The following is a 72,089-nucleotide window of genomic DNA, read 5'->3' on the forward strand; positions in this document are numbered from 1 at the left end:
ATTTTATTTGTAAATCAATGGTTTTCTGGTTATAAGTCATAAACCAATGCTTCTTTATACCTCCGAGGGCGCATTAATAAGATAGGGAAATATCATCAATGGGGCTATCACTGATAAAATTTGTTGTTCTTGTTTTCTTCAAGATAAAATCCATTTTGCAACACACATGACTCTTTTTCTATGTGTACAATTGCACAATTGATTCTAGTATGATAAGTAGCCTCATTTGTCGAGACAATTTCTCATCCACAAATAAAAAAATTATATATATTAATAATTGCAATATTTTGGCAATAAATTGCCAAAACCTATGACACCCATAAATTTTCAGTGATAGAGCAATTCACGCTCAGTACTCAAAATATGTAAATATAAGTGTTGTATAGAGTTGTAACATAATTAATCCCAAAATTTCATCTTTGGAGAGAAGGAAATTCTTTAGAATAATTTTTGTTCAGGGAATTTCTATAAGAGTAAAATTCACGCTAAGTAAATGAATTATTGTATTAGCTAAGTAGTACCACAATTCATTCGAAAACATTACTATGTTGTTCCTTATCTGGTTGATATAGGAAAGTCCATAAACATATATGGGTATTTTCCAAAGTCTTTGACAAAAGGTGGGATAGCCTTGATTCCCAAAAAAGGTTTGCCTTCGGATGCCAATAACTGGAGACAAATATGGGTTCTTAATTAAAGCTATAGAATCCTTTTTGGTATTCTGGCAGTCAACAGTGGGCCAATTTTAAATTATAGTTTAGAAGTTTAGGGGGTTTAAGTTAATTTTGGAATGCCAAAAAAATAATATAATATGTATGCTGACGATATCACTTTGATATTGGAGGCAAAATAAGAAAACCAATTAAAAAGGAGGATTAAAGTGTTAATCAACTACTTCAAGAAATATGAAAAGAGGTCTTTGCTCTCTAGAATTATTCAGAAAATTTATCAAAAGATTATAATTGTTCTTTCAAAAAACTCAGAGTCTGAGTGTCGTGCATCTATTTTGTCCCATTCTGATTACAATTTATTAATGCTAGGAACTGATTTTATTTATGACAAAATTGATGAATTCTCTCATTCTTGTGAGGCTGTCCAGAGGATCTTTTTTGAAGAGGGCACCAGTCTTTTTATCTTCTTCTATTATTGACATTGTGGGCCAGAATAGTAATAAAAAGTTTTTCTATCAAAACCTCATGGGCCCAAAAAAGTTGGAATGGACATCATTGTCTAATAACATAATCACAGTTCATGAGTTTGACCATAATTTTTTCTTCAACAGTGGAAAGTTTTTCTTTCCACTGAAAAAAGCTGCAATCATACATCTCACTTCAATTCTGTGGCACTTAGGATGAATTTTCTCTCCAACTCTGAAGAAAAGGCGGATAAAATCTGTGATTGATACTTAAATTGTTTGAATTTACCTGAAACTTGGAAGAAGAGGATTACGAGTTACATTTCGAAAATGGAAAGTGATTTACTGCCCCATTTCAAATATCCTCTGCTTGTCTATTTTTAAATAATCCCTGTAAGGACTATAGCAAAATGTTCAACACAGTTATGAATGCGTTTGCAAGTAGCCCAGCACTCCGGATTTTGAAATATTTTATCACAGTGAACGTTGCTGGAATTACAGAAAAATTTATAACGCCTTTAATTTTATTTGGTCTCTCCTTAAAAATTCAAAGTGCACCAATAAAACAAAGCTATGGAGTTTGCCTTATCAAGCTGTAAAAGCAGGATTGCAGACAAGTTGGCAAAAGGGGAGCCTATCATAGTAGAAGAAGTCAAAGCTATTCTGATCGTGGCATCAGCCCGATATTCAGCCTTCTCCGTTAGGATTCCAAGGGCCCATCAGTCTTCATAGAACTATATAGGGGACAAAATACACTACTACCACTCATTCTCCATTAAAAGCTTCAAATTATTACGCTGTTTAATATACAATTATAAGAAATTTTAAAGTTATTCTGGATCTATAGAATAATTATTATTTTATTAATATTAATATTTAAATATTATGTAATTATTGCTCATTCTTTTTTATAAATTTTATTGCTATTTTGTGGCTTTATTTTGTTTATTTAATTACTTTTGAGTTTTATAGAAGGGAATTTTTGTTGAAAATGGATTGATAACAAAATCATATATAAAAAGGTTTCAAGATGAAATCAATGAGCAAATATCATATAAAAGTAAGAAATAATACCTCCATAATTACTTTAGGATAAATAAATATTTATTAACTGAGCTTATTAAAACTAGTTCACCAGTGGATTCAAAATACACTGGAATATTGCTCCCAAAAACGGTGTTGAATAAAATTTTGTTAATAAATTAAAATTTGTTTCCCAATATGGTTGTACTTTTTCGACCGGTTTTAGGATGTTACGCTCTGGGAAGTTTCGCCTTCATACTTATATCATAGTATAAATATATCTTCTACATATAATTTAAGATTTAAAATTAGTCTCTCCCCAATTGAAGTCATTTGTAATGCATTTTTGCATTCAGTAGTGTAAAATGAGTGTATTTAGTTCAATTTTAATATATTTCAAAAATAGAACATATCAAACGTTTCGAATTAATTATAATATGAAAATACTCTCTCCCAAAATTGCAGTGATTGCAACTTTTTCCTAGATTTCTTTCCGCATATTGCTCAAAGATTTTTTAATTGTTGTGTCAAAATTGTTTTGAGTTCCATTAATGATACTATTCATGCTTCGAGAAAGTGCCATTAAATCTTTACAAATGCATCATTAAATTGAAAAATATCTAAATTGAATTCCCATACGTGGTGAATAAAATTATGCTAACATTTTTCCAATTTTTTTTATCATTTTGTAATGCATATATTAAAAAGTATACATTTTATTTTAATTTCAAAAATTGAAAGAAAACTACATAAAATAAAATAAATAAATAATCACCATACTCGATATGATTAATTTGATGAACATTGTATATTACCATCAAATAAAAAAATAAATATATTTTTAACAATATCATTAATAGCCTTTTATCATTTTTTACGAATACTACATTTAATACTGCAAAACCACTATCTTGCATACTATTTGATTTCCAAAACTGTTATTAAAAAACACAATCAACTGCTAGAGAGATTTTATCATTTTCTCGTACGACTGAAGCTTCCACGAAGGGTGATAAGAATCCAAGAGTATTAAACGTGAAAAGCCTTTAGCATTCATGCTTTATATGTATCAAGTATTCATGGATAATTACTATGATCGTGAAGTATAGCTGAGGTAAATGCTTGAGAGAGGAAAGGATTAAATGAGTAGACGTTGAACAGAGGGTATATTTAATCGTTTGACATTTCATAGAAAGATTTAGGTATGGCAAGGGACTGACAGAGCTGCTCCTCTTCCTCTTTGACTTCTACAGATATGCTTGATTTATTCAGAAATGACTTTTTACTTCATCATGATTATGCTATACGTATAGGTTCTTCTTTGTAAATAAATAACGGGCAAGAGCTATTTCAAAACCTTTGTCCGAGCCTTGTCTGAATTTATTTTTTCTAAACATATACAAGTCCAAAAAGAGGCCTTCTTTATTAATGAAATGAAGTTACTCATGAACAAAAGTTTAGGCAGTCCCAGATACAGGGAAAAGTTGTTTAATTTAACTTTTATTATAGCGTATACCGTCATATGTTATAGTCAAGTTAGAGATATATTATCAGTGAGTGTTATGCTATGTTCCCCCACAAAGAAATGCCTGACGCCGGATTGAACAAGGGCAGTGCACATGTTCAATCTTTCTTCTGAGTTATGGTCCTGAAGTAGGTTCTCATAGGGTACTTGATGCAAAATCGAGAAATGTTAACTCAAGGAAAAATACTTCATTGTCTTATTATGCTCAATCCCGTGACTAATCCTTAGAAACCGGCGAAATATAACGGGTTCGAATTCCTTCTTGATCTTTCTTGATTCAGCATGGGTATATATCCCAAAATTGCAACACATAATGATAATTCATAAACACCATTATCCTCAATGACAATATTAGATTATTAGTTATATAATAGTATACTTAGTGCAAATGAAAATAAAAAAGGGACGAAGTCTCGTATATGTAAAAAAGAACAGCCATGGTAGGTATTCAGATGAAAAAACCTGTCCTTCCATTTCTCTGGTATCCATAATTTATTTTTTCAAAAATTTAATTGTTCGTGGCATTTTTGCCATTTTAAAAGGGATAATTGTTCAGGTTTGAAAATTAAAATATGCAAAGTTCTTGGAAATATGGTCAATCGTTTCACTCCAAAACTTATATACGTTGAGGGATGCCCGTAGGAGGGGGGAGGGTGTAGTTCCCCAGACAAATCAAGTACTTTTTGCCTTGTTTAAGAAAAAAATATCGGGTTGAATAAATTTTAATGGAAATTAGGGGAAGGCAAACCTTTATTGAATCAATTCAACCCTAGGGATTTTTTTTGGCATTGAAATATGTTAAAAAACTAAGCCTCCCCCTCTTCCCTCCCCAAATATGGGCGATCCTTTTGTTGTATACATATAATACATGCGGAAACCACCTTTAGCAAGCAATAAGTATTATAGTTAGATTTTAGTTATCTCTTTCAGCATATCATTTGTAGACTCTTATATTCTCTCAGACTATGTTTTTTATGCTCACTATTCGTCCATCACTATTCTTGAAATGTCAGATATTTTTAGCACTTCAATCATCTCATCCTCCACCAATAATTCAATGAAGCACGCAGTACCCCCTAACTCAACCACCGCAGAAACTCTCAAAAGATCAAAGGGTAAACCAGATGTACCACCCACTTAAAGTATTTTTTCTGAATCTTCCACTTGGGATTAAAGTGGTTTTATTCTAGCATCCTCTTTTTCGCATTTCATATCAGGAAAAAGTTTTTTATTTTTCAGTTATAAGTAGTATAATTAATTTTTTTAGAATATTGTCCACCATTATTACTATTATCATAATCATTTTATTTATTTACTATTTCGACCAGTGCCGATGGTTTAAGCTTATAACAGTGGACTTTATAAATATGATAGTGAGTAAAAGTAAAATATAAAAATATTATTGTTATTAAAATTAATCTATATTAAGTAAGAATATTAAAAGATTTTAATATGAGAAACATAGATAAATGAAATCATAAGAGAAAAAAAGATAAATGAATGTGTAATAGAAAATAGAGAAAAGTAGAAAAATTACAATTTATCGGTACTTACTATGTAAAAGCTTCATAAAAAATATCTAGGAATATTGAAATAGAAAAACAACGTAAACGTGTAATGAACATTAAAAAATGATAAAATGTAGATAATATATGTATAAAGTTATCAAATAAAGAAGAATTTAGTAGACATCGTTAGAAGTCAGCCTCACTTCCCTGACGAAAGCATAGAGGTATGGAATTCCAGAGACTAGACGTTCTATAGTAAAAATATGTTTCAATGTGTCTCTTTTGGGCTTGGGAGGTAGATGATTTTGTGTTCAAGAGTTTCGTTTCGTGAAAGAAGTAGACTTTTTTAGTATCCAACTTTAGTAAAAGAGAGATTTATTTTTTGTTTAAAATTAGGAAGAGCTTCATAGTTATTATTAGTGATGGGGATATTAAAAAAAAATCCACATGTCGATTTGACATTCGATTTCAATATTATTAATAACACTCTGGCGATCTCAGACTTTTTTACTTACCTTAAAAAATCATTAGTTAGAGCGTAATACGTGCGAAAAGAATGAGAGTGCTGTGCAATTATATGTCAACCGTTGTTACGGCACTACCCACGAGTATAACGGTTAAGCCAGTAAATTACAATGATAATAGACGTTTATAAACGTTCGGGTACGGTCCTAGATATGAGACAACATGCATTATATATTGGAATAGGATAATCAGAAATTAAATCTTAATGTCCTGATTCAAATTCCAGAAAAAGTACTGGATTCTCCTATTCTGAATTAGGATTGATCGTCCCTTATCTGGTTATTGCGATATTTTTTTTTTCCTGCAAGTCAGGGATACATACTTATAAGAAATGAAATGCAGTATCACGCATTGCATTTTGTAATGGATTTGCTTAGTATTAAATAAAAGCCAAAATACAATTTCTAAAGAATAATAAGTATACTAAAAACAATCAATCATTTTTTCAATAAAAGGCTTAAGTAATGTGTATCCCACGGTGTATAAGTGACATTGTTTTGCACTGGATGGCGTTAGAAATATAAGTTTTTATACTGAAAAACTTAACATATAATTTGGCAATTGTTTGTCACAGTATATGTAGTTTGAACAATTGTCAAAGATGGACACAAGAAAAGAGAAAATACGCCATATTCCATAGTTTTTTCTTCAAACAAGGCGAAAATGCAAGTCAAGTAGATAAAAATGTGAATATTGCATATAGTAATGTTAAAGTAACAGCCAATCACGAGCAGGTTTGGTTCCGTCGATTCTGTTTTAGTAATTTTGAAGGTCCATTGTCAAAAATGTGGAAAAATAATGGAAATGATTGAGTCTAAGCACTTTTTGATTACCAAGGAGATAAAATTTCATGAAAAATGAAGCATAGGATTTCATTTTATTATACCTTATACTATATTATTTATTGAATTTAAATAATATATTAAATTAGTTCTAAGTTTAATTAATGCGGAATACTCCTGTAGGACATTTATGTATTAAGACCACCCTTTAAATAGATAGAAAGGACATTGTTTTGATAGTGTATTTGACCAAAAAATAAAAAATAAAAAAAAGGCTTTATGATTTATGATGAGCAGGTAATATTATCCTTGTTGTTTTGAAGGCTCTGTTAAATAATGTAAATTAATGCATAGAAAAAATAATAATATTGCTTTAGCAACCATGAAATGAAGGAGAAGGAGAAACGACTTCTATTTTGTCTTTTTCAATAATAATAAAAATGCTGATAAAAAATATTTATTTTGACTAAAAATCTGCCAAAAAAGTGCCATATACACATCTAGCTCCTATCATTTGTTATTCTCATTTTCATTTCGTATATTATGTATTATAAGAACAAAATACTACAAACCATCCTCAAATTAATTACGTCCATCTCTTCACTCACTCACAATAACATATTATTTACTTCTTCCAAGTAGATTGAACTAAATAATATAATAATTGTATGTAATGACGATAACAAATGTAGCTTTCTGAAAGGAAGGAAAATCCTGTCCTTTGTTTTGGCTCACCATACATATTTGTATATATTTGTGAGTGTGTTTGTGCTGTTCTATTTATTTGTACATATATATTAGACGGGTTCTTATTTTTTGGGTCGAAATATTAGGTACATAAAGTCCAAAAAGGTTTTTTTTGATAAAAAATAGAGCAAGAGAAAGTTTAAGGTATCCATGTTTAGTGATTGTAAACAGAAGTTGTAAACTTCACAATTTTACGAAAAAAATAGTATTCTTACCTTAAAAATAGTTCATATAAGTCCCAATAGAGCACTTTATCAAAAAAAGAAAAGAAAATAATGCATTCATGTACTGGGTATAGTGCGCACTCTTCCCTCATTTTGGTTAACATTAGATCTAAGCTGTTTTTGAAAAGCGTTTTTCATACTAAAAGAATGCAAATAATCATTGAATATCTTTCTTAAGGCAACCCCCTAGGAACATTTCAGAAAAAATATGAGCCACTCTAATATATATGAACACAAATCTGTGAGAAAATTTCACTTATTTTCCATTTTCTATGTATGTACTCATATATATATATAGCATCGTTTGTACATATATTATTTTATATTTCTGAGTGTGTGTTTTGTACATTTTTTGTGGTATGTTTGTGTGGGTTCTTATAATCAAGGTTCTAATGGATTTTGGGGTTTTGTAACTCTCTTCTGTGTGTTAATAATTATTTATAAACAAATCTGATACATATTACCTTGTTGCGATTCTCTTTCTCATTTTAGTGAATACTATTTCTGATTCTACTCTCATTTTTTCTTCAAATCCAAACACAATTAGGTTCCTGTGGTGCTGAGCCTTAAAATTTATATTTTTGTAAAATATATCTGTATTTGCCTTTAGTACTTGTTATATTTGATACGTCATAATTATTCAAAAATATATATATTTTTAAATTTTGATATGTTTCCCCATTGTTTTGATGTGAGAAGAAAAAACAAGGTATGCCGACTTAAATCTATCAATGTTATTTTCCTTTATAGCTACCTTTTTTTGGGGTGGGTAAACGTAAAAACATTTTTAAATACTTATTTGAAAATGAGGTATCTAATAGATATATTGATAAATTGGCTTGGCATTTTCCTATTGTGATCCTAATAATAGACTCTTCAAACAGTTACTGGATAATTTTGATAAGTCGATAATAAAATATGTAAAAAATGTATTTCAAAAATAATCATATTTTAGTTTAATGTCTTTTTTGACATTCAATAACGAGTTTCATTAATTTTTTTTTGTCCAAAAACTACCCAAAAAAAAAAATGTTTTAGACTGTGGAGCAGGGGTCTCCAATCTTTTTTGTGTCACACATGGGATTTATGATAATAAAAAATTGCCGACCGACCGACATTCATTTCAACTCTCTAAAACATTAATAAGCAATTGCCATATTTCGAATGAAAGGATTTTCATCACCGGGGAATGAGAGTCCTTGGTTCTAAGTTTTTTTTTGATGAAGATTTTTTTTGAAAGTTTATATTAAATGTAATTATCAGAAAAAGTTAAATAATGTCTCTAATAAAATGCTATTATACTCCCTATATCAAATCTATCGTGACGATGGCTATGAAATGAAAATATCCTTTTATGAAATAAGTAATGGTACATTAATAAAGTGTATACAAAGTGGGGACCAAAAAACTTGGAGCACCATGACTAAACTATGAAAAAAATGTATTTTTATGGACTCAAGAAAATTCAACTCAAAACAAATTTGTGATATATTTAAATACTATATTTACCTATATTTTTTATTTCATATATCTTCCTCCTTTTCAAACAATAACAACCCAGCAAAAAGATTGACAGTTCTAGACAATGAATGACCGTTGAAATAAACCTTATGGTTGTTGGAGAAGTTTTGGTTCTTCTTAGCTGTATGGGGCTCTAATTGAATTCTTGATTTTTAGACAGTTCGGACTGAGATGACAACGGTCTCTTCACCCTTCTCATAGGTGACACCCCGCGGAATTTGCTGTTGATCCGACATTTTTACACTTTACGTACCCTTATAATACCCTTCTTATGTATGTTTTCCCTCCTCTGTCAGATACTAACAGAGGTAGGTCAATATATTTTTGTTACATATGCTAGATCTGTTAACTTATTTTTTCTCCCCTCCTACATATACCTACAATTCGAAAATGATGGGGGCTGCTGATTTTGATGTTAATTCTCGTTTTAACTTCTACACTACATTGAAGTTGTAGATTATTAGGACTCTCAACTCTTGAGGATTAAATTTAAGCTTTTCTAAGCTCGTCTGACTTTTTTTTTCATTGGATGGAATGTATAGAATTATAATTTGGTATATTGTTGCAAAAAAGGTTACTTCAATTTCTAAAATATTTTCGTCCTTATCATTAAAAATGTGGTTTGTATTTAATACATTTATTACCATTATATTTACTTTATTGTATATTACAAATTATAGATTCTATACGTACCTATGTACTACATAATTCGATATTATACCTCTGAAGAGGTATTCCATGTGGACAAAGGCTTTTGTAAAGTTATACTTATTTCGCCATTAGGGAGTCGAATATAGTAGGTATCAGTGGGGGGAAACGAAGAAAAAAATAACATATATTTAAACACTGACAAACAGAGATATTGTAAAAAAGTGCGTTGCCTTCAAAGTCAAACCATGTTTCTCAATAAAAATTAGGAGGGATGTATTTTTTTAAATTTCTTAAAATGTTGTCTTTTTTTAACTGTTATATAACACTGCAATTAGTAGATTGTTAATTAAATAGCTAACCGGAAGAAATTTTATTATCTGTATATATTAGGGTTGTAACAATACATGTGTTGTATCATGATACGATATTTAGGTATTGAATGATATTATTCTGATATACCGATAAACTGGTCCAACAATTTCTTAGTGTAAGAATTTTATTATTGTGCATTGATATATCGTATATAATTATAATTTATAATTATATATGATAGTAGATTAATATTGAATAAATATAGGTGGCTGTGACGTATTGATTCAATTTATTGGGACTAATCAAATGGGAAGGGAAGAGTTGCAACTGTGTGTCAGGACATTTAATTTATAAGGATTTGCCTTGATACTTCCAAGGGAGCATTTAGATATATGTATGGATCTGCATCCACTCATCCTCTGTCTTCCAAGGAATTCATATTTTCCCATTGGGATATCCGTGCCAGTTGGAATGCGCCTTCTCATCTCAGATCATATCTTTAACTGCTGGTTACATTCAGTCAATGGATCAGACCTCTTTGATCCTCACTCACTGGATCTCATCTCCTTGAATGCAAGGATCGCTCATTATGCTGATGTCCCCTGAGCATCAAAGTATCTCATAGTTGAATGGTATCTCATATCTCATAGTATGAACCTCCTGTGGAATCATGTCATGATTCCACGGGAGATTCATAAAGCGAAATAATAATTGGATTAAAGACCTAATAAGGAGCGAAGAGAGTTCTCATCCTCTGTCCACAGCTCCTTTATTGAAATTCTAGCGTCCATGCTCCTTAAGTCAACTTTACTTCACCTCTAACTCCAGGATAAATATTTCATTGATAAGAGTCCTTCAGTGTCCTTGATGCATATAACGCATGCTGCATGAATCACTAATCTCTATCACAACCATTTCATTTAATCATGATGTAATTGGTGCTGTTGTGCCTAAGTGAACAATTATACATTCTGAATACTCAAAATCTCATTCCTGATTTAATCATACTTGTAAGTTTTTCATAGATGGGAAACAAGAGGAAGTCTATCTTAAGCTCTCTTTCTTGATATATTTGTCTGCAAATCATATTCTGTTCTACTATTACTTAGACATTTTAGTATGTAGTAACTAAGTCTACTGTATGTCATATTTTATCAAAAGCGTAGCTTTACATTTGTAATTTTGACCATTTGTTGAGGACTGTTAACTAATTATGTGATAAAAAGTGACTTCTTAACTTTTGTACACTTCTACAGGAATATCTGAATGTCATTCGAATTCTAAAATTTACTGTGTCGGGAATCATCTTCTAAATCAATAAATTGCTTGTCACAATATTATAACATTACACTTTTCTGAAGATCTATTATCTCCATACACACTAATTAATGATAGATAATAAAACAATGTTTTCCATAAGATTTTATTAATATAAGTTGTTTTATTTAAGGAAATAGTGAAAATGTAACAATATAATGAGACATTTTTTTCAGTATAGAATAGACAAATAATAAATAAATTATAACATTAGATTCCATATTGATAAGTTTTCCGTTATATTATTTCTTCATCTTATTGATTCCTCTGACTATGTTTAAAAAAAGACAATAAATAAATAAGGTCAATTCTGCTGCAAAAGGTGCAAAAGTTTTCAAACTGTGAGACACTTATAAAGTTTTTATTGAGTCCGATTTCTCATTGCTCTAAGTCCAATCCTTATACTATTCTGTACGAAATGGGTTTGTATTTTACTGATTCCGAGTAATCATCATTTACCGAGCTAATAAAAAACCGATGTATATAAGAAAAACGTATCCATTATTATGATCAATTCTGTATCATTTACTTAAGAGTAGACTTTGTACAGATAATACATGTGTACAGACAAAGTATAATTGAAAACATAATAATACTCGATGTCTTAGATTTTAAAAGTATTAAAAACAGCTATAATAATGCTAAATAAATTTGAAAAAAAGGAACTAACCTATTATTTTATTAGGAAATATATATACATAATATTTGATTGAGAGTGATGAAAAACTAATTAATATCTTCATTGAGAATATAATAGCAAATAAAATAGATGAAACACCAATTCTGCTGATTAAAAGTTGTTTTGAATAAAAAAAAATATTTCGGAATATAAGTTTTCAAATAAATATAGTATAGCGAAGGAATAATAATATATTAAGAATAAGTGGATATTCTGCACTAAATATGAAATGCTCATTTGAAAAACATAAACGAACAATAAGATCTTAATTTGTGAATGATCTTGAATATAATAAATATAGAGTACAGTATAATCTTCTTGCTCACAAAACCGAATATGATACCTTGAATAGGCTTCTTTTGCCTTGTGATTTTGACTTCTCTCTCTAGAAATATATATATATATATATATATATTAATACTAAGGAAATCAAGTTTTCTAAAGCATCCCCACTTTTTTATCGTTTAATTTAATTTTGATACATACATTTTAAATATTGACTTCAATCAAAAAAACTTAAAATGAGCTCGTATTGCACAAACGTAGTAATTTATTTATTTTTGTAAATATCCCAGTTTTTTGAGAGAGTAATTATCAATATGCTAACAAACAATATGGCTGCTTAGAAGAGGATTCTTGATTCTTTCCGTGTTCCTCACTGGATCTTTCAGTCAATTATTCTGTCATTTTATGGCATTCCATAGTTCTTATCTGAAGATGATATCGATGCTCTCGTAAAAAATCTGGGAGAATTTATGTATTCTTGAGCATAGAGGCAATGATTCACAAGGTCAGAAGTCACTATCATAGACGTTGATGTGAAGCGCATTGGTACAATGGATGATTCTTCCATTTAAAAAAGATTATATCAACAACCAAGTGATGCACAAAGACTAAGAGGCGAGATCTCTTTATCATGAAGCTGAAGAGAGGATCAGGAGACGTACTTGACATACAAAAAAAAAAAAAAAAAGGAAAAAGTAAAGGATGGGGGGGAGGGGGGATGCGGATGAATATATCCGAATCCTTCGTACAAAAGATCCATCCAAATCACTATGAATTAAATGTACTTCCACGCAGTTCTCAATTCGGCTTCGAGTACTTGTCCATGATTAACACGTATAAGTAGTGAGTAACACTGAAGTTGGGTACGTAGTGACGTCATCAAAAAAGTTGTCAGCTAACATCCACCAGACTGCGTTGCAAGACACACTATATATTTGGTCACCTAGATGTATTTATATGTATCGCAATATCTTGTGACATCAATACTTTTTGACAGCCCTAGTAAATATAAATATATTCAGTTTATGTGTGTGCCTTTTATGGGAGCTTAGAAGTCTGAAACTTTGTTTGGGGGCCTCTTTTGAGTATGGTCAGGCTAATACGAGGGTACAGATTTTAAGGGGGGTCATATGAGGGAGGCTTATTCTATTCTTAAAACGCAAAAACTGTTTTTTGGACCTCGAAAAGACTAGATAGGGGTTTGAGTTAAAATTCAAAAAGTCACTGGAGTCTCAAAAAAACAACTTACAAAATACAACGTTTTATAAATTTATTTCGAGTAAAAAAAGTTATAGCCAAAAAAAAGAAACCGTAAAAAATTACAATTTCGTTTTTTTTAAGTGAAAAAAGTGGATTTTCAAAAGAAAATTGGATTCGTAAATAAAATAAAGTTAGTAGAAATTTATCTGGAAATTCGTTTGCATATAAAATTAAATCATAAAAATTGAGGTTTATCTCAAACATTTGTCATTTTCTCAATAGTTTTAAATTTTTTTCGTTTTTTTTTTCACTAAACCTCAATTTTCAATTTGGAAGAAGAAATGTCTCAAAACGATGCATTTCGGACATAAATTTATAGAACTCAACACATCTATTTTGTATTCTAAATTTTTGGAACATTTTATAACATAATTTTTGTAATATTTGCAAAAAATAACTAGCTATCGAAGGTGATTTTTTCGATGATATTATTCTCCATACTGTTTTGGTTATGCAAGTACAAAAAATCTAGGTAGATTTGTTTTTCTATTTACAACTCCAATAAATGCTAACAACTCATTTTTTTGTAAAAATGGGGCGCACCAGTTTTTTGCGATTTGCTTACCAAATTTCGATATGGTAATTTTTTGACAAAAATAAAAGATGGACTTCTCATACAGGCAAATTTTTTTATGTATATTTGTTGGTATGTTATTTGTACTTTATAAAATAACTATTTTTTATTGATTAAGAATAACATTTTTCATATAATATACATCCAGCTCTATATTACCCTAACGGGGTGGGGGTATGGGGGGGTATCACCCGCACTGAGGGGGTCTCAATATTAAAAAAAAATATTGACCAATACTCAATAATATTTCCCGCTCTCTCCTTGGACCGCACAATTACGGGTATCCTATACTAGCTAAAGTATTAATTAACAGTTTGAAATTAGATCTCTAACCATGAACCATTTCTTCCATCTTGTTATCTCAATTTTAGAAAAACAATCCCTTGTGGTACATGTGCCTCGGTTTGACAACGAATGATGTATGAAATATTCAATTATTGAATTATCCTGATCCATAGTTCTCTAAATCTGTAATCCCATTTTTGAGTTGCAAATTATACAATCTACTTATAGGATGGTTTTTTGTGACGTCGACAATGTGTATATCAGACCTTTCGGGGTTCCAATAACCAATTTTTATAACAATGGAAACCCTTTTTTCATTTTGTTTAGGGAAAATAGTATACCAATGGATGGCAAAATGGATCAACAAATAAAACACATAACATTTATCAAAAGTATATCCCTCGATCGACTAGTTTTATAATTTTTCTGATCTTATTTACAGATTGTTGATACAAATTAAGTATTACGATGGAAAAAGTAAGATATTTTTATCGAACTATCCAACTTTTTTCGTAACCTAAGATTGTAAAAATTCATTCAATTCAAAGGGATTTTCAGTTTGATTTAATTAAAATATCCTGTTTTCAATGCATGCTTAGATTATTTTTCGTTTTGAATACTATTTGACGGAGTTAAATCAAAATGGATTTGGAGCTTCTCCGTTTTATGTTGAAAAATATCAACTTAAACCTCTCCGTCAATTATGTTGCATGTGTAGTATAACGTCATCAAAACCCCTCTATATAAGTTACAACTTGTACGCACTATCACCCACTATATGTATGTACATATTATAGAATTATCCCTCCCCTACGATGTTTCACATTTTTTTAAGCAAAATCTTTTTTTTTTTTTGCTATGCAAATAAATATTTATCTGACAGAAAATAAATATGATATTTTGAATGTATTATTTATTATTGTTTTTTCGTGTATATTTTTTATCTCAATATATTATTTGTCTTTTATATATTTATGCAATAGCTACATATATTCTACTTCTACTTCAATATTACTTTTTGATTCATGCAAACAAAGTTTTATAGATATATAAATACAAATATACATTCATAAATACACACATATAGATATACACTTTTTATTATTTATGCTTATTTTTATCATTCTTTAAAGACAAACCAAGAATTGAATAAGTTATTTTGATAGAGTTTTCAAATTGTAGATATGAAGGTATTTTTTTTGGTGTAAATATGAGTTAGGATTTTGTGAAGCCAAAATATATTAATTGTATTCACAAGAGAAACAAGTCTGAGCAAAACCTAGCATGGTCGGGAGTTAACATAGAAAGCAAAAATCAACAAGGTAATCCCGACAATTTGAAGAATGATTACATACGATGACATTTCATTTGATTAGTTACAAGCAGCAATGATAACGTGATAAGGGGGAACATGAAATAAACAATGGCATGGCAAGAATTACTCCGATGTCAATCCTCAATTCTACTCTGAGTCTAACTAGGACATACAACTCTGGAAGATGTACTTAAGGATACTCTCCGTCTTTTTATGAGCATTCACAAATGTTCAATCAGGTTTTTTTATACAATTAAATGTAGAAGAGGAGGAAGTTCAACAGTGTAGCAGTGTAGGAAAATAAAATTCATTCAAAAAGAAAAAAAGAAAAGAAATCCAGGATAGAATGAGCATGTAAAAAAACCCCATTAAATCAACATCGTGACCCTAAAAATTTGAAGAATGTTTTGGGAAAGAGAAAGAATAATGTTAATAACTTTTCATTAGATCAGCTAAAATCAGCTGTGACAAGGGAAGAAGGAGAAAAACAATATAAACAAGGAGATTTGCTAGAATTACTCGGTTGTCGATTCCCTCCAATTTCTACTCTGAGTCCAACAAGGACTTACAATCATAACTCTGCAACAAATCCTCGGGGTTACGCTCTGTCTTTTATGATTGAATCTATTTAGGAAAGAATGTTCACTACACAAGAATTAAATAATTAAGGCAACTGCTAAGGAAAAGAAAATTCATTTTTCAGATTACTAATTCAAAAGTAACACTGAAAAATACACCAGATTTTTATCAATGGATATACCCATACTATAGTGGTACTACCAAAAGACTCGCGCTTTTTAAACGGTATAATACTTAACTGATACTTCAGTTCTCCTACTTCATTAAAAATATTAAATTATTTTATGAAATAGGTGAAAATATACATTTTCATAATAAAAAAGAGTTATCAAATATGTGATATGACTCCTACCGCAAACAAACTTCCTGCAGACCCCCAAGTGCATGGCAATTATATTTAAATTCATTTTTGTTTTATATAATTAGTTGGAAAAGTATCGTAAAGAAAAAAATAAAGAAGGGTTGGTCAATAAACAATATTTATCAAATACTTGCATTTGCATTCGCAATTCGCAAAATCACTACACTCAATATCCACATTTCCATCCACAGTTTACTTTAAAATGTAGTTATCCTCTTTTCTAAATTAATTACTATTCTCTTCAAATTTTATAAACCACAAGTACAAAAATCATAGACTTGTATACTTGGATTATCCACCTTTTAGAAATATTTGTAAACACAGCTGAAATGACTCAATATTGTTATTCGTATCCACATCTGTACATATAACTACATTTGTGGATATTTCACGCATCACTAATTTTTAAAATCTTATTTAAAATTAAAATTCACTTTGAAGAAAATAGATTTATTAATTTCAAGTGTATTTTGCAATTTTCTTATTTAAAATTTTTTTTCAACTTCGAATAAATATGAGAATATTTTTTTTTAAATGCATGATACGTAGATATACAATACATATATTTGAATGGAGAGTATATCTCTTCTAATATTCAAGTTCGTTGGGGTTAAAGCACCATTCCTTGATTATAGGTTTTTTCACCTTTTTAGGATTCTTTTTTGTGTTCACACATACTTCTTTAGGAACTTTGATACAATTATTTTTTGGCACGAGGCTGCAAAAAAGGGAAAAAAAGAAGAAGATAAGATTAAGAAAAAATGATTTTTTTTGTTAAGGTTTTATCCCACCGTGGAACAAGAGATGACTCCATACGACAATTCTCTTGAGGCTCAAGGTCACAGTCTTCTTCAGGAACATTTTGAACCAGTGTTCTTGTCTCTTCCTTACAAATCTCTTCTCCGGGAAGGGTTTTGCAATTACTTGGTGCACAAATTTCTTTAGGAATTTTCTTGCATGACGTTTCTGGGTGTACTTTGGTAACGGTTTTCTTATTCAATTCACATTTCTGAACAGGCCACTTCTCACATTTTTCTCTTAAGGCAAAGGGAGGTGAAGTTTTGGATGAATCAATTTGAAACAACTCCACAGTGACGTTCAAACATCGAACTTCCTCCACCATTTGGCATTTTGGTTCATCTTGGTCCAGTTCGTAGACCTTGTATTTGGTTTCACAATAGTTTTCGTACTCGGTGGTGCAGACTTCGGGACCTTGTGTCTGATCATTACATTGACGAATGAGGGGAGTGTGGCAGATCTTAATTTTTTCGTTGTGAGGCTGCAAAGAAAAAGCGCATGAGGAGGATTTGAAAAAGAACACCGATTTACATATATACTTACAACTGGCTTGAATGTGATATGACAATTCTTTTTGAAATCCGTGTCGCATTTCTCTTCGGAACTTGAGGAATAGTCTGTGATGTATGTGAGATGGCATTTCCTTTGAAAAGTATGATGACAGTCCATTCCACGATCAAACTCCGTCTCTTCAATCTCCACAACTTTTTTCAGGCAATATGTCCCATCTGGTCGACGTGTTCCAGGAATTTTATCCGGATTAATGAAGGTTTTTCCTTTAAGACCCTCGACAGAATATTCTTCGTTGTTAAAGGGATTATGTTTCTCTTGGAGTTTTTGAAATCTTTGGAGTATGTCGCGATTAAATGCTTGGGAGGAACCCGTAGGATTCCAGGCTCCAAGGAGGCAAAATGTAAATAGTGCATTCAAATACATTGTTGAATCGATTGAATCCACTTGATCTTTGATGCTATTCTCTTCTGGTTGTCCATATTTATAGCCGATGCAGGGTAATGAAATTAGAAATTAGTACTCACACGCTTTTTGGAAAATTTAATTGTTGCAGAAAGGAAACAATGTTTATTGAGCAGTAAATGAATTTAATCTACTTTTTATTTTCAATAGACAATAATGCAACGAGCTAAGAGTCTTGTGTGTAATAAATTAGATTAATAAATAAAAATACTATTTAATCACTTAATAATATTATCAATAAGTTTCTCTTCAATATTATAGGATGTTACATTCAATATAATACGTACAGTTACTGAAATAATTATTCATACAACCATATATTCAAACCATTGTAGCTAATGCTATTCTGACAAGAATATCGTAATAATCCCTGGTAAAGTTTTGTTATAATTGTATCTGTAGATAAATATAAGATCCATTTTAATGAAAATGATTTTGTAGATATCTCACTGTTGGGAAATTATTTGGAAAAATAAGAACTCAGCATTTTATAAAAATATATGTAATCATTATTATTATTATTATTTTTTTTTTTTTTTGGGGGTGGAGGGGGAGCTTATTTGTTTGGAAATGAATCGGACTAGATTAGACTGGATTACAGTCTTCAGTTTGATATAAAGGACCGATTCAAAACTAATTGAGGGTAGTTAATGCTGGTTCTTTATAGCATTCTGATATTGTTCCTTTGAGTTCCATCATAACATGGGGGGAAGCATAAGAGGCTACGTTTTAACAAAAAGATGCTAGTACCTCCCCTCCAAATTGAAATACAAATATAACTGTTGCTGCTGGTCAGCCAGAAACTTCATCTGCCCCCCTTGCCTTAATATTTCTTCTTTTTATCTATTGTTTATTTCCTGGTCCTTTTGTTCATTTTTTGTTCGTTCCTTAATAAGTGACGACTGCTAAAATATTCTGAAAAATAAAATAAGATGAAGTAATAAATAAACTAAGATCCTTTGTTTCATATCATACGTCTTCGTCGAAATAAGGGGTTTAGTTTGTGTTTAGTTCTTGAGAAAAAGCGGAATTCGTGCAACTGCCATAACATTCAGAATATTTTTCGTCATTAAAATTTTCGTGTACTATTTCGATTAGACGCTTATCGTTATTCCGACGTAAACGTAAAATGGTGTCGTAATCGTTATTTACTTTCATTGGTTAATATATTAATTTTGAATTTGCATTATGTCATCCCGGGAAAACTTGAAAGATTATAAATTGTTGGAACTTCGTGAGATTTACGATAACCATCAGCTCTCTAAAATGGGTGAAAAAATGAATTACAAGAAAGAATAATCCAAGTCTTTCAAGACTGCTTGAGCCGCTAGACCGATAGGGACACAACCTTGCATGTCATGCTAGTCAACTGGCAATGAAAAATACTTGTCACTGCCATTTAACATCCTATAATTTGTAGGGATCATCCTTGTGGATCTGCTATAGGACTGGGTGCTTAAAATCTCTTAATTTATTATACTAAACATCACAATTTTACACCAGGCATTCTGCTACAGCCTGGAAGCCATCTTTGCGCAAAAAACGTCTAAATTAATAATTAAGAGAGCTCAGATTCACATTTATTAATAGTATTAATATTGTTAAAGTTCTATTGAAGTTTAAGATTCAAAAAGCTCATATGTCAAAGGACCTCTCGGTATCATGCAGTTTGTGAGTGTGTCTTTTGTACCTGAGCAGCTTAAGACGGGGGTGCCAATTTACGGAAGGCTTATTCTATATCTAAAACACAAAGAAACAAAACAAAAAAAGAAGATATTTTGAGCTCAAGCAGACTAGATAAGGGGTTCAGTTATAAGTCGAAAATTGAATGGCATCTTAAAATCAAGTATAAAAAGAAAGAGGATTACTAAATTTATGCAAAACCAATAAAGTTACTGTTAAAAAAAGAAATTGGTGAAAATTGTATGTTTATGTTTTCACCAGGGGGAAAAATGGATTTCAAATGAAACATTGGATTCTTCAATATATAACCAAGTTTGTAAAAATAAAATTCATTTTCTTATAAACTTGACTCTTAAAAATTGAGGTTTAACTGAAATATCTGTCATTTTCTGAATACTTTTTTTTAATTTTTGCTGTTTTTCATCAAATATCACTTTTCAATTTTTGAGAAGAAATACCTTAAAAAAATTCATTTTGTACATAAATTATAAACTTAATCATCAAAATATGGTATTTTTAATTTTCAGAACACTTTATTACATAACTTTTGGAATATTTAAAAAAATGAACCAGTTTTGGTGGTTTTTTTTTTCGATGAATCTATTTTCTATAACTTTTTTGGTTTTGCAATTCAAAAAGATCTTGGTAGGTTTGTGTTTCTCTTGACAATGGCAATAAATGCTATAAAGATTTTTTTTAAATGATTCCCTAAAAGATTTTTGCAATATTGTTCACGAATTTCAATTAGTCAATTTTTTAACAAAAGTAATATATGGACTTCTGCCCAGAGAAAATTTTCCATTTATATATGCTGATTTATTATTTTAAGTTTACCACACAATTTATTTTTAAATTCATAATAATATATTTCATATAAAATACAGGCATTATACTATAATGCCTGTGAAAATACTATAATACTCGCTTGAACTAAAGGGGTCCAAACATTAAGAAAAAATAGTGAACGCAATTTCTTTTTCCCTCCTTGTACCAAGCAATGCCGTGTAATACTTAGCTAGTATAATCATAAATATCTTTATAATCTAAATTAAAATAGCTTTTAATGGTGGATGAACAAACTAAAAACACAGCAACTTTTCCAAAATGGTGTAGATGAACAAAGTTATTGTAATAAATTAAATTTATCAAAAACTAATAAACAAAAATAAACCCAAGGTTGTGCCATGTATGTAAAGAAACTACTAATAAGTAAAACACCTTCTGTAAACATGAGCCATAGCTAATAATTATATTTATAAAGATTAAAGACTCAATATAGAAAAGTAATAACGAAATAATTATTTAGAGAAAGATCCTTTATATTCTCTTTTAATTTATAAGGGATGGATTCAAATAGAGTTCAATTCAAGTACACTTATGAAGAAAATAAAAAGGATATAAATCAACATTTCTTTCATTTCTGTCAAAATTAAAAGCAAATATTGACTATAACATATATAACATAAAATAAAACAAATTTAATGTACGATTGACTAATAAAATAGACAATGTTGGTGAATAAACACAACTCATTACTCAGTATACATATATATATATATATGGCCCCATCAACACAAAAGCAAGCTAAAATAATTTTTCTCGATATGATGTATGGATTACATTTGTATTCTTCAACGAGAAATAATAATTATTGTTCATTTCTAATAGCAAATAAGTATTATTGACATATTTCATTAGAAAACTCATATCGGGGCAATAGAAGTATCTTAAATCAAATAAATATTCCCAACTATACTTTATATTCTTTGGTATTTAACCTTAACCCACAAATTTGAATCAACATACTAAGTATTTCATTTTCATATTCATGAGTCTATTTCACCGTGCTAAAGTCCGAACGTCTATTTTAAGACATTTATTATTGCATCATGGCCATATTTCTATAAAAATCGACTCTCAAAACATTTTACATAATAATCTGATAAAACTAATTGTTTTGCAAATATTTTGTAATGGATTATGTAAATCTTTATTGAATGTTATATGTCATGTTTATTAGGGAGGCTAAAATGTTTGTGCCATTCAAATTAATTCATATTATTTTTAATTACTAAAAACCTTCAAAGGATACGTGTACATCTACTTTGCCAGATTTTGGACAATTTTTTGTGAGATATAGCATCGTGAATGAAGAAACTTTTTTTATTAAAAAAAATGGATATTAAAAAAATAGAGTAAGTATTCCTTATTAGTCAAACAAATTACTGTTGAATCTAAGAATTGGCTTAATGAACCTTATTTTGACTTTGCATTGGCAAAATCAACCATTGAAAAATGGTTTGCTATATTTAAACTGGGACAAAGTAGAGTCGAAAACGATGCACGGAGTGAACGTACGAAGGGGGTGTTACCGATAAAAATCTCAAAAAATCCCAACATAATTTTGAATGATCGTAAAGTGAAGTTGATCGACATTGCTTGTGTCTAGAGATATGAAAAAAATGTGCGGGACATATCGTGCATGAATATTTGGACATGCAGAAGCTGTGTGAAAAGTGTATGCGTGCGAGCAAAAGCAACAACGTATTCATGATTTTGACCAATGTTTGTGAACTTCAATCCTATTAATTAGGAATTTTTAGACCACACATGTAACTAGTGATGAAACGTGGCTTCATTACTACACTCCAGAGTTCAATCAACAGTTAGCCAAGTGAACTACACACGAAGAACTGAATCCAAGCGTGGAACGAGGGAATACTCGGCTGTCAAGGTTGTGGCATTTAGAATATGCAAGGTATAATTTTGAGTGATTACCTTGAAAAAAAGCAAGACCATCAAAACGATTATTACTCAGCATTGTTGGAGCGATTGAATGATGAAATCACAAAAAAGCAGTTCAAAAGGAAGAATGTGTCACAAATCACTGAAAACGATGGCAATGTTATATGAATTAGGCATGGAATTGCCTCTCCATCCATTTTATTCTCCAAATCTGTCCCACAGTGATTTTTCTTGTTTGCAGATCCCAAAAGAATGCTCACTGGAAAATAAATCAAATTCAATGACGAGGTAATTGCCGAAACTGAGACCTATTCTGAGACTAAAGATAAATTGTATGACCGCTGTATTATATAACCCTCGACCTTAACTATATTGAATAAATAAATCAAATTTTGCCAAATAAGTGTAGTTTATTATGTTAGCAAACAAACTTTTCAGCCAAACTGTTAGGTCGAAACAATCAGTCTATGTATACATTTTCTTATTTTATTTTTAAAATTTGAATATTTCTTGTAGATACACATTATGCTAAGTAATTTATAAATATAGTGGAAGAAAAAAATTGTACATATCGACGAAGAATTTGCTACTTCAATTTTTTTTAAATGTTATTAAACATTCTGATAAGATTATGGGGTAAAGTTAAGGTCACTCCAGATATTTATAAAACTCCTTAGAAAAATAGTAAATGAATAGAACTTCAGGACTGCAGTCCACAGCTGTTTCACTCCTTCTCTCTTGTACAAGCAGTACTAGAGTACTTATTCTATGTGACGTCATAAGCTTGATTTGATCACACAACCTTTTCTCCGGACAAAACCCAGCTCATAGTTGCCCCATTCTTCCAAGCTATGGAATTATTTTTCAATAACAGTTTGGAATTCTTCACAGCCTTAAATAATCTAATTCTATTTTAACCAATCAACGTGATGTTTTTGATTTATGATATCGGAACTTTATTTTAATTATTACTACAAACCTATTAAAAGAAACGATAAATAGCTCAATGATTAAATAAATCAATTCTACTCCAAGTGTTTCAATATACAAATGCGGTAACTATTTCATATTATTTTCGCTAATTGATCACTACCTATGTACATATGTATCTATTATCTTACAAATAATACGAACATAAATGCCTTATTATTAAAACAAGATAGAAATTGAAAATTATTTGTACCTTCCCTGTATACCTGAATGCAAAATTTAGATTTTCTATTGTAAATATACCATCGTACGTAGTATGTTGACTTTCCTTCATCATGTAAATACCCATCATTGAATCAATATACTTTATATTTATGCTTCTCAAATATCGACTTCAGATTTATTTATCTCCATTATAACATGCTTGATTTTGAAAAAGCCACTCTCTTTTGAGAGAAAGGGGATCTGCCTTTATTCACGATGTCAAAAGCATAACTAATTATTCATAAGGTCCAACTAAAAGAGATAGTGCTTATCAAATGAATATCCAATTTCTGTTTTCTTTTATATTCTTTAAATTGGTCAGATGAAGTTACACCGATTAAGTATACGTAAACTTACTCCATCTCACCTAGGATTATTCTTTGAATTCTATAAACACAGGTATATTTCTTTTTCCAGGAACGACCGGGGCAAGAACCTACGTACATTGATATCAAGGGAATAATTTCTCCTGAGCGCGTTTTCCATTGAACTATGTCTTTCCTTCTTCTGCTTTTCCATTTATACATAAATCCCATTTAATCAGAATTATGAAAGAGTATTGAACAAAAAAGGAATCACATTGCTGCCAGCTTAGGAATAACAGGGAATAGTAAGGAAATTGATATTTCGATTCTTCCTTATAAGAGTCATTAAATATCTTGGAATACGAACAATATCCCCATCAAAGAATTGATCGTAATCCAAAATGCTAGGTAATCAAAAGTGAACGCCGAGCTTGTTTACTGAAAATAAATTTATTAACAACTAATTCAGTTATATCAATTCAGCTACAACAGTTAAAAGATCATCAATGAATTGTGTCTTCTAACCCTTGTTTAAGGTAATATAGTTATTTGGCCTTTTTGGAGTGAGTGAAGCAAACCCCCCTCGCCTCGAAAGATTAGTTACTTATCACGTCGTTATTTTTATTGTACTTCACACCCTTTCTTTCCAAAACAGAAGAAAAATAGGTTCAAAATCACTTGGTAGATAGCTAATTCTTATTAACTGTAGAGCGATTCTTAACAGTAAAAAATAGTTTCAGAATACAAAAAATAATAATAATAAATGGTTATATTTTGTTGACACTGCAAGCTAAAGTTACTCAAATTAGTTTTAAAAATATAATACACTAATGGAGGGTTAATACATTTTCAAATGCAATACAGGGATATATTTTTGTTAAGGAGTAACATTTAAGTACATTGTTTTGTTGTTTCCATTTTAACATCCAATAGTTTACTTTTTTCCTTGATATCAATTATGCATGTTTAAGGACGCAAAATGACCACCCTTCAAGATCTTGACGTCACATAAAACTCCATAATATTGCACAATAGATTTTTTTGTCTAAAAAATTGACATTGAAACACATGAAATACAAAATAGGGAAACAATAATCACAAAAGTCAAGAAAGTTTACATGGCAATAAAACTAAAGTTCTAGCTTTTAATCGGAATAAACGCAATATAAAATATAAACTTAAGCTATCAAGTCCCGAAACTTTTGAAATACCGTTATTGTATTTTATGAAAAAATACAAATATTAATATGTTAGGTAAACCATGCAGTTTTTGTATGTTAATGTATCAACCTCTGATTGATTTTTGTCTCTATAAAATTGAAAACAAGACAATATTTTTTTTGAACTAGATCTTTTAAAACCAAATGCTGAGTCAAATAAAAATTATTATTTAAACTTTAAATAAATTCTTTTATTTAAAAGTTGTTATTAATTACCAAAAACGATAAAAAATTCTTTCGCAGGATTAAATGACTATAATTAAGATAAATATCCATATTCAAAATTAGCAGATATTTTTTGCTGATAATGAGTTAATTTTCGTCTGGTTTTCTGATTTTTTACTCGTCAGAAAATTGGACATTTATTATAAAAGTACTTAAAATAACAGTTGCAGAACACATAAAAACACATCTTTATTAACAAAGCAAATATTGTTTGTCCAATCGGTTGTCTGAGGGGAACTCATTTTTAACAATACGCTTGTGTTCATATATCTTAGAACGTCATTTGAAATAAAGGGGATTATAACAATGAATGCGCAGTTAGAAAAGGTTTAGCAACTAAAGCTAAACTCAGCTAAAAAGAAAAGGATGAGTACATCTATTCAGGGTAGTAAACCCTAAACATTTTTTTATCGTACAAGTTTTTTAAATTAATAAAAAATCAACAGTTATAGGCAAATTAAGAAATGGGTCAAAATTGCAATTTTAAGGCGCAAAAATATTTAAGAAGATGATGGAACATTGGAGTTGTAGATACAATAAAGTTAGTAGAAATTTGTCTAGAACTTCCCTTGCATATAAATTTGACACATACATACAAATTAATTGTAAACTGAAGTATCATTTTCTGTATAACTTTCCAAGTTTTTCCTTTTTTCAGTAACGGCAATTTTCAATTTTTAAGAAGAAATTTGATAAAAGGATGCATTAAAGGATATAAAATTATAAAAACTAAACACTGTATGTTTTGCAGTATTTGCAATTTTTGAAACATTTTATTACATAATTCTTCAACAAAATTATTCTCCGTAAATTTTTTGGTTTTAAAAGTACTAAATATATCTTAGCAGGTTTGTGTTCCTGCTTACAATGCCAATAATTTTTATTAAATTTATTTAAAATCAGTGTAGTATATTTTTGCAAATGTTCTTGCAAATTTCGATTTGGCAATTTTTTGTGGACATTACTTATTTATGTAGTACTATATTAAATACTGTTACGACATCTTGCAGATAATTTGTATTTTTTAGTTTTCTCATGCCCCATTAATTAATATATGAATTTGACATTATTTTAGTAACATATTACTTCAGAGATTCAAATTGATTTGTTTATTTTATATCCTATAGATATATCAATTATTATAGTTTGTTATCCCTCTTTGTCTATCCTTACGTACAAAACTTCCGTACAATTATATATATATATATGTTAGCCGAAAAATCATTAGGCACAACATCATTAGTTTCAAAAAGCATAATTTGTCTTTTCCTTCCTCCAACAAGAAAAAATAAATCGTCGTAATGTATCTATCTCTATATAGGACATATATTTAAAAGCTTATCAATGCAAAAAATAGACAGAAATAAAAACAACTTTCTAAGGAAAAAAAGTTTTTAATCATTAGGAGAAATAAATAAATAAGATGAGGAGTAAAGGTACCTACAGAATATAGAAAGAAAGACTCATTAATTGTCTATTTTTTGTGACTGAAATACAGAAAATTCTCTTCATATTAAATAATCAATCTTGTATTTAATTTTTACCAATAGGTAGCAAGAGAGAGAGAAATCCTGCATTGAAGATCCTATTTTTCTTTATAACAATATATCAAATATCAAAAAAGAAGTTTTGTGGTTGAATATAATTCGTATTTGTAGGAGTAAATCTCTTATGATAAATCAGGGTATCTATAAGGGGTGGGCTTGAAGGGGTGTAGCCCTCCCAGCCTCAAATTAAGCAATATTTGATTTTTGTATTAAAAAATTTTATATCTCATTATTTTTTTTCGATTTCAAATTTAATTATTTTTTCATTATAATAAAACACAAGAAACGTGGTTACAAAAATAAATGATAAAATATAATTACATATATTTTTAATATCTGTAATGGCCTGGCTTTTAGGGTCCGTCACAATTGAGATCCAAGTAAGAGGCTTGATCATTTGACAATGTGGTCAATTTAATTGCCAAAGCATCTAAATGGCTTCGTGCGACTTCTTTATCTAGCTTCTAGTCCAAAAAGTGAACACCGACTTGGTATTCATCAGGGTTGGTCCAAAGATCAATTTGAGACAAAAATTGATTTGAGAAGGAGCGGGACATAACGAATGAAGGATGTCCCATGCCATAACCCGAGTTGTCGATAGGTTGATGTGGTTACCATTTTTCATCGTGCATCTGTGTACTTGAGGTTTAATGTTCACTTTTTTAGCACAGTTAGTTTCGAACCACTTAATATCGATCTCACAGTCAAAATGTCCAATGTTACAAACCATAACATCATTTTTCATTTTGGAGAAATGTTCTCCAGTGATAATGTCCTTGCAACCAGTAGTTGTGACGAAAATGGTACAACGACCAACGGCATCCTCCATTGTAGCAACTTCGTAACCTTCACAGGCAGCTTGAAGAGCATTGATAGGATCTACTTCAGTGATGATGACACGATATCCGAATCCTCTTAGAGACTGAGTAGATCTCTTACCAACATCCCCGAAGCTACCAAACAAAGATACTTTCCCAGCATGCATGATATCAGTTACACGCTTAATACCATCAAGAAGAGATTCGCGACATCCATAAAGATTGTCAAATTTGCATTTGGTTACTGCGCCATTGATATTGATGGCTGGAACTTTAAGTTTTCCAGTCTTGAACATTTTGTAGAGATTGTGAACACCCGTTGTAGTTTCCTCAGAAACACCTTTAATGCCTTCAAGAAATTGAGGATACTTTTCATGAACAAGGTTGGAAAGATCACCACCGTCATCGAGGATCATATTTGGTGGATTTCCATCTGGGAATGTGAGTGTTTGTTCGACACACCAGATATAATCCTCATTCCCTCTACTTTCCATGCATAGACTGGAATGCCAGCCTTTGCCAGTGCTGCTGCAGCATGATCTTGGGTGCTGAAAATGTTACAGTTTGACCAAGTAATATCAGCGCCAAGCTAGATGAGTGTCTCCATGAGTACAGCAGTTTGAATTGTCATGTGAAGACAGCCAGCAATACGAGCTCCCTTTATAGGTTTGGAAGCGCCGTACTTCTTACGGAGGTGCATGAGTCCGGGCATTTCATTCTCAACCAACACGATCTTTTTCCGACCGAATCCTGCGAGGAAGATATCTGCAACTTTGTAACTTGGCTTAGATGTAGTTATTTGTTTAATTTTCCGAGGGATAGTTGTTAAGGTTGGAAGATGATAATATGGAAAATTAGGTAATAAATTACGAATACACAAATAGTGGAAGTGTTAACCCACCTTTTGTCAAAAAAAAGGGGGGGGGGTAGTTAATTGGGACAAATTACTTTTGTAATTTACTTTTTCTCTTTATGTTTCTCTCATTTTGGTATCACTCAACCTTATTTTCTTCAAATAGAATATAAAAAAAGCCTGTACAGTGTACAAGTTATTGTGTTACTGAATGCTTTGAAAAATATTATAAGACAATTTTCTAATTATCAGTTATTTCTTTTCAACTCCTAATGCAAGTTCTTCCTTAGGGTGTTAACAGTGCCAATATAAAAATCAAATAGAAATACATTTAAGTATAAAGTTTTATCTATAGTATTTAAGTGGAATTGAACTCTAAAAACTTAATGTATATATTTATAACATACTACAAATTAATTTATAAAATTTGAATGAAAATGAATATGTTTCATTTTTTTGAGGTCAAAATATTGACCTCGTGATCTTATGGGTAAAACCTCCTTTTTTTTTGGCTTATACAATATAATACGACGAAAGGATAAAACAATTATGAATGAAATGGGTTTTAAAGTAAATTAATATCAGCGATTTATAAAATGGTTACGTAGCATCAAGGCCAAAGCTTTAGAAGGCTCCAAACCGGAGGACAAATATAGGGTAAAATTTTAAATTTTGATTTTTTAACTATCAACATATAAAAAATGGATGGGAGAACAATGAATAGAAGAGAAGCTAATGGAAAATCGAATCCAATTACAGAAGAGGGTGTTTTTGAAAGGAAACAAAAGCAAACAAATCACGATGTACCTACTCCATATGAATGCATCAATCAACTCAACAGAAGAAAGTAGAATAAAACCGATCAACCCCAGAAAATATTTTTAGAGAACTGTAAAAAGGATCAGAAGATCCAAGAAGAGAAAATACTCGAATAGGGTATAGGGAAAATGCAATGCATGAATGTAATTTTCAGTTTAGTTATGGGCCACAGGCTAATCAGAGAAAGAAGACGCGTAAACAACGAAATTCATGGAGCGAAGACAGGAAGAATGGAAAGTAAAAAAAATAATAATATTTCTTGCCAATCAGACTAATACAAATTAACAAGAACGAGCTCCCCCCGCGCCCAAAAAAAGATTTGAATGCATATTATATAGAAAGAGGGGAGGATGGTAATTTGGTCACAAATGCATTAAGCAGAACAAGAAACCCAATATAGATTATAGTCGTTTACATACCGTTCAGTGACACAAAGTTTTTAGCAAAAAACTTGAGAGATATGAACTTAATACCTAAGAAAATAATATTTTTTAATTGTGGCTGTGATTTTAATATGACTAAAAAATATGGTAGGGATTTCACATCCCTATTAGGTTACAAAAACATTGGTTATCTATGTGAATGAAATTTTTTTAGTAAAATGATGTATATAGCAAATTTTACGAGTAACTACTAGCCAACATTTGAAAGAGAAAGTGCCAAAAACTCAACTAAAAATGAAATAGATCGCATTTATATATCAGAGCCAATGTTGGGGCTAAAGATAAAAATGGATTGAATATTGTCTAACAGATTGTCGTTCCATTTCTTTTTTGAATCCATGTTTAAGGAGAAAAACTTCATAAAGAAGGCTAAAAGATGACGTCTACATAAATAGGAAGAAAGGTGTAGAAATTATTTGTCATAACTTGGAAGCTGGATGAAATATTAGGAAGGCCTTAAATAGGTTCTGCAAACGTACAAAGAGAAAAAAAATCTAGAATATGCCAGGTGCCAAAAAGCTAAAGAGAGAAAGAAAAAAGAAACTTATATTAGGTTATTATTGCAAGAAGGAAATTATACAAGTCTGCTGCGAGAATTGGGAAAAATAGTGGAATATAAAATGCAGGGAGCAAGAGTTCGTGCAAGAACTTAAATTTAAATCACAAAATAAATTACAATAATTGAAATCTTCTACGACACCTCTTTAAAAAAATAAAATGCAAGAAAGAAGATGAACAAGACTACCCAGAACTATACCGACCCAAGAAACGGCTCATAAAGAAAAAAGTACCACAATATATTATCACACATAAGAAAGAAAAAGAGTTAAATGAAATATTTACTGAGGATATCCTTGCATATATTAACAAAAAATCTGAAGGAAAATAAAGCACCAGGACCTTCAGAACTTACCCTTGAGTTCTACAAAGGGATACCACAAATTACCAAATTTATGGCTGAATTACAATTTTTTATTTTTTTTTGAAATCGACCTGAATAAAGAGCAGAAAATAGGAATGATAACTCTTTTTCCAAAGGAAAAAAAGATGCACAAAAAGTGAAAAACAAGAGGCCGGTAACTTTATTGGAAATAAAATATAAAATTTGCAGTAGACATCTGACGGAGAGTATGAAACAAATAAAGGAAAGGGTACTCCTAGATACTCAGTTTATCTTTAGAAAGGGCAGGCAAATAGAAGATATAGTAATGTCTCTCCAATCGATTGTTGAATGATCAAAGCAGAGAACCCTGGTTTATGCTTTTCTCTTCTTGGATTAAAAAAAAAAAAGCTTTCGATTATATATAACATATTCTATTAATTGAGATTAAAAACGAGACACAGTGGTAGAATTGCAAAGAGGAATGTGTCAATGGGATTCCATAATTCCAAGTCTCTAAGAAATGAAAAATGGGCAAACCATTAGAGGGAATGGTTTTTGGAAATGGGAAATTATCTACTTGTTTTTTGTGGATAATTGCACGGTGATACTAAGGAGCGACAACTTCAAAGATGAAAGAGCTAGCCCGGAGATGTTCCTGAAAGAATATTGAGAAGAGTCTGGTTTGGTAATTAATTATAAAAAAAAGACAGATATTGACGAACTTAAAAGAAAAAATTATAATTGTGCTACTTATCTCGTTCAAAAAGCATCATACCTTGGCAGTGGGGTTTCAATGGAGGACTGGATATTCCAGAACATACATCGGATAGATGAGAATATATCTCACTCAATAATAGAAATCTAGAAGCACAAGCTTGAGTTTCTTGATAAAATGAAATGTTGCACTATGACAATGAATGCTCTTAGGGGTAAATTACATTCTTTGTTGCACTCCATTCGACAAATTAAAGGCCCAGGATTGGAAAATAAAGAGAGTAAAGTTTGTGGGCATTCCAAAATCAATCAGTCATCGGAGATTCTTATTACCAAAGGGGTCTCGGAATGATGAAACTAGAGTTGCACCGTGACATTTTGATTTTCTCTCGGTAAAAGAGAACACATCTTGTGGAATATCCTTGGATAACACTCTACGGACTCTGCAACATTATAAAATGCACCAGAAACAATATCTGAGGTCATTGTTCTATCTTTATCTCACTCCTAAGCAGTCTACCCAAGAACCGTCTCGCCTTTAGAGTGTACTATATAGATAGAGAGACACCATTTCAAAGACGGTAACAAAAAAGAAATGCTGGCCCATGTTTTTCGTGACTGTAAGCAACTAAAAATAATGTGGGCAATAATGAGGAGAGAGTACACCCAAGAAGAAAAAAGTTATGGCTTTAACGAAATGGCTCTTCAGTTCAGAATTGGATGAAAATCCATTACAAATTTGCAAAACATGATTGCAAGGTCCAATTTTGAAAACATGACCTTTCACAGAAATATAGCCTCCACTGCTCTATATAAGTAAATTTCTTTTTTTGGGATGCGTTTGTGATTGTTCTTTTGTTTTCATTTTTTAATTAGATAATTATTTCAGTAATTTGTGAGATCCTATTCTTTGATCATGTTTTTTAAGTGAAGTTGTTATGATTTTTCGCACTTCCCTTTTTTCTTTTTCTGTTTGTAATTGTTTCATTTATAATATGTAGTGTTGACTTTTTTTCAAGGTATAGAATACTATGACTGTGTTAAAGTAATAAATAATTAAAAATAAAAAAACTTTTCAGTATCCTCCTGAAACACTAAGGTTATATTCAATTCTTTATTTTTAAAGATAATGAAAGAAAAATGATATGTTTTGTAATATTTTAGGTTTAGTTAATTTAATTAACTCTTTTGCTTAAAAACCGTTCCTTTTGATTTCTTGGATTCTTCTTTTTTTCATTAAAGGAAATGTAATATTGGAGCTATTATTAAAATATAAATCACGCAAATATGATACTCATGAGTACTAATTTGATTCCTAAATTTTACATAAAGTAATGAATAGCTCATACACATATTTATACTTAAAATAAATAATAATATTTTTACTAATAGAATAACAGATTATAAATTTTGAATCTCAAACTCATATTGTAAAATCAATTTTTAAAATAAGAATTTATTTTTTCTCTGTGTTTTTTATTAATACAAGTATATTGAGCATTTTAATTCATACTTATAAATGCAAAATGGTTGAAATAGTTATGAAAATGATGCAAAATTTAAATGATGTAATTACGTTTTATTTTTGGGGATATTTTTTACCCAGTTCACTATCTGCGTTTTAAAAGGGATATCTAAGAATGTAGGGTTAATAACTCAGCAAGTAATTAAGTACCATCCATAAAAAAACTAAACTCAGGAAATATTCTAACAAAGCAACTTAAAGATAGTACTATGTATTCTATGATATATTTATACTTCAATTCTGGTTTATTTTTAGACTGTTTGTAAATGTTTTTTTATCTACGAGTATAATTAAATAATATTAATTAAGGAGAAACAATAAATAAAACTCCTTCTTCAAATTTGGTTTCAGAACAAAAATAGAAAAATAAATAAAAGTTCCAAAAGAATCCGTCATTAATTTAATTTATATTTTATTCAAACTATGATTTTCAATAATATTGGGTCATATTTCCAACTAGGTGATATTATGATGTTGTGCCTTGAACAATGGATCAAAGAATTACAATTGGAGAAATACCATGAAATAGGCCATTCGCCTTTTCTTCCGTAGAATATTTTCGTATTTTCCAGTTAATTTATAGCTAATTTGTGAGCATTGGCTAACTGAAAAACTGCACTGGGTATATTTTGAGAAAAAATATATCACCAAACCATTGTTCTTGTAGATTTGAAAGTTATAATTTTCTAGATTTCCCCGGCAAATTAAGAAAATCATTTAAAATCAGTTGTCAGAGCAATTCCTTCACTCTGCTAATTACAATTATTTCATAAAATCAACTTTACGATTACTTAACTGAATGATAATATCGTAAGAGTCTAAAATATTTACTGATGAATTTGCAGAATAGTTCAGGACAATTTGCCGTAAATCTTGCGGAAATCTTATATTTTTTGTTAAACCTTCGAAGTAACATATTTTTTGAAATCCTGAAAACAGTGTTTATCAAAGTTTTATCCGCGAAAATGGATTTTCAACATGTAGTTTTATTAATGTAATAGAGTAAGAATTCTTTTTCGTAGAATGATGATGGCGAAGTAAAGAAGAAGAAGAGTTAAAAGCATATCCAAAAAGGTGGAAATTAACATTTAAATTATTTCTTTCTCATCTATTTCAAAGGACAAGCTCTCACAGGCAGTATATTTAGACTATCATAAAAATCATAAGATCTAAAGTTTACTTCATATTATGAAAATAGCTAATTACTTTTATAATTTTCGATCATAAGCTATATGATTGATAAATAGAAAATATATTTTCATAGCAATCCATTTTCTTTCTTCTTCCTTTGCATTCCCTTTTCTCTCAAATAACCCCTTCTATGTCCCTTATGCATAAATTATAAAAATGATTATTATTAAATACATATATACGTCTTAGAATGATATGAGTTGAAGCTTTTATCTACTTAGCAAAAAGAGTTACGAAGATATATGAAGGAAATATCTACAAATCAAACATTTTCTTACATATTTTCGAGTGATGTTGAGTTAATGGTACGAAATTTTTACGATGAGGAATCGACTTCACTAAAGAGAAAAAAGTTATATGTTAGCAACTTTAAATTTTTTTTTTCTACTTAAGCTAAAGAACTTGAACTGGATTCTAATAGACTACCCCTTCTTTTCCTAGGAATGAGTATTTTCAACTTCAAAGTCAGTGCCTCTGTCGATAAAATGAGCAATTTTTTAAAATTTAATCATAATAAATGAAAATTTACGACGGCAAATATTATAAACTAAAGGTTTAATTTAATAGTTAATTTAATCGATATGAAGGATACTTTATATCAATGGAGTATTGTGAGTTCAAAATTAAATCCACTAAAATGAATCTCATAGATTCAGTTTAAATCCACTAAATCTTATCTTTATGAACCATTAATTTTTTAAATTCCTATTTCATTAACAATTGTATCATCTTTTTTTATATCAAATCCAATTAAGTATTTTTAAGAATTGACCTTTCGGATTATTTTGTTCACTATCTCAATATTTGACACATTTTTGGATAATGAATACATTACAAAAATCTTTTGAAAATATACTGGTCATTTTAATATAATTGAATATAAATATAAATTACATTTGAAATTAGTTTAGTCTTGAATGAATGAGGAAAATGAAGACATTCGTATTTTAAAATTGATGAAATGTAAAAAAATAAAAAATATTATTTAGCAAAATTTTAATGTAAACTAGGTGGTTTAGAATGTACGGTAATAGCACAAATGCCCTTTAGTGTGGTCGTATTTGTTGCCTTATATATTTGTATAATTTTATTTAATGTATATATGGCAAGCATTAATAAATATTTAACTAACTAGCCTCTAGTAATTTCAGCCTTAAAATTTTTATAAATTCATTGTTTTGTTAAATAACCTAAAAGGTTTTTTCTGAACACTCAAATCAATATTATGTAACAAATTAATTAATTAATAACATTGAATAAATAAATATATTTAGTTAGGTAAAACCACGTAGATTTCAGGCTATTAATACTTTGAAACTTTCGATCCCCCTCTTCAACTTTGAGCCCTTTCCTTATCTACCATTAGGTTCAAATTGCGGTTCCCTATGTTTTTGAAAACACATTTAAAAGATATTCCTATTCCACAAATCCTTTGGCCCCATAAAAAGCTACCTTTGTAAAATAAAGTAGTAAAAAACACCATTAAGACAAAGGAATAGATAACATCAGCTCTTAAGCAAATTTACAACCAGTGTTCTATTCAATTCTAGAAGAGACATTGAATTGCAATACATTTAGGTATAGTGTAAGTTACATACATATATGAGATTACAACTAAGAATTTTAAGGGAATAAAAATCTTCTTTCTGCCTCTTTTATCCCTTTCATATGCTAGATAGAATAATGCAAAGCCAGCAGCATTTGTGATTCTTATCAACATAATAACTAATATTTCATTTATGTCCCCCTCTTCTAAATGTAATTGCTTATTAGAAACAACTTCTTAAGACCCGTAAATTAACTGAGCAAATATCTGATAGTACTCCGACCATTTTATTATCATAAAGTATATAATATATTGCACATATTACATATCTTTTTTTCTCTCTCCAAAAAATGTCTAACGTTTCCACTTTCTAATTTCTTTTCCAGCTCAAATCTTAACTTGGATCTAAAACCATAAAATATATCCTCATAAAGGAAAAAAATAAATATGTACTATGATAAATGCTACCTCATAACACGGAGATTCTACTCCAATATTATTAAAGATATTCTTTTTGTGCTTTTAGATGTAGAGTTTCTTTCAAATCTATTTCAAATTTCTGCAGAAATAAAAAAATATCGAACATTTTTAAGTCAACATTTAACTGAGTTGAGTAAGAGGAAAATATGTTTAGAGTTTTAAGTTCTTAGTGCTTACTATCTTGTAAAAGCTTTTAGTAATTGTAAAACAGGACAATGTATTTATTGTTCAATAAGAAACTGTATTGATTAAGTTTTGGATATTAGCAAGAGCAAAAATTGGGTTTAAAGTTTTCAAACAACCTTTAATATTGAACTTTTATTTGTTATTTCATAAAAACTTTTACAATTGTTAGATTAACAAGTAGTGTTTTTTTTTTTAAAGCGCTATATAAATTTAAATTTTCTGAGCTAAAATTTACTGCCGTACAAAAATGATAAGGCTTTCAAATGTTGTCATAATGTTCTGCCCATTATTACCTCAAATCAAATTACTATTTTTAATGGTATTATCAGCTTCTTCTAACCTGAAGATTTGCTTTTTGTGGTTGTCAAGACACTAACAGAGATTTATTAAGAGTGTTCAAATCTAATATTGACTCTGACTAAATGACTGATTCAAAAGAAATTGTACTTGGCTTTGCAGATTAATTGGGAATTTTTCAAATTGCTATATAACGGCTGCCATTTTGAATTTCGTGCAAAAAAAATGACTTGTTGTGACTGGCAGGATTTTCTCTTTCATATGATACTTTGTTTACAGAGAAGGAAAAGGCCCCTGATCATTGTCCAAAGATTTTGAACTACATGAATCACAAGGGGTCTTCAAAAGTCATTGTGTACGCCAATGATTTTTTTTTTTGTGGCGTAAGGAGAAATTAATCGGCAAAATGCAAAAGTGTTTGCCTGAATTACTACTTAATTTCCATCAGCTTTGAAGTCAAGAATCTAGCTGGGTTCATACTTTCTGTTGGTGAAGACATCGATTGCTCCATCATACTATCACATTTCAGTGAGGCTTGACTTGAGATAAACATTACTGATTACCTGAAACCACTTTGCAACCCTGGATGGAGGCGAAGTTTCACTTGAACAATTTGGATCTGGTGCAGTACTCTGCCTGTCCCATGCCTCCAAGGCAACTCGTTCATTTCTATCTGAGAGGGTCCGTTTTTTGTTAAAGCTGAAGTCTGGGATAGCAATAATTCAGGTTTGAGCATTTTCGATTATTATCAGTGGGGAATCCACTGTTGAAAGGTTGTTGATCAGAAGACCAACTGATTTGATTCCCATTGGTCAGTGACTTAATTTGACATGAATGTATTTGATACAAATCCAATGCATTGTTTTTTTTTTTTTTAACCCTGCTCAATTTTTTTAATGTATTGGCAGGGCCTGAGATAATCTGAGTATATAAAGACGGCAAAGAAAGGGAAATACAATCTGTATTCAGGCCATTATTATTCGAAAGTTAGCAAATAAAGCGTATATATCTTCATATAAATCCAAGAATAAAAGTCTTTTTTTTATGCTCTACCTTTCAAAAAATGAAATTCGTCTGAATAATAAATTTATATCTATTATATTCCTATAATATATCATCTCTTTTATAGTTTTTTCCATACCCATAAAACAAAAATACATACAAACAAGTCATAATATCATCTCATCATAATTTGCTTTACTCTCTTCCCCCCTCTTTTCTTCATAAAGTAAACTTCATCCATCAAGGCGGAGGGAAAAATATGACAAATTTTTTAGTAGGATATTTTTCCGGTAGATGGACAAAAAATATGTGTTTATATAGTTACATAGCTAAATTTGTTGTTTATGTGTGTGTGCAAAATAGTCTGAATAGTATATTTGGACAACATAATGTGATCTTTGTCCCATAAACACTATTTTATACCATGTATAATCTAGAACTTGCATTAACTAAAACAAAGTACTTATCATGGAAGTATAATAAATGGGTAAAGTTGTAATTAATATGATTTGTCGGTATTAAAAAATAAAATAAAATGCCTTACATTTTTTAAAATAACTAAAAGGGAGAAAAAGGCCATACATTTTATGTCATTTTTGGCTATTTTTAAGTTTCAAAGCGGTTTTAAGCCCTCGGTGTGGAAGATAGGGATAAATGATTATAATATATAAAATGAATAACAAGCAACTACTTTACACTTTAAACAAAGATAACTTGTGTCAAAAGTAAGACGCAGATATTTTAAAAACGGTTTCAAAATTTATTATCATTTTGTTTTAAAATAAAATATATTGATATAACTTATCCCTATCTTCAACACCGAGGGCTTAAAACAGCTTTGAACCTTAAAAATAGCCCAAAAAAAAGAAAAATGTTTGGCCTTTTTCTGAAGGCCGTGAGCATCTGCGGGAAAAAATGAGGCCATATTTGAATCAGGGGATTAAATTGTACTAAGTTGAGTATATCCTGTTCTTGCGCATCAAAAAAGTGTGATTTTGTTGGATAGTGTAATTATAGAAAATCGGAACTAAAATATAATTTAATTCTAGTTATTGATAGTTTATATAAAAATAATTAAATATATATAAAAACTATATTAAAAAACTTCAATTCATGTTGGTAAGTCTTGCAAGGAATCTAATTTACCAATTGATTCTATTCTTATAATTTAATTCCTTTCAAGTAATGGATAATAATACACTTTTTGAATTAAATAATTGAATGTAATGGGTCATGCACAACAGTTAGTTTGTTTGAAAATAAAAATCGTATTATACCTCTATAAAGTCTGCTAAACGCCAGCGATATTTTTCCCTATTGGGAATCTGAAGAGTGTTTTTATTTTCTTAAGCTATTTTTTCTTTCTTGAAAAAAGAACATCGCAGTATTATTTTCATGTTCTCATGAATGAATTAGGGTAACGCTGAGTATTTATGGACAAGTTATAATTTTAAGATCTTTTTGGACTAGTAGTGGAATTGAGGATCGACATTGAATTAACTCTGGCCTATCTTAATAGTAAGATACAAAGTTGGACTTCTTTTAATTGTCTTCATCTCATATCTGCTTTCAGCTAGTCTATTAAAACGTATTGAAATCTTAGCTGCTTTTCTCATAAACATTCATCAAAATGTCATGGTTACCATGTCATTATGCGGTTGTTTTATTTGTACATATTGGGAGGTCATATGTTATACAACTCTAATAAAGAACTCCCTCTGCCGATGAAAAAGTGCAAGAAAATTTCCTATAATCATTGTAATATACAGATTCATCCATATGATTTTGAGCTGTATGATTTTAAATTAATTGACAAGGGTTTGAAAATCCATCCAAATGGTTCTGATTATATATTGAAAAACCCCACGGTTTCAAAACTTTTTTATTATTCTAGCAATGTATTTTGTTTTTTCCCCATCATATAAAACGTTCATAAAATAAACGACCTGGAAGCCATAAATAGGTTCTTTGTTTTTGTCAATAAAGAGGAGACGCCTCTTATTATGAAAGTATTCTTATTTGAATTAGTCTTGATAGGGCTTTATTGTAACTAATCACATTATCATAGGCTTAGAACTAGCCAATATTAGGATTTTTAATTTTATTCTTAAGGAATAGACTAAGATAGATGTACAAAACTTGTGATAAACCATAGATTAAATAAAATCTGGATAGACACAAATCACACAACCTCGTTATTAGAACCTTTAAAATAAATGATAAATAATTCTTCTATTAAATAACAACTGTAGAAGGGAATAATTATTTCTTTTTAAAAAGTGATGAATCATGAATGCCGTGAAACGGACTTATCCTATCGTCCATTGAAAAATCTCATTTGTGATCCAAGTAATTAATAATGGAATTTTGGAAGTCTGGTAAAAGATTTTCCCGGAAAATTTCAATTGTTGGAGGTAAAACTTGACAGAGTCCTTTAAACGCAATTATCAAGTATGATTCAATTCTGCCGTAGAAGGAGCTAATTGTGTATACAAGATTTCCTTTTATACGTTTCAGATCTAGTTTTTAATTACAAATTGCCTTTATTAGTGAGAATGGAGGAATTACCTCTTATTAAACCATATCGAAGGAAGACATTTTTTCAAGCAATATCCATAACATAGTCATAACTTTGTTAGTTACTTCGTAGTACATCATATTTATCTTGTATTGCAGAAGAGTCTCTCTTGATGAATCTGTTTTCATCTATAAATGACTTCAAATTAAGTAATTAATGTCTTCCCTCTTGTAATTTTGATTTGATCTCCCTATTCTAATTGATTAAAAATATAGAAAATATTGTTTCTGATTGGATTTCTAAGATGAGTATATGTTTGTGGTTCATTTTTGAAGAATTTTTATCAAGGATGCCTCATCTTCCCTGTACATATATGTAGAGAGAGAGAGGATATCTGGTGGAATATGGATATTTAACCTCAGGATTTTTAAACTTATATTATGGACTAAGAACCTAAATGTGGATTAGTCAACATGTTTAACATGAATTAGTCCATATTTTGCCTATTTTAATGCAAAAAAATCGTTATTATCGCAAATACTCAAAAAGAAGACATGGCACATCATGAAGTATTCCTTTCATTTCAAATGGATATTCATAATTTATTGTAATAGCAAGTTTATCTGATAATTTTAGATATTTATTTATTACATTATATTTAGATGTGAATGATATGTATGTTTAATTTGAATAACTTATTATTACATTGATCACTTTAGAGTAATTTACCTATAAAGTAACATGATACATAGAATAAAGTTATTACTAAAACTAATTTATTGTTCAGTTATATAATTATCATTTTTATTTGAAAACCTTATCATGTATTGCTCAGAAATAAATTATATTTTTTCATAAGAAATTAATTTTACAAGATAAGAAATTCTTCTACTGTAGTTGTTTATTCTAATAATTGCATCTTGTTCAAAAAAAGCAAGTAAATTTAAAACTTTGTTACATATATTTATTCGCTCTGTAACAGCCAAATGAATTATTTCATTGATTAAAATTTTATTGGTAATATTTAACATGTGAAATTTTAAGTCTCTTGGAATTATTACACCAAATCCAGTTACTGGACAACTTGCTATGAATTAACACTATTTATCAATCATTATTAAATAAAAATATAGTTACCAAATCAAAACAATAATTAGAGTTATTATTTCACTAATTTTGATGTGTTGTGCAGAATACCTAAATCTGATTTTGTGATGTACAAAAATTGAACTTCATCTTCCATTCTATCTACTCTTATTTTTAGAGGTACCCAATTCATATCTAATTTTTGTTAGAGATCCAAAAAATTTGAAATATCGTCTTCCCTTAAAAACTTTAGCACCCTTAATTCTATTTAATCACTTTTCCATCTACACCTCAAGATATTGACATTATACAAGTCCTTTCTTTAATTGTCTGTTCTGTTTTTGATCCTAAAGATGGTATGACACTTTTTCTTAAATTATGTATTTCTAGTTTTCCATTTGTCCATTAATTTTCTGTTTCAAAATTTTGATGACTAAAATGAAGAGAACAAACAACTTTTTTAGAGCTATGAACGGATTTACCATCTACATAAACAATAATAAATGTATATAACACTCGTCAGATATCACAAAAATAAATATAGCGTATTTTTTACCAGATATATATCCAACTTATATGTAAAGCTTTGAAAATTTATGTAAATATGTTTTTATTTTATTATCATTGTGCTTTCCACCAGATGTTTTACCAGTGTGGGAATACAAAAATAACAATTTGAAGTCATATTTGACACTTAGGAAGAATAGTCACTTTCTACGCAAGATAATATTTATTTATAACTAATTGACGATAAAATAATTTAATTATAAAACTTTTTGAATCAAAACAGTAATAATTATGATAGAAAGGTTCTGCAATTTCAAAAATGAATTTTTTATCCCGATGTTAAGTTATCCATGAATAAAACAATCGTTATCAAATAGAAAAAAAACAAAAAAAAACCGAGTTATCAAAATTTAATACAGTTGTGTAAATTTTTATTTCTTACATAATTAATAACAGAAGCAAGCAAAACATAATTGACAAAAAAAAAAAAAAAAAAAGGTTTTAAACAACTATCTCCTTTTTTATTATATAGGACAAATTAAATAATAGAAATTTATGACAAGATTAATCTCAGAATATAACTGTTAAATCTCTTTTACATCCCTTCTAGTTTTAATGCAAGTACAGCACTCAAATTGATATTTTAGCAATGAAAATATTTATCTGCTCTTATTTCTTGTTATATATTATACTATAGTCATCAGTAAGCAAATTGAGTACATTTTTAACATGATATTTTAACATAATTGTAGGAGTCGATACATATTAAGAACAAATAAACAACTTCGATAATTTACTTCAAAATTTGTGAATAACCGTGAAAATAATAAAGTACTATCCTCAAAATTGGGAAAATAATATATTTTCTATAAGAATTCAATTATCTACTATGAAGCATAAACACTTATTTCGAATTGTTATCATATTTTGCAGAAAATAACTCTATTTTAAAATGCAATAATATATATTTTTTCTTTCTTAAATGGAACATTGTTATATCCAAGAAGTTGAATTTAATCGATTAACGTTGCTCCGTTAAGATAATTAATCAACAATTTCATAAAAATAAAGTCTTTTCAAATTCAAATTAGATCCTATGTAACATAAATTTTCCATTTTCTTTATTTTCATGCTGATCAGGTGAAACGTATTAAATTTATCATTTAAAACACGTGATTGCCTTTATTTCACAATATATCCTCCAAAATAAACAGAAACAGAAGTTTAAATCACAACAAAAATAGTCTACTTTGTAAAGATTATTAAAAAATTGTTGGTAGTTGTTTATAGTTTAACAAAAGTTAATTATAATTTAATCAATTAGGTTTAGAACAAGTAACTCATGATGTCATTTAATATAAGTAGGGATGAAATAAATAAATTCCATATACTATAGTAAAAATTACATCACTAGTATGAAAAAAAGAAATTGAAAAATACCTGATTTGATAAAAATGACTTTATCAAGAAAAACAAAGGGAGAAAAAAAATACACCAAAATGGATCATTTTTATACTAATATATTTTAAATATTAGACAAAAAGGAACAAGATTTTTAATTAAATATAGCATACATTGTTTAAACAGACAGCTTGCAATATTGTACGGAAGTCCTTGACAGATAGCCTTAATATATGCCTTAGTCATCATGATCAATTCCTCATCGACTATGTTTTTTAGATCATCAAAGCTTTAGTGGTGAAGTCTTCAGGCTTTCTTCTCACTTTGCGCCCGAATGACATACTTCAGAGGGTTGATACCTGAAGTCAACTTTTATCAACTTTTTTTATCACCTAATTTTCCTCCAAGAATTTATGTCTCACATTGAATGATTAAGCTAAGGTTAAAATCTTGCTGTTTTTTATGGGTTTGGACATTGTCATTTTGCGGGTGCAAACATACCTGCCTTCATAATTATATCAATACAGATTCTTTTGTCGCATTCTTGAAACATATTTGAAATTACGAGATCTAAGTATTCAATGAAATATCTTCATATATTCATAATGGATTAGTTTTTTTTTGCAAGTTTCGAGAAAATAATCACATAAGCCTTACAAAAATCATTTTTCCCCTTACGTTTGGTAATATACTTAATATCCATCGATTAAGGCTAAATTGTATTCAAAGCTAATAATACCTCAAAATGATTGAAAAAGCTTGAAACTTACTTTTATCAAATAATTGATAAATATTCAGACTTTAATTAAGTATTGACTTTTTGAGTACATTATTTGTTGATTTGTATCATTTATTACAATCAAATTTATACCTCTCGATGAATTCTACTTCTTTTTTTAAAGTTGTAATAACATAATTTTTTTAAAGTTATAATAACATAATTTTTTTGTTTACTGATATTTATAGAGCTTGAATATTAAATTAAGAAGACAAGGCTTATGAATAATAATAATAGTACTAATGTTTTTATTGTTATTAAAATTTGATTAATTAGACACCAATAATTGATTACAAGCATTCAAATAAAAACTCCTTTGAATTTAAATTTATTAATTCTCTGTTTTCCGGAAATAAACATTTTCATCTTTGTATTTTAGGTGGAAGTATGAGTAGTGTGAATAGTCAATAAATGTTTTTTTATAGGCTTTCCAAAAAACCATAATATAAGACCATATAAAAGTTGATTTATTGAGAGAGAAAGCTACTGCGATTCAAGCTGTGAAAAAATATGTTTTTTAAAAATTGTCAACAATTGTTATGAATATACTCGTATATAGATAAATGATGCATTTTAAATAAAGTAACAAACATCCCATAGTACATAATATTCAAAAGACTCTTAAGAATTTATGGCAATAAAATTCGTGAAATAAGAGATTTAAAAACAAAAAAAATCAAAGAAAAATATGTGAATATCTATGAAGTTTTATGTCTCTTTTTTATTTATAAGTATTGAATAGTCATAGAACTGCCTTGGAAAATGAACAATATGAGAGAGACGAGAAATAAATAAATAAATATAATACTAGGAAAATAAAAATAATCTCACAAAAATAAAATGTTATGAATTATGCTTGTGAAAGAATATTGTTTATCTTTTTTTTTGACAGCCAAACTAATGGTTTTTGTTTTATGGTTCTTGTCATAGCCGAAAAAGATAATGACATTGTTATTCATTCATTACTTCTATTATTTGTACATTATCATGCTATCAGGATCATCACAAAAGATTACTTTAAACATGGAAAAGTACGTCGGTGGTGTCACTAGCCCCCTTTTTGGGAGGGGCCCTTAAAAGTTTCTGAAGCCCCCCCCAAAAAAAACCCCCATTTTTTATCATATTTTATGTAAATAATTTCTTGAGTCTGAAATAATACCTCCTTTTCCTTATATAAATTGTCACAATATTGAATGTGATGTTCCAACCATAATTGAGTCTGGCGTCTGGTGCGTTTTGGATCCCCATCTTGCTAGTGATTGAACAAGGGTTTACTTTCAAACCATGAAAGGACTGTAGGTTCTAAAATCCTTAAGATGTAATCATCTCAATTTATACGGATACCTTCTGGCAAAAAAAAAATAAATAAGGGGAATCTGTCTCTGAAACTCAAATTCCGGCCCAGACCATAAGAGATCAGCTGTTGGTAGGAAAAGGTATAGTTTTATTGTCCAAGGGCAAAACAATGGACCTGGACCAAATCTGATCGTTATGTCTATTTAATTTTAGACTCAAATCCCACTTTTTTTCATCGCTGAAAACAATTGTTGTCCTTGTCGTAGAAACTTGTAACTATTCTCGACAACGTTCTACTTTTTTCGCACTGGTACTAGCAATGATGTTTTTACGTACTGTAACCGTTATAGCATCATCTTTAAGCCCTCGTGGACAATTTCTACACGATGACGACTTTGAAATTCCTATTTCATCACCCATTTTAGACATTGATTTTTTCAGATTCCGATAAATCTTTAGTCTAAGTATCTTGATGTTCTTCCGGCTTTTGTAGTCCTGGAGCGACCGAATCTTGCGTTATTTTTGACTCTTCTGGTCTCGCAGAGTTTTTAAACTTTATATTTAATCGAAATTAGGATTATTTTTAAATAACTAATATAGAATTATCATATTTACTAATAATTAATTAAATTTCTTATACTACAACATTAAATACTTTAGATTAATAATTAAGTTCCTGTAGACATGTTTTAATTCAATTCTCTCTTTCATTCTTTCATGACTATTTTATTTTAAATAAGCCCCATATATAGCCAGAGGAAAAAAGGGAAATTTAGAATGTGCATTGCATGTATGGAGTATTTCTTGTCTAATACATATATATGAACTTTTTAATTAATTATATTTTGAGTTCTGAAGAGTAGCTTTTTTAAAAATACGTCGAGCAATTTACCGTTTGTATCAAAATATTTAAAGGGGTTTGAGAACCTCAAATGACGGATAAGACTTAAAATAGTATTGTCAGAATGAGTTTAATAAAGTGTTTATTTCTCAAAGACTTTTCGACATTAGCTTATGCTGCGTAAAGAATGTTTATCGGAACCAATACACTCTAAGGAGAGAAGCCATAACCATATCGACGGAGAATAAAAATTAAAATTAAGTTTAACATGCTTAAAATGGGCTACAGCACTAGTTTCATGTTTTGTATCACTGTTAGGGATGATAATTAATTGGAGATTCATTATATTTTTTATTGTTCTTGCAATCTACAAAAGGCCCATCCTTAGCCTTTTTTGTACGAATATGAGAGCATAATGATGATAACCCTTTTTTGTTCTATTAATTATTTTTCCTCAATATTTTTATTTTTAAAAGAAACCAAAAATGAAATGTCAATTTGAAGATTTGTTTGGTAGGAAAGCAGCTTTGTTGTCGATACGTTTCATGAAAGTAAGTGACAGCAAGGTTAGCTTTCATCCATTTTCAGTTCTATTTGAAAATTTACTTGTATTATGAATGACGTCATTGGGGCCCCAAATACAAGAATATAGTGATAAAGAAAAATTGAGTAACATAAACATACCGTTAATAAATATAGAATCAATGGAAATAACAATTTTAAATTACGACATTTTATATATTAAATTTAACCAAAAAAATTCTTCCAATGACGTCATCAGAAAGACATAGAGTTACTTAATAAACCTAGTGTGTTTGTCTAAATTTTTTTCAGTTGCTTAACCTTGTACTAATGAAATTGGCTACAAGAAGCTATGACCGGAGGGAGGAAGAAAAATCAAATCACAAATCCCATATCGTATCTATCAAAAGCATAGGCAGGAATGACTCCGATATCGATCCTGTGCCGAGTCCAAGTAGGACAAGGATTCATAGCTCCAAAGCCAATCATCTATTATTCATGAGCAAACGCACTTTGTGATTAAATGCTACCTCCTCAAAAATTAAAATAACTACTTTTACTTTTTTTAAAGCCTAATCAAGTTGCCCCTACAAAAAGGTAATACTTTTTATAACTTTCGTTACCAACATCCAAGAAAAGATGAAAAATGGAATAATAAATTATAAATAGTTAACAGGGATACACCTTCCAACATTATAAATATAAAAGCAGTATGATTTCAAAAAATATATACAAACTAAAAAATTGCATAAGAAATTAAATATTTATTATTAATTTTCTTTGTAATAGGATCTAACATTTTAAAGGAAAGAAAAAAGGAGAAAAAAAATGCTTTTGGAACTCTTGAGTAAAAAAAATAAAAACTTGATACCTTTAGGCCTTTTATAATTATTTTCTTTCTCATTTTTGAGAATTCAGGGCATTTATCACAAAAACAGTTTACCAAAAGAAATTTGTTTTTTCCTCTTTAATATTTTAGCTTCATCTAATAGTCATTTTCCACTGATTTACAGGTCTATACAATTGAAATAAGGTATGCAGCATAACGTAAACATACCTATTTATACACAATGAAAAAGTGTTTATTGTTGCTACTTTTTTTGCCTAGATAAATAATTTACTATTCAGGCACTTGGTTAGAACGTATTCCTTTTCAATTAGTGTAAGTAGGGTATGAGCGTTATTTACTTATATGAGGTTGTAAACAAAGCGACAGCGGGTAGTGCCGCCTTGTGCCAAAATAAGACATACTCTCTAATTTTTTTACATAAAATATAGGTATATTACTCACATAAAGGGCCCTGTGACTTTTTATTTCATTCAAAATTAAGTAGGACTACCCTTTTTAATTAATTAATATTGTGTGCTCAAATTACAGACTGTCACATCACCCTACGGAATAAATATTTGTTTTAGTTTACTCAAACCCTAATAGAGTATAAATAATAGTGTAATGAATGTCTTAAGGAGTGAAAAAAAAAATCTGGTTTATTTGTTTACTTAGAATAATTATTAATTTAATTCCTTATGACATTCATTTTACCATTGTAATAATTACTAATAGAAAAATAGGAAAACAGCCTTAAGTCGGTCCAAAAAAAAAAAAAAAATAGTTATATAAAAAAGAAGGTAAAAATGAGTGCCAGTTTCATGTATAAAATTGAGACTTCCTGCGAGACCGATTTTTTTCCAGTTCGGTCTTAAGCGATTTTTTGTAGACCGATCTGACCCAAAATGTGGCTCCAGATCAGTTTAAAAAGTTTTTAGAAATGTCTAGATTTACAACGAGACAGGTCTAGACTGAAGTTGGACCAAATTAGTGATGATTAATGAAAACAATCTCAGACAAGTGCACTATTTCCATAATGTGTCTTAATACTAGTATAGAGTACTCCTTGGATTTACGCACTGATATGAATGCCAATCAGTTTCTGGTGAATATCAAAATATTATTCAATATTTTCTTTAGAAGGCTATTATTTTTGTTGAATCTTCGATGAATTATTTGATTGAGCTGTTGCCTGTATAATACTAAAATACAGTACATATATAAATGACTATGATATTTAATACCTCACACGATTACTTAGGACTTTTGAGCGATTTTTGGGCCTAAAATGAGGAAAAAAAGACCCCAAAATTATGAAATTTAACGAAATCAAAATGGAGTTAATTGCTATTAAAAGAAAAATATAGTTTTAATAGAATAATTTAATGTACTTAATGTTGTTATATATTTATCATTATTTATTTAAAAATTTTGCTATTTTATATCGACAAATCAAGATTTTCTTCTTCCAATTTTTGCCTTCCATCAGTTTAGGTAGTTTTAAACATACTTTAAGACAATCGGCATTAGTAGTTGAATAAAATTTGAAGTTGGTGAGATCTTTATGGATGCATCTCATCATCACCACCACTAATTATATTAACGCCCAACCTTTTGCATAATGGGCCGATCAGGATTTCGCCATTTTGTGCAAAGGATATCTTTTGTTGTAAGATTCAAGGGGGATTATTCAACATTCAATTTTCCACCAAATTTTCCCTTCCTCTAATTGGTTGTTGTTGGAATCTGGCCCCTCACATCCCCGATCCTGTTATCAAAACCGTGATTCTTCAAAAAGATAACTTAATTAATGAAGGTTCTTGCAGTTGGACTGTCCGCCGAAAAATATCATCAAAAGCTGTTTTGTTATCTAACTAGAATCCTAATTTCCTCGATTTATTTTATACCAATTTAGAAACATGAGTAATTTTCACTCAAAACAGAACAAAATGAGTAGTGATTTGCACTCAAAACAGGACAAAATGAGCAATTTTTCTCAAATAGGTCAAAATGAGTTATTTTTGGAGCGATTGAGTGATTGCTCACAAATCCTAAGTGTACTTATATGTAAAGGTATCTGGGTATTAAAAATTATAATGTTAATTCCAGGATGGGGAGAATTGTAAAAAATATACCATTGAACGCATGCAAGATTTTTTGTAATTCTGAAGATTTTTTTTTATAAAGCTGTTATCAATTTCTTTAATTATTGAGAACATTGAAATGTATAGTTGTTTGTGCTTATGAATAACGAGAGTAACATTGAGGATTTGTTTTGAGTTGGCTCTATATATTAGTGAAAGTTTTTGTTGGTTTCAGAGTAGAATTGAGAATCGATATTGGAGTAATTCATGAATATGGTTTTGCAAGATACAGAGTTAAGATCCAAGTTTATTCCCTTTAAGTTGCCTGGACTACCATGTCATTTCTAAGTTTTTTTTAATCATAGCAGGAGGTCATATGATTTACAACTCTTATAATGAGTATCAAAGTTTAATTCAATCTTTAAGGGATTTTCTATTTATCTTTATTCAGCACATTTATACCAACATCAAAAATTAAGGGCACTTTAAAGACATAATAAAATAAGTTTAATTCGCTTCAAATATGTAATATTATTTGAGCCTCTGTTTGTAAAAATTTCATTAAATTGGATTTCCAATGAAAATAAGATAATTTAAATTGTCTTATGGTTCATTCCTAGATTTAAATAACAACTTTTAACAATATCTTAAATTTTTAAACTATTATATAATAAATTCTGGCTATTATCCTTTATAGAAATATTTTGTTCCGTCTACCAACCATCAAACAAAGTTTATACTTTGTATGGAAATATTTTATGGATTTTTAGAAAAACCATATGATTTCAAGACTTGGAAAGTGTTGAACAACTGGTCTCAGATTGTTTGTCCTTGTAAATGCCTTTTTGATATTGGGTGCTGATAAGCTAATTTTACGAATATATAAAGTGCTCTATGTTCGTTGACAATAACAATATAAAACACTATGTTTGGATGTGTGTGTAGCTATTTAATACATTTAAGATGTATATTTTCATGTTCAAATACATGAAAAAAGTGAGTTCCACTCAGACTGGCCAATCACGGCCAAATATTCTTTCTTTATCCTAATTTTATTTATATATATATTCAAAAACAGTATGCTGTTTGATAGTAAGATTTTTTTAAAACTGGATTGCTTATCTAATTTGCGGCGACAATTACAGTTATTTACCCTATTTGTCGAATATTTATTTGTTCAAACAACTATTTCTCTAAAGTTTTGGCTTATTAATCTACTTAAACCTAAAATGCTTGAAAATATTTATGAAATTGTAAAAAGTTTTATAAGAGTAGTATGATAGAGGAAAGAATGATTTATCTCCTTTCTAATTACTAATTACTTACTGAACGTTACCGTTGATGTAAAATAATAATCATTTTTGATCATACTTATCAACAGGATTGTTTCTGGAGGTAAAAAAAAAAATCAAGTTGACTAATTTTCGCTGAATAATAAAAAAGTGTTTTCTGGGTATGAGCATAAAAATAAAATATCTGTAAACTAAAAAAATAGTCCAAAGGTTTGAGAAAAAGACGATCCTTTGCAAGGCAAAGTTGTAAAAAGATCTACATGTTTGAATGTCGAACATATAATAAATGTTATAAAACTTCCCAAGCAGAAATGTAATATGATTAGTCTGTATTGTTTTCCAATATGATAATGTGCTATTTCATGACTTGATGCAGAAGATCAATATACTAAAAAACTAAAGGTACTTTTTTTCAGCTGCAAAATTACCACTCATTTATCTTTTATTGATGACATTTCAAGTTTGGAGTCAAGAATGACTTCAAAATGCAAGTCACGATGACTCTTAATTAACATCCTAACGAGCTTAATTATCCCAAAGTGATATATACTTTTTTATCTGTTTTTTTAGTGGAGAGTCAAATTAGTTAATCAAGGCTTTTTTTCTCCTTCTCCTTTTTTGGCCTGATTAGTATTCTTTTCATATTTTGAGAAGTTCATCAACATGTATACAAATCACTCACTTAATTACAAGTTCTATCAATGCTATTTGTTATTTAGGAACAAATACACATAGCAAAGTTGAACCATTCGTACTAAAAAGCAAATAAGAATCATGTACAAACAAAACATGTCCTTCCTAGATTTAAATATTGCATCATTCCTAAAATGAATTTAAAAAAATGGAATAGCAAGGCTTTGATAATTAGTTGAGATAGAAAGAGAAAAATAAAAGTTTTCCTTTAATAGGTTCTGATATGCAAATTGCAATATTTTTAATCATTATCTACAAAAAGAAACAAAAAAAAAACTTTAATTTTTGAGTTATTCATAACGAGAAAAGTTTTTTTTTTCAAAGTTAGTCATTTGCTTTACCTCATTATTTTGTTATCGTTAATTACTTATACCTATTAAATACAATATATCCAGTTACCACACATCAGAAGATGATTTAAAAAAGTTAAAATGCACGAACAAGTATATAGTATTTCATAATTTATCCATCATTTGCATGCCCCATTCAAAACAGTTCAAAAGTAGTTATAACAAGAGACATCTTAAAATCTTTATTAACGTTGAGATTAGGTCCAAGATCGATTTTTGGGTTTAAGTGATTCTTTAGACCAATTTGAGCCGATATTTCAGTCGTGACCTTCATCTCAGACCATAGATCCATATTTAATCGTATTCAAATTGTGGACCAATTTATTTGATCTCAATATATAGATCAATTTATTTCGTTCTCAATCTATGGACCGTTTTTATAACCATCCTTATTAAAAATTAATAAGTTTTACAAATAATATTTATGCTACGCATTAAAATTTAGTCTGTACATGCTTATAATTTTGAAACACACATGTCCTCATCAACAATTCATCTATAGAATCGGTATAGAGAAAATTTTAAGTGAGACTGATGCAGACCGATTTTTTTATGAAATCAATCCAAACCAATTTTTTTTTGGGACCGATCCAGACAACTTTTTTTTTGAGATTAGTCTAAACCAAACTTCTTTAAATTGTAATAGTGATAGATCGGTTTAGAAATTTGAAATCAAACCCCAACACTGATCTTAACCACGTCATTGTCAACATTTTTATAATTTTGATCCCACATTATGTGATTTGTTAACCAACATGCATATCTTTGACAAAAATCAAACTATATGCCATACTTAAATAGAGAGCAAGGAATTCCGGCACCTATTTTTAATTATAACCCAGGATCTGGCACGACATAAGCTTTAACCGGATGTTTTCCAGCTTAATTCAAGCATGTCAGTATGCCAGGGGTTGTTCTGCCCACTGCTTCAATTAGTCGTCAGTTGTATGCATTATAGCTAACACTTGTTCATTTTTTTCCTTACAAACAAACGAAAAGAAATAAGGAAAGGTTAAAAAATATGAAAAATGGAACAAAATTCAAGCAAAATTTTAATTAAACTACACAAAACTATCATCATCATCAAGTTACTAATTATATCACCATGTTGGGAGTTAAAATGAAAGCCATGTTTTTTTGAATCGCTTCCGACAACCACTTTCTTTTCAATAGTCCGGTATCCGTTTCAGTAGAAAGTCAATTAATGTGGAATAAGCGTCGATCCTTGCTCTGAGAGGAAGGAAATACGGAGAGTTTCTGAAAAAGTGAGTGAACTATCGGAAAATCCCGTTTCGTGTCTTCCTTTTCTCTGTACCTGTCTCTCTTGTGCCAACCAAAAAAGAAAATGACACTGACAAGGCCCGGTCTTGAAGAATCTAAGCAGAGAGCAGATCAATATCGACTATACTTAGTTTGTTTGCACAACGTTTTGACAGCTATTAGCAAAAGAAGAACCACTATGTGTTTCTTCATTCTGTTATTTTGTCAAACACCATTGCCTTCACATTTTCTGTACCTTTACTATCACTCAATAAAATAAAAGTAGTCTTTTTAATTCTCATTCCGAGTAAAACATTTTTTTTTTTTTGGTATTGCAGAAACCACAATTAATTTTACTCTCTTCCTATTTCCGAAACAAGTATAGTTAACCTTTCTTCTTAGCATTTCAGATTTTCAAGAATTTTCATGAGTTTTCCATCCCAGTGCAGTGGCATAATGGATTAGATATACCAGGAATTTATAATTTGTTTTCAAACACTCCTTAATATCTTCTAAAAACAATCATTAAATCCTTTTGGACAATATTATTTTCTTCTTTAGACTGTTTAGCATAATTTTCTTGGCATTGTTGGAGAAAAATGGCATCGTTTCTTTATTTTTCATTTAGATGTAACGCCTTTTTGTTAGCTGAATATCTATCAATAGGATTTTAAGATAATTTTTGTATTCATTAGAAGGATATAACTTTACCTGTGATGCATATTTTAGTTACCGTCAGTATTCTTGCTTTATCATAAACACATGGAATCTGATTCCTACTACAGTAAGCTGCTTCAAATTTCATCTATTGTCCACGGAAGGGAAGTTATCAACTTTAAGGGTTTAACGTTTATTATATAACGTAAAAAACTTTTATACTTTGATCTCTTAAGATATATAATCTTCACGAGAACACTATAATAAAATTTCTTGTAGATGAGGACTTTGCATTTTTATTTTGTACTAACTGGTTATTTGTATTAGCATATGTATGCAAATAACCCTTTGTTATTGAAAACAAATATGATATAGAGAAAAAAAAAAGGAAAAAAATGATTATTTTTACGTAATCGAAAGTAAGAATGTACCAACGCTAGATATTTCCCAATTTTTATGAAACTCTGGATTTAGCTTAGTATATTTAACTTCAAGACATTGCAAATGGCTGGCTAGATCGAAAGAGGTTGGGGAAAAAGTGATCCCCCTTTTGTACATCTTTGTTTTTAATTAATCTGAATGCTATCTATTATATGAATATGGTTACATTATACAGTACAAATATTTAAAATACTCGTTATGGTATTTAATTGTTTTTTCTATGAAATAGGGAAATTAAAAAAAAAAGAAGCAGAATGAAAGAATATTCATAACTAATGATTCTAATCAGAAGCATTTAGGCATGTTAAAAAAATATATATTACATCAACCTGGTACCCCTGACAATTTGAAGATATTTTGGAGGAGAGCAGCTAAGCTGTCATGACGTTCCATCAGATCAGCTACAAGCAGCTTGGACAAAGGGAAATGGAGGAGAAAATAAAGAAGGACATTTGCAAGAATTACTTCGACGTCGATCCTGAATTTTTCACCTGAGTCCAACAAGGACTTACAATTATAACTCTGCAACAAATCCTTTGTGTTACTTTACATCTTTTATGAGTAATCATGACTGTTCAATCAGGTTTTGAAAATAATTAAATGAAGTAGAAAAGGAAGTTCACTTCTCTTGAGTGAAATAATAATGACAATAGGTAAGACAAAGCAAATTAATTCTTCAGATTACATATTCCAAAATCAATGAGTGAGCTACAAAATATACTCGATTTCCATCACTAATTATAACAGTAATGGAAAATAAAAAATAATCTTCAGACTCGCAAACAAGAAAATCCTTAGAAACTTTTAACTCTATCCATCTATGAATGTATTAACTAAAGCCCTTGTACATAAATCCAAGTTGTATTGTTGCATATTGAATTACGCTTTAATACATATGTACTCTTAAGTGCAGTGTATACTGACATCGTATTTTGGAGCCATTTTAAGCCGTATTTTTTTAGTGTATATTGATTAATATATATATATATATTATATGTATGTATGTTGTGTATTGTTTATATGTAATAATATGTAAGAAGTCGTTTTATCTTTGAAATAAAAGCTTCTTTCCTCGTAAATCATGTGCCAATTGAGTATTTATTATTAAGAAATGCTAATCTTATCATTATCATCATCATCGTAAACATCCTTTGAATGGGTAATGAAGTTCTCTTCTTTGATATAATTAGCTACAGCTTGTATGCCCCTTGCCTTATAGATACATATTTTTATTAGTACCATTTAACCCCTTCAGTTATACATACATACATATTTATGTATGTATATATGTGAGCAGCATGGAACACGTATGAACAGTACATAAATACATAGATTTATTCTGATCATAAGAGTAGGCAGCAGTCTGTATGTATTTAGATCTAATTATCCTGATATGACTTCATAAATGTAATATAATATATGACTTTATTATATATTTACTATACATATACAGAAATAAAATGGACCATTCTAGATATAATATGGCCATACTATATGAAAATTTTGCCTTTTCTGTGTTTATTTTTGGCATTAAACTTAGGCGGAATTACCATGAAAAATAAACTTTCATAGTATACATAGGGTACTGCTAGTCAACATTTGAGTACACAAAGGACAGACATTCAATTTTTCCAAAAAATCTGTAATGGGTGTGGAACTTGAGACAAAATTTTGAAAATCCGTGGGTACAAGTACAAATACTCATAAAAAATTATTCCAATAAGTATATCTTGTGGGGAATTTGTATTCGTTGAATATTAGAAGCATTGAGAATAAATTGTGTCACGAAGTTTTTTCGACTTGTCGTCAGCTGTTTTCTTTGTATTTATACTATAATAATAAATACAAAAGAAGTTATCTTGCTTTTTTTCTCAATATTCTAAGGATATATAAGTATATCATACATGGGCCGAGAACAGGACCTTACATACTGCAGTACTACTCCCAACCAATAGCCCCATTCCTTTTACCACCTAATTGTTTGCTCCCCTAACTCTTTTTTATCACTTTTATTGATAAGTTCATAAGTTTTATTGAAGGTCATGAATGAATATTATAATTAATAGAAGCGGGTTTTCTGCTATGTTACTTTTGAGTCACATTTCGTGATGTGGATGTAGAAGAAGAACGTAGAATTGAAAAGTATCTCGAAAATGGTTGTTCTTATTTTCTTGGGCCATTGGATCGATTAGGAAACAAAACTCCTTGTTTTAATTGGTTTGATTTCACTATGCAACGAAATGAAGGTCTTAGAATGCCCGCAGGCTCAAGTCCACTTTAATTATTGGTATTTGAGCCGAAGAATACGAAAATGACCATTCAAATTTTCAATCTCTAAAGATAATAGGGTAGTTGTATATTATAAATATGAACAATCATGTTTGGATAAAGGATACGATATAGGTATATTGCAGTATATCCACTTTCACTCGTCATTGGAAGACTGAGTGTCCCAAATTGGATATTATAGGACGGCGAAGCGATATTTGCCATATTTGTTATGATAATTCTCAAGAATCAGCCTCATTATTAAGAGAATTTATATAAAAAATCATTTGGTAGATTGGACATTAAATGTTAAGCACATTATTAAAGAGCACACGCACAATTGTACCGTGTCGACAGGGAACGCAAAGATTACAATAGAAGGCTTGAATTCGCTGAAAACGATCATGAATTTGTTACGTGGTTAAATACGGACTTTTCTAAAGCTAAACCAATTCCTTTCCTTTCTCTATATATGTAAAGTTAACCTTTTTGCTATTGATAATGAAGGAAAAGGAATATCCAATATTTATATTTTTGATGAGGCTAAGAAGGTATTATTGTTATATAATAATTTTAGGAAATTATTAGGAAAGGCTTTCTGCGTCTTGAAATTCAATGTGATAACTGTGGGTAAGAATGTTAAAATAAAATGAAAAGTTATTCGACTCTTAGCAATGAATTTCATTTATAGTGGGCATAATAAAAATTATATCATTATGGCTTTTGTAGCATACATGGTCATTAGTGGTTCATTTGATGAAGTTTCTATATACTTTCTTATTGAAAATCATTGAAAGTTTTCGCCAGAACGGAGCTTTGCCGTCAATTCTTTATCTTCAAATAATCATTAAAAAATTGAATGTGTGGAAGATTTAGTAGAAGTTGTTGTCAAATCATCTACTAAATTCAATCTTATATCCTAGAAGAAGGGTGAAATTTTTGACAAGTATTTCTGTCTTCTAAAATGAATAAAGAACTATCACATATTCACTTTAAAATCTACTTTTCATGGACTTGTACACGTACAAGAATCGTCGGATAGTTCACAAACTCTTTCTATGAACTTATTAAAACATAAAATTTTCTCCAGTGAATTTCTTATCTTGATTCCTGAAGAGTATATTATAAGGAAAAAAAAAATTTATCGGAAGAAAGAATTGAATATCTTATAAAATATGTCATTCCTTTGATTTCTTGTAATAAAATATATAAACTTTAAAAAAAAGTTTATAAAAAATGAAACAAACTTATCTAATAAAGAATGAATAAATATTCTTTTCCTTAACAAAACGATTTCTTCTCCTACATCCGTCACTTTATTCAAACATTCCTCATCATTTTTATATTCATCATTTAATTATTTGTGAGAAGATACTCCATCAATATTACCGGCTAATTTATTACAAGGTATCACTCAACATTAAGTTGTTTAATTATATTAGTTTCTAATCTAGCCCTTATCTATTACTAGAGTCAGCATGCTATTTTGATCGTACAAGTAGTTTATTAACCCATTTTGATCCAGAACAAGAACTTTCACATGAATATGCAACGGAAGTGTTTAAATTAAATGGAAAAAGAAGGAATATGTGTTTTTTATGCGAAGGGTGTGATTTGAACAATAAATAGTTGAAGAAGGAGATAAAAATGTGGAACCTGTAAACATTGCATGAAATAATATCCTAAAAAACCCTTCAAAAGATTTATAAGTACGAAATACAACTGATAGCCTCTGAATATTATGAATGTATACTGTATCATATTATGTAAATTTGGGTTTTTCTTATAAAACGAAATTTATAATAATTTGCCAATTAAAAACTATTTCTAGAAATTAATTATACATTTCGAATTTTCTACAAATTATCCCTCCATATCAGTGTGTTTTTTTTTCTCATCATCTACATATTGTACGTCATTTCTAACTTAGTTATAAAATTGTTATCCTTTTTCTTGATCACTTACATATTGTGATAGATGATATTGATTGATTTGAAGTGGTTTAGAATATTGAAGTAGAAAAGAGCTAGTTCTATTTGAAACTATTAATACATGGAAAATTACGTCTTAATTTTCTTCTACAATTTATAATTTTGGACTAAGAAAACTGTCAATTAAACTTTTAAAAATACGACCTTTTATTAAGTATTCCTTAATTTGATGGATAATTAGGTATTATTTAAGAATATTTTTATATTCTGTAAGTTTGATATTTTTCATTCTTTATGAATTTTTTTATAAAACTTATCAATTGGCTTTGAAGAAAGACTATCGTGATAAAAGGCAGTGTGGTGTTATTTAAATCCTTGATATTAATAGTTGAAGTATCATCCCGATTGTGGTTAGATGAAAAGTATGGCCGTACACTGATATCTCCCAAATCATTTCAATGTCTTTTCTTTTCTTCTTGCTTCGAGCTTGATAGTAAAGATAGCAGAACATGCTCAGACTGCAAATAATACTGAAAATTTTGGTTCAAGGACTGGTTCGAATAGTGTGTGAAATTTATACCAATAGATTATCACTATGTCACATAATATCTGATCACGATGGTTCCAAAATTGAGCTAACTCGTTTTCAGGTTTCCTAGATTATATTAATAATATATATTAACTTGCTTATACGTTTATAAATTATAAATAGGGAACCTTGGACAATTATTTGTAGAAACGTTCACGACTTCGAATTTAATTATAAATTCAGAAAAATAAGCCCAAGTTTCTCCCTGCTAACTAATCTTGTATGCTAAGGTAAAATGAAATAAGTTAGAAAAAAACAACTTTTGGATGGTTAGATAAACGACTGTTAGAACACCTTCAACTGCTCTACTTCTCTTCTTATATATAAATACATAAACCCCTACCCTACAAGACACTCACTCGTTTACGAGTGAATATACACCACGGGATGAGAAACGCTTTAGTTATCATCAGCAGGTAATATTAATGCCAACTTATTTGAGGGTCTGAGATAAACTTTACCGTTATAATTCCTAACTTCAACACTTCTTACTAATCCATCAGAACCAGGAAAGTTACGAACTACTAATCCTAGAGGCCAGTAATTTTGCCCTAGGATAAGTTGATCTATTTCTCTATAATCATCTTCAATAATACTAAGATGCGTTTTATTCCGATTTCACTGTCTTCATGAAGTTGCCTCTGGTGGATTACTTTGAAGCCAATGTTCTTTTGGTAAATACACCCAAATGGGCCAATTTGTTCATAAATTTGCGAGAATAAAATCAGATGCCGACATCCCTCTGCTATCTATGTCTGCTGGATTATCAACTCCAGAGACGTGGTTTCACCGTAATGTCGGAATTCTTTCCCGAATCATTTGTACTCTGTTGGCCACATACGTCTTACATCTGGTTGGCTCAAATTATAGTGGTGTTCTTCATTAGTTCTTCCACGAAACCAAGATCAATTGACTTTTTCATAGCATTACGATATTCTTCAAACAATTATATATTTTTTCTAAATCTAGACTCCAACAAATAAATCTTCTTAAGGCCGTGTGTCTCGAATCGCCAATTAAACCAAAATTGTTTTCTTTCAGAGGCAAGGGATCCTCTATTCTTCCGTCTACGAGCCTTCTAAATCTTTTCTCAAAAATAGCTTCAGCTCGTTTTTTATTAATTGTTGGTAAATCCTTTGACTTAACTCCACATTCTTACATTTCCCGGAAACGGCTTAAATTAGGAGCATCGTTTCCCTTTATTATGCGAGACACAAAAAGTATTTTGCATTTATTACTGAGAAAATTGCCACAAATTATCCAGCCAAGCCTCGTATTTCTCCCATATGGTTTTATTATGACTCCGAAATCTTGTGGAGCTATTTACCAAAAATAAAGACATCATATCAGCCCCGATCAATATATCTAATTTTCCAGGTCGATCGATATTATCTGCTAGAGTTAAGTTTCTTAAATGTGGACACTCCACAACCATTATTGGTACTCCCATATGATAATTACACAACTTATTTAATTTGTATGCAGAAAATTGAATTTCATATCTGCACTTGTCCAAAACTATGAGTTCATGTCGGTAATATTTATTACTTCGACCAGTCATGTTATCTACACCACTTATAGATAAATAAAGTTCTTGACCCTTCAGGCCAAGAGCCTTGATGGCTCTGGATGAAATAATTAGACTTACTTGAGAACATTCATCAAATATAACACGAACCCCAGCTTAAGACCCGTTATGTAATGCAATAGTTTGAGCTATCATTAACATTGCGGACACTTTCTCATCAGAACAGCGTACAACATTTTGATATTTACTAGACGAACAAACTGCCTTGACATTAAATTCAACCCTTCCCCCTTTTGCACATCACTATGTAACAAATAATGATGCCCCCCCATTGCACTTGGAACACCTTCTATGTGATTGTCATTGACTCTGTGAGTGTCCTAAACTAAGACAATTGAAACAACTACCTTCCTAATATGCTTGTCGCTTGCGTTCATCTATTGACTTTTCTTTAAAAGCCTGACACGTACCTAACCTATGTGAATTACTTGGACAGTGTTGACAAACAGTAACCTGTGACACTACTCTTGACCTAAAATACTTTGAATCACCTTCAATTTTTGTATCTTTATGTTCAGCGAGCCTCGCCCAGATCATTACTTGACGAAAAAATTCTTCAATAGTAACCTCCTTTCATAGTTATTTTCAACAAAATCATCCCATTTGTCTCTTAAAGACCCGGAGATTTTATTTTCCAAGATTGGCAGAATGAATTTTCTTGTATCTTTATTATCTATACAAATATCGTTGCCCTTTAGAGATCTTTGTATGCGCAAGATGTCATCATGAAATTTGTGTAGATCATTACAGTTATCTTTAACACTTACCATGTTAATGAGTTGATGTATAAGCTTTGAAATCACTACACGGCCCCTACCATAATAATCTGTGAGTATTTTCAAAGCTTCATCATAGTTGTCATTGGAAATGGAAATACCTGAAATTTGTAGCACCACTGAGCCCTTTAATGCAGAACGTAGATATGTGAATTTTGATACTGAAGAATTGTTTTGATCACCAATTATACTGTGAAATGTCTCTAACCAGCTTGAAAATTCTTTCACCTTACCATCAAATAAGGGAAGAGTGAAATTTAGTGAGGGAGGCAACCTGTTATCAGAACAGTTCCCTAATTTACGGGTACGACCAAAAGTGCCAACCTTAATCTAAAGTTCCATAATCTCTGTAAGCCTACTCATCTCATAATATTGTCCTTTTTTGTTATCCTCATCTTCTTCAATTAACTTCTCTCTTTAAAATGATCTAAGTCTCCTACTCAATTTTGAAAACTCCTTTCAACTTCATCATGAGCATCTAAAATAACTATATATTTCTCTTCAGCTATTTCGGAAGACAATTGATCAAAATAATTAACTACTCTTTGATATTTTGTTTGTAATAAGGACTCTGATTCTTGAAGGTCTTGAAGATCCAAATTACCTGACTCTAGGCTCACCTCTAAGTCAGACTTAATAGTAAAAAACTATTCCTAATTTTATGGTATATTACGTCAGACCCTTTAGGCATTTTTATATGTTAAATTAACTTTAATAGAACACTAATGTATATATAGATATGAACGGCAAACACCAAATAATGAACGAAAAAAGCAAGACAAAGGTTTTTAAAGCAACTATTAAACTTAAATTTCACAAAATAAATACATAATATAATTGAAATCAAAATATAATGAAGAGATATGAAAGGTTGCGTTGACGACTTTGATGACTTGAATTATTCCGTACAGTTTCAAAGGTATTTAATGAGATGCCCGTTACTAGGATCGATGTCCACATTAGCTTCAGAGGATACCTGGCTCAAAGGACCAGATGTTAGAACACCTTCGACTCCTCGACTTCCTTTCTTTCTCGTTTGAGCAGAACGTTGATTAATTAATAATATGTGGACTGTAATATTTTCTTTTAGATAAATTATTGTTATCACACGGGAGTCAAATTGCACATTGATAAATATACTCTCTAATCCAAAAAGAGTAAATGTTCCTTCAATTACAACCCAACCCAGTGCTGTCATACATATATATATATATATAAATAAACTCTACCCTACAAAACACTCACTCGTTTACGAGTGAACAACGACTATTAAATTTATACATAAAATGTATACGAGGATGGTATCTAAAGTTTCCGACCTCAACGTGAAGATGGTAGCAATCGTAAATGAAATCTAACACATTTATCTAGCACCTGTTGACAGTTACTCACCAAAGTTTCGCTCATTTTGGACACGCAGCTGTTATGTAACAGTCTTTTGAGTGAGTTGGTGTGTCTTTTTGTGAAAAAAATCTGAATTCTTATTTTTCAACATGGGTCTCCTTCTCACTCTACACACTTCTTCCAGAGATGATGGCATCTTTGTAACCCGTCTTGTCTGTAACTTAGCTGGGGTAAGTGTGTAGAGTTACAAAAAGATTATGTTAAAAATATACATTCAGATTTTTCTTCCCCCAAAACACTCACATCAGACAACTGTTACATAACAAACCACGCTTGTATATATTGATCACTTGTCGTGAGGTCTGTACTAGTTGCAACTTGTTAAAGCAAATTGTACAAGTTAGATTTTTTCCGTCTTAAAATACACTATTTTATTAACAACTATATTAATTGATACTGTCATTTGATTTTGATATAATAAAATTACATGGGCCTTTGAAATTTATAACATGCCACATATTACTTATATTTTAGCAATTTTAATTGAAATAGTCGAAAGTTACACTATTAATTTATCGATCTTCCATAATAGAATATTCAATTATTGCATTATCTTCATATAAAGTACTGTAAATTTTTTATTTATACTTATGTATCTCATTTGTTGGTTGCCACTTTTAGAATTTGCATATGCAAGTTACAGCTTGTACATTCCTACAAATTATTCATGAAATAAGATATATTTAAAACTCACACTCACAAATATGTATAATTAATTGATTATCATTTATCAAATGCAGAATTGAAAATATAATTTCCCTTTAGAATACATTCTACAAATTTTGATGCTGCTTTTATATTATGTATTGCTTTTCTTGTAGGCATTTTCCTTATTCCAATGGCTCAAATAATACCTTATGCAATTACCAAAGTCCCTAGGGACCCCCCCCCTATTTTAAAGATAATTGGTGTTACGAACCTACCTTCATTCAAGATCTGATGCATATATATAAATCAATCATAACAAGCTGTAAATACGAGAAATGGCAGAAAAGAATGTCTTCCACCTAAAGAAATAAGGGAGTGAAAATTCGAAACCGAGTGATTAATATTTCAACTAAATTCTATACGGGTACTCAAATATAGCAAAGAAGGAGAATGATTAATAATACATCTATGATGATAAGACAAAGAAGATTTTCTCGATATTCTAAGTCCTCTAAGCAAACATCACTAATTTATTCAAAAAAGGATGATACGGGGGCCAATAAATACCAATTACGGTGTGTGCAAGCTATCTATTCCGGCAATTTGGAATGCTCTCTCGGGAAAAATCGGGTACTTAGGCAGCTAATCTCTTTGATTAGATAGCTTGTTCGATCCTTCAAAAATTGGGAAAAAATCAATTGACGAATTCTTTGTTCCAAATATTGGGATAAGGGACGGAGAATCTGCACCGGGAGTGACATCATAAAAAATGTTCGAACTCTGGGGTTCAGTGAGACGTTCGTTCGTAAGGTTAGGAGGGAATTTGAGGCTTCTAAAGTTGATTTTGAGACAAAATCAACATAGAGTGAGGTCAAAATGTATCTAATGGCTCCAAGATAATTTTGACGACTTCTTCTCACCGGACTTTACGCCTGGTGGATTTTTTTTTGTTTGGGGCGCAATCGAACGACAAAATCAACAACCTCTCTGTAACATCAAAGGTGGGATTTGCCAAGGGACTAAGTGGTGAAAACCTGCGTGCGCTGTTGGTCTTTTATAGGGACTGTAATTGAGGCTGGAAGTGATTTTATTAAATATAATAAATCAGAACCCATCAAGCTTTCAGAATCTGTTTTTATTTTTTAATGTGATATGTAGTTGGTGAGAAAATTGCCTTTAAAAAATAATTTCGAACAATAAATAACAGTTAAAGTGGAGTTGAAAGAAATTTCAGAGAAGAACACATTTGGCCCATTTGGATTTTCAATGGTTGGTAATAAAAACTTTTAATCAATTTTTTTTATAGAAAAAAGTTTTTTGCTGTAGTTTTATTTTAAAAATAGAATCATGTTTTGTTAGGAAATAAAACACTTGAAAAAATAAGTAGCGTCAGCCAATTATGAATGAATCTAAACTATCTATAATTGGCTCATCCATATATTGGTGTAGTTCTAATTTTGACTCTATTCAAGTTTGAACAACAAATCACTGCTTTAGGATAAAAAAATTAAGTAGTCACCAATGAGTTCAGTTTAACATTTTCTAAACAGTTTTCATTATTATTGCTTTGTCATTGCTCTTATTATTATGGCTTGTACCAATGTTATAATGTCCTATATGAAAAATTTGTGATTAAAATAAAAGCTATAAATATATTCCTATCTGGTTTGTATTTTTGACAACTAGTTTTTAGGATAAACAAACATGCTTACTAGGGTGATCACTCTCTTTTTTTTTTTTTAAAGTTAGGGGAGGTGATTGGCATTTGTCCTGGTCTTGGGGCTTTACCTTTGGAGTAACTTTTCAAAATTTGGCAAAAATTAAACGATATCTTTTGTTGGCACAGTTGGATTATTGTTCTTTCATTGCATAACATTAGCAATATTAATTTATTTCTTTATCAGATGAATTGAAATCCGTTTAAGTTGAAGATTCAGAATGGCTCATTTCATTTATAAATAGCAAATTCTCCTACACTTTTATCATATTTTGGTTACATAAATTAAATTTACAAATTTCGTCTTTTGGTCCAAAGGCAAATTTTAGTTTTGTATTCATGTCTTGAACAATATTATTTTGTTCTTGAAACTTTCCCTTTAGACTGTTAAACATAGTTTCCTTGGCATTACTAGGGAATAACGGCATGGTTTCTTTTAGTGTTTCATGAAAATACAAAACCGTTTTGTGAGCTGATCTTCAAACAATAGGAATTTTAAGACAATTTGTGTACTTATTGTGATGAAAGGATATAACCTTTTTTGTGATGCTTTTTCGGTGATTCTCACTATTCATCCTTTATTATATAAAAGTGGAATCAGATTCATAACACATTGGACTTATTCATATTTCACTTATTCGTTCACTGAAGGGAACTTATCATCTTAAAGGAACACCAGAGTGTGAGATTAGATTAGTTTATCAGACGTGGAGTTTTTCCAAATGACCATTTAATAAAAAAAATCTTCTTATGTACACAAAATTAAACTTTTGAATCTTCCTCCCCCTCCACCTGTTGCTTTGCAGTTTTTTCGAGTAGTTACATTTTTGTACAACACTTTACCATTCAAAATTAGAAGTGAAGATTAAATTAACCAGTTGATTCGTCTGGGATTGATGCAAATCTTATGAAAAGTGATAGAACACAAGATACTAATTCACTTGGGAGGTAAAGTAATTTATTTGGTGGTGACAAATACTTCCAGTTGTATAAAGAGGCAAATAGAAGATGTAGTTAGTGCATGTATTAAGTGATCTTCACTTTGGTCTTAATTTATGACATGGCAAGTTAGGAGTAGGTTAGTTTAGTGACATTGGATTGAACAGGATTTAATTTACACAACATTGGTAAAACTATTAATTATAGTATATTTTAATCAAATAAATAATTTTATTTTAAGAAACATGAACAACAAAAAACATTTTTTTTTTCATAAATTTGGTTAAGAAGCATATTGAGAGGATTGTTACTTAGCAATGTGTTGATTGATTACTATTATTGACTTCATTCTATTTATTCTCACGAACATATTTTTTTTAATGAAACCCAAGATGCCACAACGTAAAATTTTTAAATTTGGGTTTATTTTCTATGTTCTGGAATAAATTAGGTAATTTATAAATAACATTATTTTTTTGAATTTTTAAATTATTTGACATACAAGAACAACCACAAGTTTTTTATGTCAAATGAAGCACACCAGTGTTCTGCGAATCATATTTAAAGAAAAACTGCTCTAAAGTGTTGTAAAAAATAATTATGTTGGCAATCTGAACAGTCTTTTTTATTTTCCACGGCTGTTATAATTATTCTTGAATTCTTTTGGACAGAGTATTTAAGCCTAAAGTAACCAAGAGTATGTGTGCCTAAAGTATCACTGATGGTTTGTTGAATAGTTATAAGTGTAAGTCCTTGGTGGACCCAGAGTAGAATTGAGCATCGACATCGATGTAAATCCTCCCTTTTATCCTTATTAGATTGAGAGTGGGATTTCTGTTTATTTCCTTTCCCTTATAGCTACTGTGTGTCGTTAATCTAATAAAACGTCATGACAGCTTAACTACTCTTCTCTGAAATATTTTTCAAATTATCAGGGGCACCATATCATTTCTCGTTTTCTTACCGACAGTTATTATGATATACAATTTTAAATGATATATGTCATATATTGAAGATCCAAGCTTGCTAAAAGAAATGACTACAAAATTTAAAGTTCTGGTCAACAAACAATCAGTTTAATATTACGAGAGTGAAATAAAAACGATAGGAACAAAAAAATTAGTAATGTCATTACTTATTTATGTTCACAAGCTTTTGACAAATACAATTTTTAATTTAAAAAAATAAATCATTTTTGGTCTGCTTAAATGTAAACTTCAAGCACAGTTTTTGAAATATTACATCTCTTCGAATATTTAATACTATTATATATATTTTTACTTCCCCCCCCCCTCTCTTACTCTCTTTCTCTTACTAATAGATTCATTCATTCATTTTTAAAAGCCCATAACAAAGGTATGAAATATAATTTTATGTTCGTAGATAAATATATATTATACATAGTAGGAACACATAAAGGAACTGACAGATATATTTTTTACTCTCCATTCTTGCATTATTTTTCCAAACTATTTTCTATGTGGAAATTAAATACCTCTGATTATGTTATGAAAAAGAAAAAGAAGAATTTGATGAAGAGACTTGAAAGTAAAAGAAACTAATAAAATGAGTTTTGATTCCTTGAATTTGAAATATGTAAACGCTTAATTAGATAAGAAGTAGTCCTGATGTTCGTTTTTGACATCCTAGACCTGCTTGGACCTTTATTATTTCTGCAAGACCAAATTAATTCGAACTGGACTGTTTTTGTAGTAAAATTCGTGCACAAAAAAACGCAATTTAAAAAAACCAATTTTATATTTAACTTTGCTTGAGACGGAGATTTCGAGTTAAATATATGTCTGGAAATATTTTTATACACAATAAAAATATAGATATATTCACTCCCAAACTGAGTCTCAAAACTAGTAGAAAGTAATCTCAAGAACAAGTGTAATTGAAGCCCCTATACCAAAAATTTTTAAGGAGGCAAGTGCTTTAACTACAATGACTTTGTCACTTATTCTTGTAATTTTTAATCAAGACAGAGCTCCTTTCAAAAAGATTGAAACAAACATCTTTTAATCTTACATATATATTTTCATGAATACTTGTAAGAGTAATAAAAAAGGGGTTCGATAAATACTTTGTTAAAGGAACAGCTAACAATATGCTTACACACGTTTAACATTATACTTTTCTAATTTCAATTGGTATTCTCGCACATAATTATAAATATATGTTCTGTACAAAACAAGGTGTTACTTAAACTTGTAACTAATTGTACAAATTCAAAGTCAAAATTTTAAAGAATAATTTTGAGTGATTGTCATGAGAATAATACAATTACTGAATATTTCATAATTGGTTCAAGTAATTATGGTGTAAATTTTGTTTTTATAATGAACATTATAAATTGATAATTAATTATTCAGTTGTATATTACAACATTCAAATGACTACCTCGATATTTCCTGTAAATACCTACATAATTTTTGCGTAATTTTAATACATCAATAGTTTGTAATTTAAAATGACTGCTGTTGTACTAAATAAAGCGTAATTAGGCGTATAAATAATATCTTGTGCAATATCCTTCTATAAATTACAGATGCTACATAAATTAGTATTTGCTCACAACATATTACACACTAGTTACATAACTTTTATTTACTTGGATTTAATTACACGATATAAAGATAGGCAGAAATTGAATTTTTATATTCCGAAGCATTTGTAAATTAAAAGCTACTCACCTGTGTTAAAACTAACGAAGAGCAGTGTTTCTCAACGTGGGTAGAGTAGCATACTGGGGTGCCCCAAGACTGTGTCAGGGGTGGCGCCAAAAATAAATAATTTGACATCTAATAAAAAAAATTTAAATATGAAAGGATAAAATTTTAAATTATTAGTAGCCAAATAAATACATAAGATTAAACGTAAAATATGTCTCAAATAAAGGATTCAAGAGCAGACAGACAAAACATCAACAACAACTATACCAATATAACAGGAAAAAAGAAGTTTCTTATATTTGCATTAAGAGAACTCTACAAATTATAATATACAATGCTCAGGAATATACTATTTGAGAACTAGACCGGTACATTTGTAACTTTTTTTTTGGAAATTTTGAGCTCTGTTTGGCTGAAAATATGCATTTAAGTAAAAAATGATGATTGACAAATTGTGGAAAATTTTTAAAAAGTTTTAGTGGTCGCCCAACGTCCTTAAAGTTTTGATTAATTAACATTTTTTTCTGAAAATTTTGTCTTCTTCTTTCGATATCTTCCAATACAACCCAAATATGATTTTGATTGGAAGATATCAAAAGAGGAAGATCAAATTTTCAAAAAATGTAATTTTTTTTTTTAGTAAAAAAATACCCTGCACTTCTATTCTGTTTCTAATCAAAAAAACTAATGAAAGGACAAAATAATTAGGATATTTTTAAAGACATTGCAAGTTTGTGAAGCACTTTGTAAACTTATGTTTAAAAAGTTTAGAAATGTTATTGCTATTATTTTCATTTTATATTATAATCTCTTCATTACTGTCTTGTGTAAATAGATGGAAATGTGAAGAAAACTCAAAAATATAGGGTTCTCAATTGTAAATAAAATCAATTGATCTTGGCATTGAATTTGTAGAGAAATTGAGATTCAGATTCGAATATAAAAATGTTAAATGTTGCTTCAATGTAGAAAATTCTTCTTGAAATTGGAAATAGATCTATACAATAGGCGGTTATTTCCCTCTAAATTATATGTCGTACCCACATCACTTAGAGTGACGATGTGGGCATTGAAGGTCTTCAAAAAAATTTCCATTGAAAATAAATTACAGCACTCAAGAGAACAAAAATTCAATAAGGATACGCTTTGCTCAGCTAATAGATTGGCAAGGAGTATCAGATCTGTTATGTCCATTAAAGGATAAAGCTGAGTTGTTGATCTTGTTGGCATAGCCTTTAAACTACATGAAAGCCCATATTATGTTAGTAATTTCAGCCCTGAAATTTGTGAAGTAAATTATGCATTTATAGGTTCGAAAGCAATATAGCAAGTCTTCTGCCAAGGAATTACGATTCGGTGAAATTAGGAAGTTACGCATAACATCTGCAGCTGTTTCTTCTATTCAATGGAGAACTCGTCTAGGTTTTGGTTCGACATTTTCATTCTTGGTCAGTTAGATATGATCAAAAACGAAATGTAATAAGAGATATATTCCTGAAAAGTGAAAAGTAAAAATGATAGGGAAAACGTCTGTGGGATCATTTATTAATGTTTTCTAAATTTATCTTTTAATTTTAGCTGATTTGTGTAAATTTTTTGGTTCTATTTTTTTTATTTTATAAAATGATTATAACCTTTACGCGTTTGTATTAGCTTTCTCAATGTTTATATATTTTTTGTAATCATTTGGTGAAAATGTTTTTTTTAATATTATATGTTTCTAGGGAATATAAAAGAGATGTTGGGATATAATTGAGAGGTGGAATTTTAAATTTTAAAGTTTTCATGTATTACATTTTTAATTTTTTAATGTTCAATATATATTTTTGTCAAAAATAAAAATCCATGAAAAAATGTTATGTTATTTTTTATGTAATTGATTTCTTTTGAATGGCTAAGCCAATTTAATTTATTATTAAGGCACCCTTACTTCTTTTACTGAAAAGTATTCATTAAGTCATTAGGTATTGACGATGTTTAATAATAATTCTGCTGGAAAAAATTTAAATACGATTATTTCGATGAAAAGTGCATAAAGATGGAAATAAAAAAATTAACAGAGAATGCAAAATTTGTTAATATTTTTTCTTTTAATAGTAGCTAAAATTGAACCAATTAAATTATAATAAATTAAAAGTTCCAGTCAAGTTTCTCTAGTAAGGGAACTCTTGTCCATAATTGGTAATAATGAAAAAATAAATGTTTAAATGAATTGGGGAACCTTAAAAATTCGTTCGATAGTCCTAAAATTTGGTATAGTCTTTAATAGTTTTACAAATTGTCCATTATTCCCCCCTCATAATTGATTTCTCTGATTTTCAATCCACTTTATCATACAAGCATATGTAAATGAGTTAAAATTACTATATTGTTGCTCATATTCCAATTTTTCCCCCAAAAAGCCCCAAAATCTCTTTTCCCAACATATCAACAAAGCTCTAGGTTTTTTTCCTTTCAACTCACATTAGGTATGTATCTTTGTATACTAAACAAGCTTCTTCTGTGGTTTTTATAAAATACGGATGTGTGGTATGTAATCAAAGGCTTAAACAAGAGATATAAAGGAGTTGAGTTCTACAATATGCACGTATGAATGAAAGATACATATGATCTTAACTGTGTATTGTATCCAAATAAAATTTGATTTACATAAATTACCCTAATAAAAAATCATTTAGAAAAAAGTTCTGTTATGGAAGAAAAAGAAATAATAATGAGTGAAACACTCTCAATACAGATACTACATAATATAAACTGCAATATTTAATTTGTACCATATGACACATGGCTATTGTCCTAATTAAGACGGACTAATTAATTAGAAGACTGCTAAAAAAAAAACCAACAATATAAATTTTCATAGTATTTTCTTAAATATGTCACATATCTCTACGTCTGTTTCTTAAACTAACGTTGAACAAATAATATATAGTGTGAAGAAG

At 29.7% G+C, this 72,089-nt stretch overlaps 1 protein-coding gene and 1 pseudogene across 1 annotated transcript; both read right to left on the reverse strand.

The window, feature by feature from the left end:
• Window positions 1–17,053: 17,053 nt before the first annotated feature.
• LOC121120872 (uncharacterized) lies at window positions 17,054–18,357 on the reverse strand. The gene is made up of 3 exons (XM_040715768.2): window positions 17,950–18,357; window positions 17,400–17,887; window positions 17,054–17,326 (listed from the first exon to the last, which is right to left on the reverse strand). Exons 1-3 carry the CDS (start codon window positions 18,340–18,342, stop codon window positions 17,197–17,199), a joined length of 1,011 nt encoding a protein of 336 aa, XP_040571702.1. The 5' UTR covers window positions 18,343–18,357; the 3' UTR covers window positions 17,054–17,196.
• Window positions 18,358–27,653: 9,296 nt separating this feature from the next.
• LOC121120055 (adenosylhomocysteinase pseudogene) lies at window positions 27,654–46,063 on the reverse strand (annotated as a pseudogene).
• Window positions 46,064–72,089: the final 26,026 nt, after the last annotated feature.

The sequence above is a fragment of the Lepeophtheirus salmonis genome, chromosome 6 (genome assembly GCF_016086655.4).
Source record: "Lepeophtheirus salmonis chromosome 6, UVic_Lsal_1.4, whole genome shotgun sequence".
NCBI lineage: Eukaryota > Metazoa > Arthropoda > Copepoda > Siphonostomatoida > Caligidae > Lepeophtheirus > Lepeophtheirus salmonis.

What these genes read in the sequence shown, in the direction of transcription:
- LOC121120872 (XM_040715768.2), bottom strand. Translation starts at nt 18,342, where the DNA reads ATGTATTTGAATGCACTATTTACATTTTGCCTCCTTGGAGCCTGGAAT. An exon ending in ATATCACATTCAAGCCAGTT is followed by an intron (nt 17,888 to 17,949) that starts GTAAGTATATAT and finishes TTTTCTTTGCAG; the next exon opens with CCTCACAACGAAAAAATTAA. An exon ending in GAGTCATCTCTTGTTCCACG is followed by an intron (nt 17,327 to 17,399) that starts GTGGGATAAAAC and finishes CCTTTTTTGCAG; the next exon opens with CCTCGTGCCAAAAAATAATT.